Genomic DNA, 72,089 nt, shown 5'->3' on the forward strand with positions numbered 1-72,089 from the left:
ACTCATTCACACAACCATACTCTCCTAATTAACTCTCACCAGTTTGGATCTGCAGTCATTTTAACCTGCATGTCTTTGGGAGGTAGAAAGAAGTCTGAGGACTCGGAGAAAGTCGACATGGACACCAAAAGAAGGTGCAAATTTCCGCACATACAGGACACTGCTGGGGTAAGGGTTTGAGCTAATGACTCTAATGCTGTGAGGGACTGGCAATAACTGTGTTGTGCCAATCCAATACAAGCCCCTACTTCTCTGAAAGAGCCACTGCATAACGCTTTGCTGCATATGTCCCAGTGCATCTTTAGACAAATACATAAATACATAACTCCATGCTAATGCACTGCAATCTGTAATACCAACAAAGGAGGTTTTACCTAATTCAAGCTATTTCTGTGTATAGTCTCATTGCCAAAAGATATATTATTCTTCTGACCTGCTTTTGCAATAATTTTTAACCATCTATCTACTGGATTTTTTGCAGATTGAATGCTGTATTTCTTTAGTGGGCAACACATACTTTATACTGTACATTACTTAAGAATAGTTTATATGAAATTTAAAACATTATATTTGGTTTTTACCTTGAAAAATGTCTTTGGGTGAGAGGAACCTGAGCTTCTCAGGGCAGCTATTTTTAATTTTGTCAGTGTTTTCTGCACTAGACTTGAAACAATTATAATGAAATTTGGTGGTCTGGTTTTGGACATTGAATGGTAGTGATATTCTCCACAGCAAACATTTAAAACCGACATAATCAGAAATGTAAATCCAAGCAAGGTTATATATGCCAAAAATGTGTTATGTTTCTTAGATTTTCTTAATCCCCTACTGAATTCACTTGAACTCTAGAAACACTACAGTATATACATTTCTGGGTTTCTGGGGACCTGCAGCGCAAATTTGGTGGTCATATCAGTCAATAATATAGTGTTTCTGTTGTAGAAATACAGTGCTGCTTGGCAACATGTTAACCTTAAACTTAGTTTGTAAAGTATTATATTTTTTATGAAGAAAGTTTTTGTTAATCAAAATTAGCTCTTAATGTTTTTAAAGGAAAACATTGAAAGTTTTGTTTATTTCAGAGCTGTTCCACATGGATAAATAATATAAGTAAATGACATGTAGAAAAGTAAGTGAATGTTTGCCTTGATCATCTCCTGAAAGAATTACAATCTGTATCAGAAGGAATGTAAACTAGAACAGGTAAAATTTACCAGCAAATAATATAGTATAGGCATCATATGGATGAGCAGTTAAGGCATCATTTCAAGATCAACAGAGTCCATGGATGGGGTACAAAATTGTAAAGAAATTGAAAGTGCACATTCTGTAATACAAATTAATTATTTTTAAATGGGGAAGATTCAAGATCACTGGCATTTAACCAAGTTCTGGCTGCCACAACAACTTCAGCCCAGGTGCTCACTAAAAGCTTCTCAGAAAGTCTACAGTCACCACGTTACCACCAAAGAACACAATGGGATCTCTTGAAACAGTTAAAACATGTTGGACAGCCATCAGAAACAGACTAACAAGTGCGGAAAGAGCATAAGTGCATGACTAAAATGTGTGTGTGTGTGTAACAATACGTCTAAAAGAAACAAATGAAAAATACAGTACTGTTACCGATTCTAATCATGGTGTGAGTAGGACATTGCAAAGGTGCATTTACACTTCTAACACAGCACTACTGCATGAGCTGCTGGACTGGAGAGTGGGAGTTTGCCAGTCAGCATAACCTGCATGCCCTTGAAATGTGGGAGGAAAACTGACAGACTGTACCTACAGAAAAACTCGCATAGACGCAGGGGATATATGCAGCTTCACACAGACAATACCTGGGCTGAGATTCAAAATTAATCTTCTGCAAGAGCAGTATTCACTATACCATTACTCAAGTATAATTTTAAAATTGAAGTCTATTGCTGTCAGCTTATTACAACTGCAAAATCTTTCACTTCTATAAAATTCCTAAATGTATGGAGATTTTGACAGTAATTAACAATTACAATTCAATACAAAAGAATCTTCATGCTCAAAATTATTACATCAGAATAACTTCATTAAAATGTCAGATTAGTCTTGCCAACATACATACAGCAAGAAAAGAAAGTAACAATGAAATTTTTACTTTTAGAGCAACTATAGACTCTTGTTCCATGTGATCTCCTCTGTGTGTAGGAATGAAAAGCAAATTTATAAAATTAATAAATTAATGACTATGTCTTTCCTTGCATTCTATACTTGCTGGGATTGGCTCCAGTTTCCTCACTACCCTGCCCTCAGTGGGTAAAGAAAACAGATGGATGAATATGCCTTCAATAAATATTCTGTCCACAACAGGACATCACTTTTAAAAAATATTTTAAAAAATGACAGACGTAATCATTAAAGATAGATCAAGTCAAATTATATTGCCTGGAAATGCTGTTACAGTATTTCATAACTCTTATCGGCAATGATCCTCAATATATTTTAAAACTAGTTTTTATACTTACATAAAAATAGGAGCTTCATCATTGACATTGCTGACATCAATTGTTAGAACTCCTGTACAAGATTTAGGATTTGCTTTTCCTACCTCAAAAGCAGAAATAGTAATCTTGTACTTCTGTAATAAATACGACATAGACAGTGATATTACTCTTCAAGAAAAACTTAAAAAAATACTTCCAAAAATATAGGATTGTGTAATTTCTAATATTTATATAAGAATTAATGATTATGCTTATACATGGCCTGCATGTGTTACACAACCTGTTTAACCTACACCACTTAATATTTCATAGTTGCCATTTTCTTATTTGAAACAGCGAAAACATGACACTAGCCGCCTCACAGTTGACTAAAATAAATTTTGTCATTGTTGAATAAATGACAGGCAATGTGCACAATGTACAGGTAACTGACAAAATAAAAGAAACATGTATCTTTCATGTAAGTGAGAGATATAAATTATATTACGATTGAGATTTTTAAGCAACTATTTTCACATCATGTTTCTGTAAATTTACAAAAAGGCCAAGCAGATCCAGATGCTCATTATGTTGGATGCTATGACTTGAACAAAGGATTTAATTGAATTTGACAGAGGTCTCAATTTTAGCACACAAATGGCAGGACCTTTAATGTAAATGACTGTTAAACACGCTGAAACTTTACAAGAATTAATGACTAAGGTGATGCTGGCATGAAAGTTAAGATGAACTACTTGTGCATTAGCAACTGTGGACCAAACTGTTATCTCTTTGGTATTAATATTAACATATCCACCTGAGAAATATACTGTATGGTCAAAGGTTTGTGGACTACTGACCATCACATCTATATGAGCTTGTTGGCTATCCCATTCCAAAACCATGGCTATAATAAGGAATTGGCTTCCCTTTTGCAGGCCACTTGAGTTACTTTGTCTTTATGGACCTCTGAGTATGGTAATGCCTTAATCCACATACCAAGAGTGGTGTAAGAATGGTTTGAGGAGTGTGACCATGATGGAAACCATTCACTATGGTAATTCCAGCCATTAGCTTTTAGCCACATTAAGAGAAATCCAACTGGGGAGTTCTGAATCAGCATATAGAAAATACACCTAAACTGTTCTGGTGGCCTATTATGGTTAATGCCCTTTTCAGACAACTGCGGTCGTTTCTTTATTTTGCCATCTACTTGTGCAAACACACCTTAAGGAAGATATGAGAAAGTAAATATGCTTATTTAAGTTAATTGGTAAGAGTCCAATAGCATCTCAGTAAAATCAAAAGCAGATCGCTGCAGATTTTGTAAATTAACAGAAACATAATCTGTATAATACAGTCCAGCTGTTAATAATTTGGTCGATTCAGGTCTATGTGATAACTAATACACTTTAGCAGCAGGAAAAATGGGAATGAGATAAACACACATTGCGATTAGATTAGATTAGATAAACTTTATTTATCCCATAAGGAAATTCAGATACAGTATCACAAATGTATTACACTTTGCATTCAACACACCATGGTATGTATATTACACTCTGATTTTTAATTATTATTCGCATAGTTCAAACCTAAGTTTTAGATAACAAGTATAGAACAACAACTGATAATCATTAGGAATTCAGTTGATTCAGACTAGAAATATTTTAATTGATGAATAAAATGGACTTTACTAGAGCCATGCAAACACAACTACAGTACTACACTAATATTTAGTATGTACAGTTGAGAAAGATTTTAATCTCTTATACTATATATTACTATACTGTATTTCTGCAACATTTCAGACAGCTAAAACTGCCTAATAATGCAAAAATTCTTTCACTTCAATCATGTTATATGGGAGTGCTTTAGACTAGTGTTTGATTAAGAAGTGTACAATATCAAGTAGGACTAGACAGTGCAATAGTTAGCCCTGCTGTTTTATAGCTCTCAGATCCTTTTCAACAATCACCTGTATGGCGTCTTGTTTTTCCAACATGTGGATTGGTTTTAAATCCGGGTGACTTAGTTGTGGGACACATCCCTGAGCGATTTTTGACTCTTAATATTTGTTTCTGTTTGGGCAGATATGCTCTGTGATGATTTGTTGACTTGTACACAGTATAAAACAAAATAGTTATAATAATAGTTGATATTATACATTTATTATTACCACAAGGCTGGATTCAAAGTCCAGAAGAGCTGAGGTCCTGGTTATTAGTCCATCAGTTGTGTCTAAAGAAAAGTAGTAAGTTGTATTTTGTGGTTCTGCTGTTATCACTGAAAACTGCAAAACATGAAATTTAATATCACATCAGTAATTAACAATATGAAAATAATATGAAATTTGTTACAAGAGTATCAAATATTTTCACACTATAACATCACACACACACACACATATATATATATTGTTGCAGACGGCCAGGCCCTTGCCTCCATGATGGGAGCACCAGGGGAGCAAGTGTGGCCAGAGCGTTAATTACCCCGGAACATTAGATGGCAGCCTTTTTGGGTTGCAGCGATGCCTCAGACTCCTGCAGGGCTTCATTGTGAATTTCCCCTTGGGATTAATAAAGTATCTATCTATCTATTAGAGTTGGAGTTTGGTACAGCCCTGTGGGGATCCATGGATGTTGCCAAGGGGTGCTACAATTACTGCTGAGCCCTGGAGAGCAGTTCTTCCACCACACCCAGAAGCGCTTTTGGAAATACATTGTCAGACACCTGGAGCACTTCCAGGTTCTCTATATAAGGGGCAAGCAGACACTACTCCAGGGGCCAGAGTCAGGAGGAGGAAGACTAAGCTTGCTAAGGAGGAGTGGTGAATAAAGGAGGACTGAGAGAAAAAACAGTGAGACAAAGAGAGAAGGAAAAGAAAGTGTGTTTGTGCTTGTTGAGACCCTGCAAATAAATCATTTGTGCTTTGGGACTTGTATCCTGGTGTCTGTCTGTGATCCGGGCTGGAATGTTCACAATAAATACATATATAGATAAAGTGTCTTCATTATCACTCCGCAATCCATACCATCAATACAATACATGATGAACAGGGAATTCAGAACTATCCATCCATCCATTATCCAACCCGCTATATCCTAACTACAGGGTCACGGGGGTCTGCTGGAGCCAATCCCAGCCAACACAGGGCACAAGGCAGGAAACAAACCCTGGGCAGGGCACCAGCCCACCACAAGGCGCACACAATTTTAGATTCGCCAATGTGCCTAACCTGCATGTGTTTGGGCTGTGGGAGGAAACCCACGCAGACACGGGGAGAACATGCAAACTCCACGCAGGGAGGACCCAGGAAGCAAACCCGGGTCTCCTAACTGCGAAGCAGCGGCGCTACCACTGCGCCACCGTGCCGCCAAATTCAGAACTATTCCTCTGTAATTTTAGTGGCACCATTAAGCCAAACAACTTGCCTTAATACGGACACAGTAACAGAATTTACATTCCATTGAGGAGACACCCCAGTGAAACTTAATTGGTGTACAAATGAAGTGAGGAAGCCAGTTTTACTAGGGTCAATATGATTAAACAAATAAAATTAAAAAAAAATAAATGTCTCTGAAATAGCGCTGATGAATGTAAATACCATGAATGACTAATTTTGCAGTTAGGTAATTTATACGCAGAGACTTCAGTCACCAGGTGGTTAGCTGTGGTTTTGGGGTAGGTAGATAGATACTTTATTAATCCCAAGGGGAAATTCACATACATGCAACATACATGAGACAGTGTGAGAGGGGTGAGTAAGGGGTGCCATTTCACACATTGCCTGGTTCTTGTTTGAAATATTGATTTCTATTTGACTTTGTTAAATAAAAAATACATTATTGGAAATGAAGAAAAACCTGTGGTAAATATTCAAAATAGCTTAATTATCAGGGGCTGTTTTAACCAATATCTCTGTTTGGGGTCCAATTTAATCAGCCAGTTTTGGCTATGTCAGTTCTTTTCCTCTTATATCAAAAGAGTAATTATACCCTGAAAGATACGGGCTTCACTCAACTCATCCATTTCTCTGCATTAATTTCATCTGGTGATTTTGTAGCATTCATTACAGTTGTTAACTCTTGTCATTTTTAGTTTCAGCTTTTCTAGTTGATGTACTTTTCATCAAAATACTGTATTATACTTATACTTTGCTGATATTGAATGCATGACAGCTTGTCTGTAGAATTTGCTTGGAAATTATGTTGTCCTGTCACTCATGCAATGCATCCCTTTTTTCCCTTCTATATATACACTTATGTAGATATTAACTTGTAGAGGTAAACTTTAAATAAGGAAAAAAAAAAACCAGAAATAAGAAACTGCTTTTTTAAAAAAACAAACTCATTTTGATTATTTTGTTCACCTACCCGTAGTTTCTTCATGTTTTGTTTTATTTTATTTTGAAACCTGTCTCTCCTTTTGGATCAGCACTTACATACTAACTTTGAAAATGCCATGTGTTCTGGGTTACTAACCAAAGCTATCTGGAATTTAGTTTAAAAATATTAGTCAAAATAAGCATGGCATTGATAAACTTCAAGCAAGATCTTGAAAAATGTATAGTCAAAATATTTGTACTGTACATAGTGTAACATGTCTGTATATGAATGACAGGAATTTAGCTTCGGTAAAAAGACAAATTTCCCTCTGGAGACATAATAGATTATTAATAGATAGATATATAGTATCTATCTATCTATCTATCTATCTATCTATCTATCTATCTATCTATTATATTATCTTTTTTTATCTGTTTAAAATGTGTAATTACTTGGTTTGAGTCCTTCCTCGTTGATTTATATGTAATTTTATTTTATATTCCAGAATTCAAGCTTATTTTTTCAAAGTTGATGAAAATAAAGAAAGGTTAAGTCCTCAGAAATTTACAGTATTATGTGTAAAAAGAAGTGTGCATACACACTTTAAACATTTAGTTAGTTTTATATTCTGAATAGCATGAATTGCTTTAAAATGCTATTATTGTATGTTCAGAAGCATCGGTCCATCTTTAGGCTAAAATTAAAGTTAAATAAAGTCTATTATGTAATTTCGCAAAAGCATTATTTATTGAATCTCTAAAGCACTGGATTTGAATGAGGAATGGAAAGTTTTGCCCCATAGTTCTATAATGAAGATACAATGGTGAAATATATATTTTTCCTTGATTTTTAAATACATTATTAAAATCTTTGTGATATATTATGCCAGTTTACAAGAGTAAAGTGAACTGTTTTTAAATATTGGCCATAACACTAGTTATGACAAGTATACATGCTTCTGTGAACAAGACGCATTCGAAGTTTCTTATGATACTCTTAGGTTTGTTTGTTTTTATTTTATGAAACACTATAACTCTGATACAGACCAGCTTTTAAAGTTATAGATTAGCATCGACCAATCAATCAATCGATCAAAACTTATTTTCTGTGATAATTGCTGTATAAAATATCATTACAAAAGACATGTAAAGCAAAAATGTTCTGAATGTATTATTTGCCACCATATAGCACTGCTTCATATTTATGGTTATTCTGAAAGTTAAAAAAATCTAAATTGACAAAACCCTTGAACAACTTACATGAACTGTGTCTCCTGGGTCTGGGTCTTTTGCAAGTACCTTATAAACAGAAGAAAATGTAGGGAAGTTTTCTGGAATAGATGTTGTAACACCTGGTGTTTAGAAACAATATTTATACATTTATTAAACAAGAACTCAATGAGAAATCAAAGTAGAAAGTTCAAAATACTTCTAAAAATAATTAAAGACGAAATGATTAATTCTGTACATTATTCTCTACCTCTATATTTACTTTGTTGTAAAGATTCCTGCTTTTTAAATTATATTCTCTCACTATGTTTGCATTCCTTGTGGTGGATCCATAGGTGTACAGTTGTTTAATATGTCATTTTGCCTGCTTTGCAAATATACTGTAGACAGTAAATACAAATGTATAGCCTCTTCTTTGACTCATGCTGTGTATAGTACTACTTGCACAATGTCAAAATGCAATGCCAACATATACTACCCATACCTTTAGCAATGAGACCCTGCAATTGCCTGCTGCTGCCAAATGAGTAGACGTTTACAGGAGCCCCCCAGTTTACCCCTGATCACTAGGGCTAAAAGCAATCTGAAAATGAAATCCAGGCTCACTTCAGAATACCCTCTTCATTCTCCATATTCAAGATAGAATGAGTGCATTGAGTATGTTAATGTTACAAACCTTTAAGTCACTGCAAACAACATTGCATGCTATGTGAAGGCACCAGAAATTATAAAACTTCATCTGGTACTGTACGTCCTAGCTGACAGCAGCTACTGAAAGTATATGAGATTAAAGACTAATATGAAAACTGTTCTCAGTCAAACCATTTATGCAAAACCATACTGATAGAGCCGGGAGTTATTATAATAAATGTTTTAGGATAGCATCACTTGGTGGTTTGTTGTTTCCAGTTGTACTATGAAACAGAACTAAATAAAGAAACTATGAATCTATCTTATTTTAAATAGGAGAATGAAACTTATCTGAACTTAGAAACTCGAGTATCGGTAGAGTGGTAAAGTGAAAGACTTGTGGCTCAGCAAGTTCAGAGTAACTATGAAACAGCTATCTCCAAGGAACAAGCTGTACACAAAATAACAATAATTAGTAGGATAGCTCATCATCATGACACAGGGGTTACTGCTGCAGCCATGCAACTCTAGAGTATAAACCCTTGCCAAGTCACTGCCTCCGTTGAATCAGCACATATTTCCAGTTTTAGGTTTGATTATGTTGCAGTGTCTAAATCGGCCTTGTACATGTGAAGGTAGGTATTCTTTGCAGTCACCTAGTGTCCTAATCAGCGATAATTCATGCATGTGCTGCTTGGACAGGCTCCAGCCCCTGAGACCCTGCTTTGGAGTAAATGTGTGTCAGACAGGTACGGCTAGGAGGGATTTGCTAAGACAGTTATGCCTACTCCCACATGAAACACAGCACAATTGCTGACTCTTTTTTCCCCGCAGACTTGACCCAGGAACAGCAGGAGGAACAGTGATAACACTTCCTCTACGAAGCTGGAAGCTCTGTCCCTTCTATCTCTGCCACCATTTAATAACAGATCAACCTGGAAGTCAGTGAAATCGCACCTGTATGAGATACTACTCTTCAATAGAAATAACCTTTTTTAATTGATAAACCCTGTCAATCCAATTATCAATATTGAATCCACCTAAATGACAACTCCTCAAATCATTATCTTGTTGTGTGTCTCGTTTTACAGGGTTACAGAGTAAACATGAAAAAATAAATGATCAAAAATATAATATGTCATACTTACTAGATTTTTTTTTAATTGATTATGCTGTAAAAATGACTGTGCCATGTCATTCTCTGACAATAGTTAGACAGGAGTAGAAAGTGCCGCTATTTCTCATGTTAGACTTTGGTGTCATGTGTGCACAAAAATAAGGTAATACACAGAAAAGACCAAAATCAAAAGAATATTTAATGACATTTTCTCTATATTTGTAAGAGCAGAAAACACCACTTAAAATGAACCTTTGCATTGTTTGCATGTCTACTGCATGGTATTAGGCCTTTTGGTACAATGGTACACAAGATCACTAAATACATGTGATCCAACATGTCATCCAAGGCAATTACAACGTGTAAGACTGAAGCAGATGTGGCCACCTGAGCTAGCATCAGTCTCTTAAATGTGTTCAGCCTTTGGTGCACATTTCTTCTAAGATAACTTTAAATGATACATATGGTAACATCTGTAATCTTTGAATTATTGGTGAAATATGCATCCACTAGGCAGCATGGTGACACAGAGTTTGACGCTGCTGTCTCACTGATCCAATGCCCTGAATTTGTATCTCATGCCTGATCTCTGTGTGACATATATAGGCTTTCCCAGTGTTTTTACAGGTTTTCCTCCCTTAGCCTCATTGATAATTGTGTTAGGATAACATGGTTTTAAATTGTGTTTGTGTCAGTTTGGATAAGGTTGAGCTGTCCAGAGATGCTCCCTGCCTTTCATGTGATCCTGGATTAAGCAGATTTTAGGCAGTTATGTTATAAATTGTGGCTTCATGTGCATTACATCTGTGAAATATCTGCCCTTTAAAAATGAACACTTATACATTAAACAAAGGAATAAACACAGAAAAACTATCATGACAGTTCAGCTTATTTTTGAAAACAGAAAACTATAAAGTACCCACCAGAAGCAGATGCAAAATCAGGATCACATAAGGGTGGATCATTTACATTTTGCACATTTACAGTTACTGTGTAGGTACTTGTGTGAACAAACTGGTTATCATATCCCAATATTGGAAGCAAATACTGCTTGGGTTTGTCAGGATCATCAAAACTCAAAGGCTGAAGTAAAATGATGTTGCCACTTCCTGCATTAAATAAAATATAAATACATATATTTCCAACTCAATAACAAATCTCTAACAAAATGGTAATGAACACTGCAGTATTGCAATAATAATTTAGTCTTAAAATTAGATCATGTTCAGAAGAGCAGCATTCTGAGTAGCACATATATTTAAACAATAAAAGAATGAAACAATCTAATAGCCTTCTCACTCTTGTACAGTATTTTACATTTACAGGGGATGTTTCAGAATAGAAAAGTATGTTTGCAAACAAACATCTATCAATTAACTCAAAAACAACAGTTACAATAAATGGTCTAAAAGTGCTGTCATTTATTGTACAATAAGTTGTTTACATGTGCATTTGGTGAGATGGCCTTTTTTATGTGTGTTCATACCATGCACATTATCTAGCATGTTTCATATAATTCAGTTGATGGCTTAAAAATATTTAAGTAAAAAAATAATAAAACAGGTTTATCAATAAAACCAACATACTGTTATCCAGGCCGAAGACCAGCTGACCAGTTGGATTATATAAACTGAATGTTACCACATCGCCGTCTCTGTCAGTTGCAACCACAGTATTTAATACAGTTCCAGAAAGCGTGCTTTCAGAAACATTCAGAGTATCCGATGGGAAGTGTCTGCAAGGTTCAAATAAGAAACTGTCTTAAATTATCAGTTAATTCAGGACTACATTTATTTGTTTACAATAGATTCCCTCCTGGACTACTTGACTTAAATATCTCCAAATGATGACATAAGGCAGGCCTTGGGTTATGAAAGAGTTCTGTTCTTGTGGAAGTTTGTAACACGAGTGTATGCATAAGTCAGAACTTGCACTGAAGTTATCTGTTAATGGAAAAGTCACTAAAATGCATAATGCTTTATTACCTATTTTACATTTTATAATAAAATGACAGTGAAGCAATATTACAGTACTTTAAATAATAAAATACAAATAGTTTAAACTAATTTAAAATAAGATGAACTATGGGTATTCACAGTATGTCAACCTTATGATAGTTTTTTATAATGATGCAGTACCTCATAGAGTTGGAAAAAGAATAATGATGGCATGACAACCGATCCCTCAGCAGATACTGTACATGCCATCTTTGCTAAGGAATTACTCAGAGTTTGACTGCCTCCTCTCAGCTGCTGTACTTCTGTGAGACAATATGGCTGTGAGGCATACTTCAGAAATCCAAAAATTACCAGCAGTGGCTTCTACTACTCAGCTGAAAGGATAGCTGGCGATCTAATGAAAGGGCTTAATGAATCACTGTAGGGTGTATGGTGTATGAGAACGCGAAAGCAACCATTAAGAAGGATATTAGGGAGGCTAAAAGGCACATAGGGAGGAATATAGCAGATAAGGCGAAAGATGACTCAAAGAGATTCTTTCAGTATTTTTATTATTATTATTACCACGCTTATTTTAACTTCACCCATTTGTTATCTGGTACTTATAATCTTGTAATCGATATTTAACCCACTCTAAAATCTTAGCAAAAGCGCCCACCTTTAATTTTAGGAGTGATGTATGAGAGACTTATTTTTTTACTTTTTAGTACACTTTTTAACTTAATATAAGAGTATTTTTTTATATATGTTGTGGAGGACTGCCGCACCCCCAGGCCGCCAGGAGGAGCTCTCCCGACAGCAGGATCGTGCCCCGAGGTCCAGCAGGACCTTATGGACTCTGTAGTGTTTATACACAGCCCTGCTGGATACCTTGGGGACCACCAGGAGTCGCTGTGGGGGGACTTATGGGCTCTGTTGTGCCTTATGACCCGGGAGTACGTCACGGTCACGTGACGAGAAGGAATGGTGTGCTCCCGGGGTGAAATAAAAGACTGATTGCCCTGACTCGGAAGGAATAAGGAACTGTGGACTGCTGGGACAGGAACACCTCCGGGTCAGGGGCTATAAAAGGACGGTGCCTCAGTCCAGACACTGAGCTGTGCTGGGTGGGAGAGGAGCAAAGTGTCTGGGCGAGGAGGAGTGGTTATTGTGTTTATTGTAGTTGGTTTATTATATGAGTAGTGTGGAGGGTGCTTGGTGCACTGAAGAACAAAATAAAAGATCTTGGACTTTTACCTGGTGTCTGGAGTCATACCTGAGGGTTCAAGGGAGCACTAGCGCCCCCTACTGCCACAATGTATTATTTTAGTAATAAAGGAACAATCAAGGGGGAGGCGAAGAGCATCAGAAAAAGTAAAATGGAATTAAAAAATACAGACAGTGAAATAGCAAATGGTCTAACCTCACATTTTCCGGAGGTCTTCACATGTGAGTAAGTGAATAGCCTACCAATGGTAAAAGGGACTACTAAAGAGGATCTGAGTGATTTAGAAATTGTAGAGGGAGAAATACTGCTCAGATTAAATAGGCTGAAATCAAACAAATCACCAGGACCCTTGAGTTCTAAAGGAGGTTAGCGAGTACATATATAAACCCTTGACGTATGTTTTTACAAAGTGACTGCACACTGGGGAAATTCTAAAGGACTGGAAAACGATAAATATCCCGTTATATAATAATGGTGCCCAGGCAGGTCAGGTAGGCCAGTAAGCTTAACGTGCATGACAGGAAAATTAATGGAAGGAATTATTAAGGATAAGATTGAGCAGCACGTGGCAAGTACAGGAGTTTTACTGAACAGTCAGCAGGGGTTTTGAAGGGAGAGGACATGCTGTACTAACCTGCTGGAATTCTATGAGGAAGCAACAAAAGGATCATAGTGGAGCATAAGATATAATCTAACTTGATTTTTAGAAAGCAATTGATAACGAGTTAAGTAAATGGGAGAAGGAATAGAAAGTGAGAATGACAAGTTGCAGAAGTTCTTAAACCTGATCTCAGAACCTAAAAGCTTTGAGGCACTCTCACTTAGAGCACAAAAGCAGACAAATTCTCTTTTTGTGAACATGAAGCTGAAACCCAGTCTGTGAAACAAAGGCTGTATGCCAATTGTCTAACAAGGCTGAGAAACCATTACTTCAAGAAGGGAACTACAGCATCTAAACTCTTGGACCAGAATGAGTAATGCTTTTTCCCTATAAAGAAGTAAAAAGCAGCAGAAGATAAGCTGGGAAAGCAGCAGCGCAGCACTGACAAGGATCATGCAACAAAGAGAAAGAGCACACTCCAATGTATGAGGAATCTGTCACTTGAATTCAAAACAGAAAAGCAATAACTCCACACAACATAAAGACCTGATATCGTAAAACTAGTCATCTGTGCCATGATAAAGTAGAACTCTAAATACCAGTAAACAGCCAGCCTATATGTTATATGTTTGTCTGTCTATTGTGTATGCATCCACTCTTATATGTCAATATTTATATGAAGTTATCATGTTTCTATATTCCTTGTTCTTGTAAATAAATTGTATTGTTCTGTTTCTTAAAATGAAGGTGACTCAATTACTTTGATATATGCCTAAAAGAAGGGGACTGTCTCCTACAACAGAGAAACATAAGGTAAATACTGTAGAGCCTTACTGAATTATTGGATAAATGACCAATTGCTGAAGACAATACTGATAATTAATTAACCAAGTTAAAAACATTTTTTAAAATCAACATTATTATATGAATTTGGTTGGTGGCTGTCTTATTGATTAATAATCATGTAATATCCAACATTATTATGGCATCTTCCTGGGTGTCTTATTGATTATTAATCATCAGAATTCCTACATGTTACTGATGGCTTCTACATATTCATCCAAATCACTTCTTTGTTTTGTAAGTACAGAAATGGAAGTCACTGGATGTAAATCAATTGAAATTCAGTTTTTTTGGGTTTATGTGCTCATTTGGATCCGCGTAACTGTATAATATAGATATACTGTATATAGATATACTGTATATCAGTTTGCATGTGTGTTTGCTCTTAATGTTTAAATCTAGAATGAATATCCACATCCTCTAGGCTGCATTCAAATAACACCATTTTCCATTCTAGAATTGTAATATCTGGACCTAATTTTTGCCTTTGCTGTGTACACCTGTCTCTGAACTTTTGTTTAACAGGTCATTGGCTTGTTTCTGGTGCTGGAATGTATTATTTTATGTTCACAGTAAAATCTGCATGTTGTTCCACATGGTTCTATAATCGCATAGTGCCCATCCCCACCATAACCTATCGTCTATGGGGAAGGAGAAAAAGCTTTAGATTCATCAAAAATTTCGATCTCCGGTTTTTGATGGATCTCTGTTTTAGGGTCCCCTAATACCGAGAACTTTGATATCTTGATGATGGGTGTGTGTGTGTATGTCTGTGTGTCACAGTTTCTTAAGGATGGTCTAGATCTGGACGGAAAAATACCAAACTTGAAACTTAAGTCTGTTATGAGATGACGATGTGCTGATTAGTTTTTGAGCCAAATCGTGCAAGAAAAAGAGACACACTAGAGTGACCCTCAAGTACCGTAATTCTGCAATTAATTTTTAATTCTTCTCGTTAATTGCTATCATAATGACCTATTTTATGATCAGAAAGATCAGCATCAGGGCAGTAAATAATTATTGAAATATTATATAATAGTTTGGGAAACTCTGGTTTCTAGGGCATTACTGATGCTAACGTCCATTTTTTTTTTCAGTTACTTGTTTTAAATATAATTTTTAAAGCAGCCACATTGTTATACTGACTCAAAAAGATATTTCATATTTGATAAAAAACAATTAACAATTTTAGGAGGCCCCTTTCTTTAATTATGTTAATATGAGTATTTTATCAATGTTCAGAAAGTATATTTTCAAAGGGAAATGCTTACAGGATATAATATTAACAGTGTCTTTATCTGTTTCTAGTTGCCAAATGGTAATGATCATATTATCTCTCACAGCTCTATGTTGCCCAAAGTTAAGATAAATTGCGAGGCTGTTTGCCTTTGATGCTCATTAGAAAGGCTTGGATTCAAGTGAGAACAACAGATGTGACTGGGACAATACACACGTGACAAGTGAAAACACTGTGATCTAATAAAAGGTTATTCTGTACAGATTAATCCCAAACTACAAAACAGAAGCAAATTGGCGCATAAATTATTCCAGATGAAAGCAAATGAGAAAAAGATGGCAAGTAGGATAAGTAGTTTTGTAAATGACACAGTATTGAGAAAACTTGTAAGTACTTAGAAGAACCTGTTTATGTGGCTTACTGGGGTTCAGACATGCAGACGTGCAGAAGTAGAAAGCTATACTTACAATTAAATTCTGCTGTCATGCACCACATGTTGAACTTGTTACATCTCATTAATAAAGTATCTATCTATCTATCTATCTATCTATCTATCTATCTATCTATCATTCAGTGACATTTATTGTCAATTACATAAAAAGTACACATATTTATTAAAGAATACTTTTTAGAGTTACACTGAAAAATAGAATCTGGCTCACATTTGCTTAGAAAAGTGTTGTGTTCATAAATTTTTAACTTTTAAATTTGCTATTTAAATTTAAAATGTAGTATCTGTATAAAATACAGTACACAAGAAGTTTACCATTTTTGGCAGTTTTGATTTTTTTGCTTAATATTAGGCATCTCCTTGAGTGTAGAATACAGTACAATTTGTAAAGTAATATACTGTAAGTAATATAGTTTATTACTAGCAATACAGGTTAAGTGATCCATTCCTCAGTTTATTTTTCTGACATACAAAATAGTTTTTTTTTTTTTTTTTTATTATGTTTAATTTTAGTTTTTGTAACTCTTACAGTTCTAAACATGTTATTGTGTTATATTGAGAATTTAGAACTGATATGTCAGTATTCTGATAAAGAACCACCTGAATGCATTTCCATACATAGCTACACAATACCAAGGTCATGTCTCTTATTAAACTTGTGTTCCTCCTTACGTAAATACTGGCACTTCATCATTTAGGTTATTAATGATTATTTCCACTGTCCCTTCACAGGAAAGAGACCCAGTGTCATTCACTTGCATTTTCAACAGAAATCTCTGGAAGAGAGAGATAACAGAATGTTTTTCAAATTAGTGAATTGAACAGCTCCATTAAAGTAACAAATAATATTTGAATCACCACACTACATTATCAAATAAGTCATTTTTACTATAAATAAACCACATAATCAATTAAAATGGCAGAGCCCTGTAGCAAAGTATATTAAAAACCTTAAACTATTAAATATAGTCATGTTTATATGAAAAAACATACAATTGTTCTTCCCAGTAGCACACACTCACACAGAACCAAAAAGCACAAACAGATTTCAGTTGTTGCTTGAACATATTCACTATATTTATTCACCCCTAAAACTTTACTATAACTAAGTTAAAACTATACGTCCAGTGCCTTTTTGTTAAATAGTCATATTGCACTGAAAAATAAAGAATTTCTGGAGCAGTTTCTTTAAAGTGACCATCCTCTCTGCTTTACTGAAGGTAAGTGCTTCACATAATAGGTGTCTCTCGTCAATGTCTTAATCATCACATTTCACCACACACTTATTAAGTCATCAGTGTTCACTCCAATGTTTTTGAGTGCATGGCTTGTAACCTGCTAGACTCTTTCTAAATTTTAACTGCTGATTTCATTTTTAATACAGATTTTTATTTTCAATGTGATATTCATATTCAGTCACTATTGTATGTCTTCTCCCTGAACAAAAAATGATGAAACAAAGATTTCTTTTTTCTAAAGTGAAATGTAATTTCTTTCATTTTTCTGACACTGCCAGAAAGTTAATTATTATTGCACCAACCTAGCTAACAAATGACCTTCGAGAGTATTAGAACAAATCTGACAAGAGTCAGCCTTTGAATCCATCACATTCACCAATCATGTTTACTAAGGTTCTCAAAAATAACATTGAGCCAAGATTTGAAAGTCATTAAAGTCCTACTCTCCATTGCACTACTTGGTAAGTTATTCCATGTGTCTGTGGTTCTTTGTATGAATATAAACATAGTTAATGTTTGAGCAACCCGCCTAACACAACTGAGTCCCTATGTTCTTGTTGAAGAATTTTAAATTTGTAGCAAGGCTCTGATGCACATTTACTTCCTTCAGATCTAACATTCGTACTTCTTATGTGGAATACTTTATACTAACTTACATTAGATTTCATCTGTTATAAATCTGGCAAAAGCTCCCTAGGTTTGTCAATAATGATTCAGCCATTTCTACAATATCTACCATTCCATCTAATTTAATGTCATCTGCTAATTTAACCAGCTCATTATTCACATTTTTGTTCAGATAAAAAAGTGCATCAGCTCCAGCACTGTTTCCTGATGGACACCACTTTTAACATTACACAGATATTAAAAACTTTCTGACACTGTAACTCTTTGTTACCTGTGTTTGGGACAGTTACTGTATGTATTTAGCTACACAATAGGCCCTGAATTTTTACTTCTTTTTTAATTAAATTAATAACTTTATGTGGGAACAAACCTTTCTGAAAATCCAAATAAATAATATCACATGCATGTCTCTTTTTGCCTGCTTTTGTTGATTACTCACAGAATGGCAGCATAGTAATGAAACATGATCTCCTCATCTTAACCCATGCTGAGCCCATACACCTGTTCTAGCCAAGTGGTACTTGATATTTTCCTTAACTGTTTCCAGCAATTTTTCCATGATGCACATTAAGCTTACTGGCCTATAGTTACTTTAATCTGCCTGATTGTCTTTTTTATATAATAGAATGATATTTGCTAGTATCCAGTCCTTAGGAATTTTTTTAGAAAAAATATGTGTCAGGGATTTATGTCTACTCACTAACTTCTTTAAGCAGAGATTTATTAGATTTCAATCTTTCTAATCCCAGCAGCATTTCTCTCACTACAATACCTAAAATCACTTAATGCTGGGAGGTTATTGACTTCTTCACATGAGTAAACTTAAGAAAAATCCATGTTTAGAGCTTTTGTGATTCCACTCTCTGTACATTTTAGTTTGCTCTTAGTGTTTCTACTCCTTCATCCCCTCCTTGACTGTTCCTTTACTGCTAAAACAGTGAAAAAATCTCTTTGGGCCATGTTTTACCTTTTCTGCAATAATTCTCTATAACTGCCTTGCACTGGAGTGACTTGTCTTGTACACCTTTACAGCTGCTTTTTCCTTTGCATTTTCTTGTTTAGCTCCTTATTTATCCACTGCAGAGATTTCTTTAATTTCCTGCTGCTTATAAAATTTGTGATAAATGTGTCCTATATTGTAAGTAAAATGCCTTTAAGCATGCTTCAGTGCTTCTCAATTGTCTGCACACTTAAAAGCATGTTCCCATTTATCTTATTTGGACTTTACCACATCTGCTAAAGTTTTTCTGCTAAAGTTATACATTAGTTTTACATATTTGTATTGCCGAAACACTGATAAATGTATTATGTTATGGCCACCAGCTCCTATATGATTTATCATATCTAATCCCTGAATCCTATCCTGATTATTACAAAATACCAAATCTAGACAGTCTTCAACTCACATTGGGGAGTTAACCAATTGTGTTAAAAACAGTCAGCAATTAGAACACTCTAGACAAGAACAGGCCATTCAGCCCAACAAAGCTCGCCAGTCTTGTCCATTTATTTCTTCCAAAAAAACACTAAGTCAAGTTTTGAAAGTCCCTAACGTCTTACTGTCTACCACACTACTTGGTAGCTTATTCCAAGTGTCTATCGTTCTTTGTGTAAAGAAAAACTTCCTAATGTTTGTGCAAAATGTACCCTTAACAAGGTTCCAACTGTGTCCCCGTGTTCTTGATGAACTCATTTTAAAATACAAGTCTCGATCCACTGTACTAATTCCCTTCATAATTTTAAACACTTTAATCATGTCACCTCTTAATCTTCTTTTGCTTAAACTGTAAAGGCTCAGCTCTTTTAATCTTTCCTCATAATTCAACCCCTGTAGCCCAGGAATCAGCCTAGTCGCTCTTCTCTGGACCTATTCTAGCCCCGTGCTATGTCCTCTTTTTATTACATTTAAAAACTCATGTTCTTCTGTCCCACTCTTTGTAAAGCTAGCTCAGTTAATTAAAGTGAAAAAAAAAACGACTTTTGGGAGGGGGTTTTGTACCCTAACCATCTGAATGATTTAAAAGAGAGGCCTGTATCTGTGTTGCTATATAGGAATTAAAACTCAGATTGTTCAATTTCTCAGACAAATGCAGAAACAGTGTTCTGACACAGGGATTAGGTTTATCAACAAAAGAGTAGGTATTATTATTTAAGATGTCAAGGTTGCTGCTTTCATAGTAAGGAAATTGCTGGTTAATTTGAAATAGCACTTGCAGCATGTCCTGCCGCCTGTGCATAGAAGACGCTAATATTGGACAGGTGAGTGCCAATGTGGAACATGGATAAATAACTTTTATGCTTACATGCTTCTATGTACATTACTGCATACATGCAACATGTAAGCTTAAATTTGTGTTGAATATATACGAGGGACGTTCAAACATTGTACGCACTTTTATATTTTTTGTTAGAAACATTTAAGGCAGGAGCAGTAGTAATTGGTTGTGTATGAGAGTGTCAGGTGACTAGGAAAACTGCATCTCAAAAGAAGGTGACTATGTAGAAAAGTGATGTCATTTGTTTTTGAAATCTTTATCCATCCATCCTCTTCCACTTATCCGAGGTTGGGTCGCGGGGGCAGCAGCTTAAGCAGAAAAGCCCAGACTTCCCTCTCCCGGCCACTTCTTCCAGCTCTTCCAGGAGAATCCCAAGGCGTTCCCAGGCCAGCCGGGAGACATTGTCCCTCCAGCATGTCCTGGGTCTTTCCCGGGGCCTCCTCCCGGTTGGATGTGCCCGGAACACCTCACCAGGGAGGCGTCCAGGAGGCATCCTGATCAGATGCCCGAGCCACCTCATCTGACTCCTCTCGATGTGGAGGAGCAGCGGCTCTACTCTGAGCCCCTCCCGGATGACTGAGCTTCTCACCCTATCTTTAAGGGAAAGCCCAGACACCCTGCGGAGGAAACTCATTTCAGCCGCTTGTATTCGCGATCTCTTCTTTGGTCACTACCCATAGCTCATGAACATAGGTGAGGGTAGGAACATAGATCGACTGGGAAATTGAGAGCTTTGCCTTACGGCTCAGCTCCTTTTTCACCACAACAGACCGATGCAGAGCCCGCATCACTGCGGATGCCACACCGATCCGCCTGTCGATCTCACGCTCCATTCTTCCCTCACTCGTGAACAAGACCCCGAGATACTTGAACTCCTCCACTTGGGGCAGGATCTCTCCCCCAACCCTGAGAGGGCACTCCACCCTTTTTCGGCTGAGGACCATGGTCTCGGATTTGGAGGTGCTGATTCTCATCCCAGCCGCTTCACACTCAGCTGCGAACCGATCCAGAGAGAGCTGAAGATCACGGCCTGATGAAGCAAACAGGACAACATCATCTGCAAAAAGCAGTGACCCAATCCTGAGTCCACCAAACGGACCCCTTCAACACCCTGGCTGCGCCTAGAAATTCTGTCCATAAAAGTTATGAACAGAATCGGTGACAAAGGGCAGCCCTGGCGGAGTCCAACTCTCACTGGAAACGGGTCTGACTTACTGCCGGCAATGCGGACCAAGCTCTGACACCGGTTGTACAGGGACCGAACAGCTCTTATCAGGGGGTCCGTACCCCATACTCCCGAGCACCCCCACAGGATTCCCGAGGGACACGGTCGAATGCCTTTTCCAAGTCCACAAAACACATGTAGACTGGTTGGGCAAACTCCCATGCACCCTCCAGGATCCTGCTAAGGGTGAAGAGCTGGTCCACTGTTCGCGACCAGGACAAAACCACACTGTTCCTCCTGAATCCGAGGTTCGACTATCCGACGGACCCCCTCTCCAGAATCCCCTGAATAGACTTTTCCAGGAGGCTGAGGAGTGTGATCCCTCTATAGTTGGAACACACCCTCCGTCCCCTTTTAAAGAGGGGACCACCACCCCGGTCTGCCAATCCAGAGGCACTGTCCCGATGTCCATGCGATGTTGCAGAGACGTGTCAACCAAGACAGTCCTACAACATCCAGAGCCTTAAGGAACTCGGGCGATCTCATCCACCCCGGGCCCTGCCACCAAGGAGTTTTTGACCACCTCGGTGACTTCAGTCCCAGAGATGGGAGAGCCCACCTCAGAGTCCCCAGGCTCTGCTTCCTCATTGGAAGGCATGTTAGTGGGATTCAAGTACTCCCCCACAACGCCCGAAGTCGAGGTCAGCAGCGCACCATCCCCACCATATACGGTGTTGACACTGCACTGCTTCCCTCCTGAGACGCGGACGGTGGACCAGAATCTCCTCGAAGCCGTCCAAAGTCATTCTCCATGGCCCTCCAAACTCCTCCCATGCCCGAGTTTTGCCTCAGCAACAACCGGCCGCATTCCGCTTGGCCTGCCGGTACCTATCAGCTGCCTCCAGAGACTTACAGGACAAAAAGGTCCTATAGGATTCCTTCTTCAACTTGACGGCATCCCTCACCACCGGTGTCCACCAACGGATTCGGGGATTGCCGCCACGACAGGCACCGACCACCTTGCGGCCACAGCTCCGGTCAGCTGCCTCAACAATAGAGGCAAGGAACATGGCCCATTCGGAATCAATGTCACCCACCTCCCTCGGGATGTGGTCGAAGTTCTGCCGAAGGTGGGAGTTGAAGCTACTTCTGACAGGGGACTCTGCCAGCCGCTCCCAGCAGACCCTCACAACACGCTTGGGCCTACCAGGTCTGACCGCATCTTCCACCACAATCGAAGCCAACTCACCACCAGGTGGTGATCAGTTGACAGCTCCGCCCCTCTCTTCACCCGAGTGTCCAAGACATGTGGCCGCAAGTCCGATGACACGACCACAAAGTCAATCATCGAACTGAGGCCTAGGGTGTCCTGGTGCCAAGTGCATATATGAATACCCCTATGCTTGAACATGGTGTTCGTTATGGACAATCTGTGATGAGTACAGAAGTCCACTAACAAAACTCCGCTTGGGATTAGATCGGGGGGGCCGTTCCTCCCAATCACGCCCTTCTAGGTCTCACTGTCATTGAAATCTTTATAAATAGTTTTATAAATGATCAGAAACTTGAACATCCCTCTTACTTGTAGACTTACATAACTTCTTATTGAATTAAATATATATTTACATAGAATATTATTCCATATAAAAAATATTTTGAGCAAATACTCTGTGCTTACTGGGAATTAGTTTTCCTTACTTTTCTGTATTGGGTACTTTCAATCTTGAGGTTGGTCTAAACTAAGTAACATTGTGCCGTCCTGTGTCTGTACCTGAAAGGCACACATTACACAGGTGGCCAATGTCTGGTTCTTCCTGCTGTTTCCAAATCAGCCCAGTTTGGCATAAAACCCACATATCTTTCAACCCTGGCTATAAAGGACCTAAGGGTACTTTTCCACCGCAGGATCTTTTTCTGGAACCAGAGAACCAGGATTCAAACACTTGAATTCAGCTGACAGTTTCAAATTGTATTCATTAAAAGGTGGTACGCCAGTATGTTTACAAAAATTTTGTGAGCCTCTTTAACCAGATAGTCAATATTGTCAGATACTAGAGGTCGCTGTTGCCTCTTTCAACCCAACAGACAGACACTCAAAAGAGGGTAAATCACCAAGAAGGTTTTTAATTATTTTCTTCTTGTTATGGTGCCCTGAAGCACCTCCACCACCATAAACAGGCAATACAATAATAACAAATACCATCAACCAGCACAAATCTCTCCTCCACACCTCCCAGCAAGCTTTGTCCCACCACCTACCAACTCTGGCTCGCTTGCTGGGTCTGGGTCCTTTATATAGTCATTGATCAGCTGGAGAAGTTGAGTTTTCTGTCAGCTCAGAAACACTTTGGAACTTGTGTCCCCGTGACTCGATAGTATTTCAGGGCTTTGGAAAAGATATGAGTCTCCAAGTCCCCATGCAGCGTCTCCTGGCAGCACTCACGGCATCCAGCAGGGCTGAGAAGTCAAACTTCAAATCCCATGGTGCCCTGTGGGAATCGGGAGTACTGCTATGCTGCAGGGACATCGCCATCTGGCGTCTTGGGGGAGAAAGTGACCCTTCGTAGCCATTTTCCCCCATCTTTTTCCTCTTTGGGCGTTCTGGCGTCAAACACAATATAAAAATTTAAATAAGACTTTTTTTTTTTTACATAAAAATTTTGTTCAATCGGGATTTGTCTGTTTAACTCGGGACAGTTCAGCTCAGATCGGGACATCTTGCGTACGTCATACAGGAACTCATTAGTTCCCGAAAACAAAGTTTCTTACAGTATGTGGGAAAACACCTAAGGTTATCTACTATTCTGCTCAAAAAGCATACCAGTCAAATTATCGTCAGACTACGGGTGGCGTGCTTTTCATGTCTTTTATTGTAAAAGATGGAAAATTGTACGGTAGAGGAGCTGGTAATTATGAAAAGCAGCTGAGGTGCGACAACATGCTATCAGCGCATGCTCCCAACCCAGGGCAAAACGCCTAATGAGGTGTGTACTGCTTGCGAAGCAGTAGCGTCCGCAGGCGCACGCGTTGCGTCTTGTGAAGCATAAACCCGGCTTAAACTGGCCCTACACATATTCTGTTTGTTACGTACTGCGAAATCCTTCAACTGCCATTGACAAGTGTTCTTATAACAGTACAAATTGTAAAAATAATGGTTACATCATCCCCAAAACGCCAGTCCAATTTAAGATTTGTTTCTGACGTCAGGAGCCAAACGTTTTAAGACCTGAACAGTCACGCCTAAAAAGGTGTGCCAGGAACACAAGGCAAGATTATTTGTTTTTATTTTAATTGAAGTATAGTATCACTTAAACATAGACTTGTAGATCAAAATGTATCTTTTTTTTTATTTTCACGGTATTCGTATCTGTATAACTTTCTTTGTTATCTTTATTGCGGGTCAGTACCAAGCACGCACCTCCTGAAAACTGATCCTAAAAGTTGCTGCTTCCTGTGTGTGAAAAGGCAAAAATCAAGTCTGGACAGCTAATCGGAATGAACTGAAATGTTCTTATTATAGAGGTACTGACTGGCAAGTTAAAAAGAGACTTATGTTTCATAACATAGCTTATGTCAACAGTGTCTTGCACATCCTCCTGTGAGATGAATAATTCAGAGGTGACAAATCGGAAAAAGATCTTTTGATTACAGATCATGGCACCACTGAGATGGCGTCTTTTGACAGGCCTGGTGCTTAACCAAACCCAGAGGATGTTACTTTTGATAGTGGCGGTGGCTGTAAACTTCACTGTGAGGCAGTGACAATCAAGTCCTCATAGTAAACTAATCTGATGTCTGCCACAATTTATTTACGTGCACACACAGAACCGGATTAAGGTGAATAACTCGGTACAGGCAGAAGCTTGGTTGCTTACAAATCCCAATGTACATAGATATGTAATCTTCTGTAGTTCTTGTTTGTGTACAATGCGCCTCTTTAAACTGCGTAAAAAGAAAAAAAAAAAAAACGGAAAAAAAGTTAAACGCCATCGGCCGGCAGGAATCGGAAAATAGGCATGTCCTAATTTGACAAGTTTCTTGTATTTTATAAAAATGTTTAGTCAAACTGATGCTTTATTTATACGTTTCTGTTACCGGATTGCATTTAGCACACTCTTGTTCTTGGCTGTGAGATTGCCTCCAATACGATCCGGAATGTGCGCTTTTTACACCCAGAGCTGCTGGATATAATAATAATGCAGGTATTTTTACTTAAGTATTTTTAGTTTAAAAGATAATAGGACTCTAAGGACGCACGCTAATTTTAACGTTTTACCCTACTGCTCTCAAGATTGTTTTGCTGAGTTTAGCGTACATTCAGCTCATCAGCATAAATGTGGCGATTTCTGAAGTTCTGAGACAAATTATTTCTGGCACAAGAAGAGAACTAGAATGCAATCGCCGGAACATTTGCCTCTGGAAATTTATTTTGTGTACATTTCCACCTGTGGCCGCGGAAGCCGTTTGCAAAGCAAAATACAGTACATGCGTAGGCCAACGTAGTGCACAGACTACGAAATCCTTAACTGTAAGCCGGTTAAGGTTATACATGGCCACATAATAGGGTTACTTGCAGAGACATTTACCTGTGTTAATCAGGTTTCTCCGAGGCCAATTACCCGTTTCCCGTAATTGATACACACGTAAACGCGCCTAATTGAGGGATTTAACGGCAAAAGTGATGTCTCTCGCCCACTTAAACACTTTGGAACGGGTTTTAACACAGTTACAAATGAAGCCCGTTTTTAGGTAACAGTAAGTTTACATGCCATTTTACTATCAAGTGTGCAGAAGTACAGTGACGTTCTTACTTTAATGTTCTAATTAATATGCAAAAATTCGCCATGATCATCTTCCTTATCTGAAATAACGACAATACCTCCGAGTTAGAGTTACAGTAGAGCATGAAAATAAAGTGAAAGAATTTACCGCGGAATTTGTACCCACGGTTCAAAAGTATACATATATTGTTATTTACAGGTGCCTCTAGACATGCTCTGATGTGTGTACATGTGTGTTATTGTTCTTTCTCATGGACAGTCTAGGATGAGACTCTGACTTGCACGTATCGTTTCTGGCGTATGTTCTAGTAAAGAGACAGAATGCAGTAAGTAGGTTATTTTTCTTTCTTTTTTAAGGTAATTTTAGCAAAAATCCAAAACCATCTTTATAAGATCATTAAAACATCCATCCATTTTCCAACCCGCTGAATCCGAACACAGGGTCACGGGGGTCTGCTGGAGCCAATCCTAGCCAACACAGGGCACAAGGCAGGAACCAATCCTGGGCAGGGTGCCAACCACCGCAGGACACACACAAACACCAAGCACACACTAGGGCCAATTTAGGCCTTGTTCACACGGGCGTTAAGTTTTTGGATAAACGAACTTGCTCTGAACGTCCTAGACGTTTATGTTGCATTTTGTGGTGGCGATCGATTGACTTCTACACCGGCGTTCGTTTGTGTCTGTCTAACGCCAGCCTGCAGCCCAAATTGTAGTTTGTGTGTTAACCTGTGGAGGCAGTGTCGGGAACTGGATATGAAAGCCCTTGTCGTTTTATTTGAGGTGCCTCCTTTCAATATGGACCATTTTGCTATGTTAGATATTAATCTTCTTGTTTTAAAAATACTCGTAATACGGCGACGTAGGGAGAGAAAAAATCGCCGCCGCTACTGGGTTCATCCTCTGACTGCACAACGTAGGGTTAAAGCAGTGCTTCTCAATTATTTTCTGTCATGCCCCCCTAGGAAGAAGAAAACATCTCGCGCCCCCCACGCGACTATAAATAGTATCATTTGTCTATAAAATTGTTATAAGTACACCTCTGCATAACACTGTATCCTTATTAACGTATAAGAGAATAAAAAAGAAATATGGACCAATTTACAACAAAGAATAGCTTTATTAAATGTAACGGAAAAGATTTAAAGTGCATTCTAAATTCAAAAAAAATTTAAAAGAAAAATAAAAAAGCATGTTCCCCGAGGTCAAACGCGACCTCCTTGACGGAGCCACGGGGGCGCGCCCCACTATTTGAGAAACACTGGGTTAAAGGAAGTTTTTTTGTGCTTTATGAAGAAATGCGAAAATTTCCGCGCAAGTTTTTTAATTACTGTCGGATGTCGGTTTCCACTTTTGATTGTCTGCTGCAGCTGGTGCAATGCCACATTGCACGCTGATCAACCAATATGCGACTTGGTGTTAGCCCCGAAGAGAGACTACTTGTCACTTTGAGGTAAGGAAACAGTAGTCGAGTGTGCGCTTACACCGGTGTTATGCACTGAAATGCCCCCGCCATAGATTGCCCCCCCTACATAATCGTTATCAAATATTATATTAGAACATAAATTAATAGGTTCATGGTTTACAAATTACACGAGACAATAAAATAAAATAAGCAATATGAAAATATATATGTTGTATATGAAAACATAAAAATATTAATATTTTTTCATATACAACATGTAAACTTATATATATCCGGTTCTCCGAAGTGTAAAATAAACGCGCAGAAAACGAACTAGAAGCGGTTTCCTTGCGTTCGTTGGGTTTTGAACGCCAAGAAAAGCTGCATGCAACGTTTTTGATGCCGTATAAACGCGCTGCCGGACAAACGCACGTCACCAAAGCCCGTGTGAACACTCTCATTGACTCCTACGTGTAGAAAACACTCGGCGCTTGATCCGCGCTCACCGGACGCTACGAACGCAAAAAAAACGCTCGATTTTAACGCCCGTGTGAACAAGGCCTTAAGAATCGCCAATCCACCTAACCGGCATGTCTTTGGACTGAGGGAGGAAACCGGAGGAAACCCACATGGGGAGAACATGCAAACTCCACGCAGGGAGGACCCGGGAAGCGAACCCGGGTTTCCTAACTGCGAGGCAGCAGCGCTACCACTGCGCCACCGTGCTACCCCATAAATAAAACACTTTTATGGAAATAGCAGTAAATGTAATAACATTATAATGAAATAAAGCCACTCCATACAGTATAATAAGCAAATAACATGTCCATGTTGAAATGACTGCCAAGCAATATTGAACTCTTATTCATTTTTATTATTCTAGTTAATTGTGCAAGGTCGAATTAACATGATTTCATGTAGTTTTTGAATGATTGATTTCTGTACAGTAGTAATTTAATTGTCCTGTTTGAAAAATTGAATATGTTATTATTTTTAGATTTGGTTCTGTTTTCTTTTTATTTACCTTTTCCTTCAGCACAAGTGGGCATGAGGCAATAATGGTTTTATATTGTACCACATGACCAAGTCTAGTGGCTTTCTGAATATCTGATCCACAATAGGCACATCTTGGAGACAAACATATCTTTGATGTGCTGTAATGTAAATTCTGTTAAAGTCAATTTTGGTATTTCATATAGCTAGATGAGAATTTTTGCATTTACTCTGTTGTCTTGCTAAGATGTGTTATTTTAGGAAAATGAAATATCTATGCAGTAGAGGTGGTGGAGTTTCTTTTCTGGCAATCTGACATAATCAACAATTGTGAACAAACATTTTTCTGACAAATCTGTGAATATCATAATGTCCTTGAAGTTACCCTGAAAATAAAGTGAAATTAAAAATGGAAATAAAAGTGTATACTAATTTGTATCCAAGATTATAATTTTAACAAATCCTGTTCTGTAAAGTATCAGTTCTTCTCTTTTGAGCCACTGCCTACCAAAACATCTGTGTGCGTCACTGATTCAAGGAGTCACCTTTTTTTACCAACAGGATTTGTCATATTGTAGTTTTCATACCTTCCCAAACCAGCTTTGGATCTTTATGATTAAACCACCTCTTGTTTTTTCATTTTTTGTCTGTATATCATTTTATGTGGTTTAATAAACTAGTGTACCAATATTTTGGATAAAACACCATACTTTTTCCCTAAATTTTCCATACAATATATTGTTTTACCAAAAGAAGTGCTTTATTGCATTTTGCAATCCAAGGCTTAATATTTGGGTCATATTAGGTAGTTTTCTCCTTAGTAACTATTGCAGTTAACATATTTACTAACTGTATAACTGGACTCATTTAGTGTCTGAGAAGATGTTATCACATCCCAGTCAATACGGTAGAAGCACTCTAGATTCTCTGTGATACTTTCAGTGCATTCTACATTCTACAAACGGCTGTTTTTTTTTTTTTTTCTTCTTTCAGTTCCTGCCTGTACTTTTGGTAATAAGTGAATAACACAGATGTTTCTATAATTTTGGTCAAGTATGCTGTTCCATCTACTATTAATATTCTGATAGTAGTGTGGCAAAATCAAATCTAGTTCACTTTAACCGACATGTGCTTTCCAAGAGTTTAAATGAGCTCAGTGATTTGGCTCCCAGTTTTTGTGTGGTTTCACCAATTGTTCCAGCTGTATCTGCCTTTCTGCACATTGCCTAACAGAAAGTACTATATCAGAAACCTATTTAAAATTACACAGCAGATTGCATGTATGAAAACCAAAGTATCATGTGTAGTTCAGTAATCGGAGAGCAAATGTGTTCTCTGACAGATATTATTACACAGCCTTTTGATATATTATAGTGTTTTGGTTCTTAAACATTGACATAATTAATTAAGATGTACTGTCCTCTGTGGTAAACATTTCAGGGCAAAAGAAGCAAATGCAGGGCTGCATTGTGATTGACTGATAAATGACTGATTCACTTTTTTGCAATGTCTTTTAACTGTCTTTTGCTGCCAGATGACTGTCAGCTTTTCATCTTTCACACCTCAGTTCCTTAAGTGAACAATTTCTGCTACTTTACATTCTTGAATTTAAGCCATTTTTACTGTAGGACTGTAGAAACCTCACCATATTCATATTCACCGTTAAAAGTTAAGTTTGCATTCTTTTGCTTTTTCGTATTTATGAAGTAGCTCAGAATAAATATTTTGTCTTCTTATGCTTTAGTTGGTTTAAAGTATGTAATAACATAGCAGGCACCATGTTGATCACAGCTGTTTTCACTACTAAGGCAAGATGTATTGAACCTCTTTTTTATTTAAAATTTAAAAGGTTTTACTTTGAGTAAGGTTTGTACTGATTATTAACAGAGGCATTCCCCAAAGTGTTTCTAGGATACCTATACTACTCATTTGGGTCATCCATGTCATTCCGTCTGTAAAAGTCAGGTCAGCACCACACTAAGTGAAGATCATTTGACAGCTCAGCATCTCTGTTTACCAGTTGTGAATAATAAGCCATTCTGGAGTCATTGCGGAATTCAGAATGCATTAATGTCAAGTAGGACAAAATTCTTTAAAAAGCATTTTATTAGCCAACAAAATTCAAGAGATAGAAGTAACAAGGAGTACTCATTTACTAAATTAACAAATAGAAAACAAATCCCAGACTTCCCCATTGAGTAACTAACTTAGAAACTGTAAGGCTGTTTGTTTAATAGAGTACATTTTGCATTGGCCACAGTGTAATGAGTTTCCCTGATGCCTTTAGTCAGACAAGATGATGTATTTTACCTTTTCTGCCCCCTATTGAGTTGATCAATTTCCCTTGCCTCTTGAAAATCATTTATGGAGCATAACCTCTTAACATACATTTTCTTTCCATCTATTAGAATTTCTGCAGTACAAGTGCCCAGCTGGCATACCTTTATTCTGAGTGCTGTGAATAGAATATTTTGCTTCAGCTCAGATAAGATAACTTCAAAATTGCTCCCAGATCTATGTCTTAGGCCGGAGATAGGCTGGAGTTATACTTCACGTGACGCGACGCATGCTGCAATGGACGCTCCTGCTACGCAAGCGTTGTAGTGTTTATATTTGCGCGCATACTTTACGTAAATTTGGAGGAATCCACCAGGTGGCAGTGCGAGATATAATCACGGTGAGAACATGTTCGGCTTCTCTGTGTTGTGAATTGCCTGGAACACTCATTAAATTCTGATGACACCTTACCGTAATATCTCTGAAAATTATGTTTATTGATTAAATCATCAATCCAGGGATGTGTCCATTCCAGCAAGCATTGGGCACGAATGAGATACAATCCCTGGACGAGGCCTCAGCTCATCGCAAGGTGAATACAAGCACTCGCATACACTAGCGTCATTTTATCGGCACCAGATCCCCAAATCTGCATATCTTTGAAAGGAAACCGGAGCACAATGTGGAATACAAGCAGGAAATACCAGCAACATAACTCCCTGTGAGACAGCAGTGCTATCGCTCCACCACTGTGACACCCCCATGTGTGTAATTATTAACAGTATTCATTATTTAAACAAAATTATATGTAAAATGTAACATACACACTTTAATGCATTTCATCATGAAAGTGATATCAAGTATAAATCTAAAGATTCTAAATGTGCATAGAGTTGGAATATCAGAAATTTAATTTGTTCTGTGTGGTGATCTACTGCTGCTTGCCGCTGCTGTCAGGTCCAAGAAGCTCGTAGCGATTAAAAACTGGGATGACGTTTATGATGGTCTGCATTAATGATAAAATAAACTACGAGGTTAAAGTGGACATTTCGAGATTAAAGCCGAAATTTCCACTTTAATCACAAAATACACGTTTTCACCATGTCCTTTATTTTTTTTATCAGTGGCTCAAATACAGCGCTATACATTTATGTTGCTGTTGTTAAGTTGCAAAAAAAAAAAAGAAAAGATGGCACAAAAGATGGTATGTGAGACTTTTAAAATGTATCGTGTCATTACGATCGGAATTATGCAACGCTTGAATATAAAAGCACCACGAATGCATCTGTATGTCGGCATTTTGCTTCACCACATTGAAGCCTTCATCCCGTAGGATCTGCATAGAGGCTTTAAGTCACATGTAGATAGTAAACAGAGACTCTGACGTCACGTCCCGACTTTTAGCACACTGCGCCCCCCGACTTTTTGCTGGTACTGCAACTCGCGCACACGTCACGCTAATTTCTGAGGACCTGCTCAGAGGACGCGTGAAATGAACGCTGGGAACGTGTGGCAGCCATGATGTGGGCGCGTACGCGTTCTGAGCGTGAAGTATAAATCGGCCCTTAAGGTGACTTGGTATTAAGTACTCATACTAGAGAGAGAGGTTGGGAGCATGCATTGATATAGCATGTTGCTGCACCCACTACACGACAAACCAGGTCAGGATCCCAAATTAAGACCCAAGCGCAGCCATGCAATGGGTGACAGCTCAGCACCACACTAGTTAAAACTGGACTGGAACAATGTGAGGTTTTCTACAGTGGGTGGAATGCCAAACCTTCCACCAACTCCCAAGTGTTCCCTGCAAGTTGGAGGACCCACTTGCAGGCGTACGCTTACTGGTAACCTTGTATTTGACAATGATGTTTGACAAAGATGCATCTGTATGCCCTCTGGTGGAAGGTGTGCTAGTTGTTACTCCAGGCGCTGTCTTCCAAGCCAGTTGAAAACTTACTAAAAAAAAAAGTCAATAAGAATGCAGAGGAAGTTTTTCTGGATGCAGTGAGCCAAAGATATGTGGAATAATTTGCCAAGCAGTGCTTTAGGTAGTTGTACTCCTCGGACCTTTAAGACTTGACTGGATGAAATTTTACAAAAGTCAGGTGAATGACCTGTTCAACTTAAAATTCTTCTGATGTTAATTTTTTTCAACCTATTTTTATAAATGTGCTCTATAGAACACATGCAATTTACAACCAGAGTATACAAAATACATTAAAAAGATTTTATTTTTAATACATATCTAAACAACATACCTGACATCCTGCATCATAGTCCAGAACAGTTCCAGGAGACCTATATACAACTCCAGTATTTCGATTAATGGTGAAAACAGACTGGCAAGCAGATGAAGTAGAAACCTGAGACTGTATGCTGTACTAAAGAATAATAGAATACGTTTTATGATTAATTTACTAAAAAAAAAAACAAAACTCCAGACCTTTCTTTTTTTCACTTTCCAAAGACTTAATGACAAAACCAGGTAAGCACGTCTAAAAGACATGCACATTGGTTAATTGGCTTAGTGTTTACCAAGTGACACTCTTGATTACTGTTGTCTTTTTAAGTTTTATTGAGTGTACAGATCAGATGGTAATACACAAAACACAATTCACTCAAAAATACACTTAGTATAACACAGCGGTGTATTTAGAATGTGATGGGTTTTGCAGCAAAACAATAAACTATGCCTCCTCATGTGAAATTAATCAAATGAACAAATCACCACCATCAATGAGAGAGGTTACATATTAATGATAAATGAACCAAAACAACAACTATCCCCCCACTGCTTATCGTTATGCCACTGTTACAACATTACAAACATTTATGTTTAAAGCTGCATTAAATCATACTTGACACTTAACATTTTTTTCCCTTTCCAGTTCAGAGAGCTATGTGAACAAAGAACCCAATATACGGTCATTTTTCATGCCCCATGTGGGGGGCATATCCTTAAAGTATGTATGACCTAGAGATGCTAGTTTTGATGACATTAGTTACAGTGTGGATGTTATTTCTTATAGATTTAAATAACTTTTAGTTAATATATCTGTAAAATGTGTAGTTTGTATCTGAATTAAACCATGTTTTGCACACTTGGCAGATGGGTGTATCTTATGAATGGTTGAATTTCTAATCTGATATTGTAATTAAAGGCCAATTTTCCATCTTTCTCTAAGACTATCTAGGGCTGACTGAACAGTTTTTAAATACTTCGGTAAAACCCAGAAAAACTATCAATATTTATACTAGTACTAACTAGTACAAATGCAAGTATAGCTACGTATTTCTGGAAGATTAGGAAAGATGAGCAGGTTACTTTTGTAAAGATTTCTGAATTATTAATTGAAAAAGTAGTGGTAGAATATGTTAGAGGCATAGATGTTCTGAGGATGCATACTAATTGTCTAAACAGAGAACTGTAAAAGTCTGGGTAAGTATTGACTTCCATACATTATATTCTTTAAGTTAAAATAAGATTATTGTGCAATAAAGTAGTGGAGGATAGCTTTACCATCCTTAAGTGTTTTCTTTGATGGTTCTATATTTGAATTATTGCTGCCCCACTAGATTACTAGTAAACTGGTGATTTGTAGTTTCTTTTAAACATATGTATGATGACACCCAGGCCTCAGCCTTTCTTGTCCCATTGTCCATCCATAATTAACATAGCCTATATTATAAAGCATGTAATGCAACATCAGTATAATTTAGTTGTTATTTACATCAAATTTAAAACTTATTTGTCAATGCTAATTAAACTCTCAAATTAACAAAAAACAATATCACTCTTGCAAAACATGAACTTTGCAATTTTTGATAAAAGTGTAATACGGCAAAAATAAATAGCATTTACAGTTTTTCTACTTAAATTTTACATAAAATATTATTTCACAATTTAAAGCCTCATGCTAAATAGATATTTCAATTTAGAAAGAATTATGTAACCTTTATAGACATGCAAACCTAAGGTAAATAATGCATACATTGACCTATTTTGGTTTGTGGGCAGCCAGTCTATTTCTAAAAACACACAAACACACTCATACAAATACTAGAGCCACGTTCAAGTCACCAGTTAATCTAATCTGCTTGCCTTTAGAGACATGGAATGGAATACTGGAATATCCAGGAAAAAAGGGAGAAAGTTCAGCACTCACACCGACAATGACTAGCTCTGATATTTAGATCCAGAATGCTGAATCCATAAGGCAGCCCTTATGCTGCCACTGTGTCTTAAGTCATATAGAAACCCACAGTATATCTGTTCAAAAAAGTGTTTCATACTAATAGAATTTTAGTATTTATTCAATCTTGAATATGTAAATATATCAAAAAAAGCTTAAGAAATTAGTACATGTTAAGATAGAAATCATTGCTTACAATAAGACAGCATTGTTGCATTACTGCTTAATAATATGTCTTGTGAATATGTGAAATTAAGTTAATGTTTATTGTTATTGTGTATGCATATTTCATATAAAAATATAAAATTATTACAATAATTCTTATCATTTGACATTTTATAAAACCAACAGAGTGACTTACATTGAGCTTATCACCATGGACAACATCTTGGTCTGTTGCTTGAATAGTGTAGACCACATCAAAAACTGGATAGTTTTCATTAATTGTAACATTGGCTGAAAAAACGAAACAAACAAATTGGCTAAAAACAAAAAGCTTGCACTCAACAGACCAGCTAAGACTTCAGTTATTTAACCATTCTAAAAATAACATTTATTATATTTTTATGAAAGAGAACTTTATAAAGAGCCAGGTACCCATCCTGGAATAATGACTCAGTCAATCAAAAGTGTTCCAGTTAAAATATGTTTTAAAATCCTACAAGATACTTTTTATTAATTTTTTTGTTGTGATATTAACTATTTCCTCCATACCTTGGGACTGAAATTCATTAATTTATAAAGGGCTGCTTGTAATCAGAGCCTCACAACTCTTACAATACATGAATGTTGCTAATAGTTAGTTGCTATTTCAGTCTAAATGAGGAATACTGTACTACAACGAAATATTCAGGGAGTGTGTTATATGAATAAAAATAAGTAGCTGTATTTTGTTATCCTCTGCTTATTTTATCTGTATAATTTGTATATAATTGTAATATACAGTGCATTTAAAACATTTACACATGATTACGTTTTCAACCCAAAAGCTAAACATTTTAGCATCAATATATTCTACTGCAAATAAACAAACTTTTTTGATTATGCAATATTTTTCTCAGAGTAATGCATACATAGAAGTATAAAGTATATATACTTTGTGGTCCCCGGCTGGGACGCCCAGGAGGACGAGAGGAGGGCTTGTGACTCCTCCAGACCGCAAGGGGGCGTCCGTCCTGGTTATGCTGGAGGCCTCAGGTAGAGGGCTTGGAAGCCCAACCCTGTAGGGACCCGTGGCGCCCCAGTGCCTGATTATCCCGGGAGCACTTCCCGGGGGAAGACTTTGGAGGACACCCAGAGAGCTGCCGGGAGGACAGCCGGCACTTCCGCCACGCTGGGGCGTGGCCAAGGAAGAATACCGGGAACACCTGGTGCTCGTCCGGGAATCATATATAAGGGGCCGCCTCCCTTCAGTGAGCAGTGGATGTCGGGTGGAAGTGAACAGAGCTGGAGAGGGGACTGGAGGCGGCCAGGAGAGAAGGCACAGAGACTGTGAGCCCTGGACTTTGGGGAATCGGTGCAAGAGGCACTGGGGTTTTGGGTTGCACGTAATTTGTAAATAGTGTAAATAAATAGTGTGTGGTGGAACTATGTTGTCCGTCTGTGTGTGTCCGGGTCAAAGTTCACAACTTACAGAGGAAAAGAACAAACTGTACATTAAAATTCCAAACTAAAGGCCTCTGTTCAGTTTACAGGATAGTGTTTGTTTTTGGCAGATTCACATACCTTTTCCTGCAACGAAGTCAGGCTGTGTACAGACAGGTGCTTCATTTACATTACTAATGTTAATATCAATGTTTCCTGTGCTCTGGTAGGTGGCATTCCATGCTTTGACAAGCAGAAGGTATGCGTTTGGGTTTCCACTTTCAAAGTCAAAAATCTGTTGTGTTTTGATTATACCTGAGGCTAACACACAGAAACAAAATCAAATTATAAGACCTTGAACAAATAATATGAATAATAACATAAATGAAGGGATTACCATTTCACAATAATTATCTGATATATTTTACAGTTTCTTTTTAATGTTGAAACCATTCATACATTTTAGCATATGTGCAGTCCATAATTTAGAAATGTTTTCTGTACTACTAGAGTGTTTTGTACCGTGTTAGCCAAAGTACTTGTAAATTTGGTGAAGACACTCTAAATTTGTTAATTTATTTTACAAGGGTCTGATTAAAGTCTGATTGGTCCCCAGCTGATCGTAGTGCTGAACACTTCGTGTAACTGATGCACTCATGGACATGTTTGCCTGGGAGGACTGCCACTTATAATGACAAGAGGTACAAACCAGCTTGCGTTTTTCTGTCTCCACCTGCTCGCTGTCTCTGGCAGCAGTCTCTGTACGGGGACATTTTTTTTGTGATGTGAACAAGCCACTAAGAGTAAGCCACATATACCCTTATGTTTTTTTTATAAAGGAAACCTCTTTGCCTTTGTTGTAGTGAAGGGAATACTTCAACCAGAGATTCCAAAGCTTCTTTCTTACTTGTCTGATAGTTTTTGAAGTCTGGATTATGAAATTGTAGTGGAAATGACATTGCAAGTTGCCTTGTTTTTCTTTTTTTCTTTTTATTTTGAACATTTGGAGTATTTTATTTTTATACTGAAGGTGAAATTATTTTACAGATTGAAAATTTAAGGCAATGGTTTATTCAATTTAATGATTTAACTGTTTGAATATTATATATTTTAAAAGAAAATGAAGTAGATTATTTATGCATACCCACACAATGAAAGGAATTATATTACTAGGCTTAATACTTACTAGTGTCTATTGTGAATTCAGGCTGGACTCCAACAATCATAAAATTAACATCGGGAACATCTGGGTCAGAGGCTTCTGAGACAACAGTATTTATGGGGCTGTTCTCAGGTATAGACACATGAACTTTGGAAAATGTTATGCTTCCTAAAATTTGCTGAGTCACTAAAAAACACAAAATACTTATTGTACATTAAATTATCAGCATTAAACATTATGGAACAATGTGACATGCCAAGGACAATAGTACTTGTATTTTCAAACTAAATTCAAATAATTGTCAAATTAAAAAAGTACATGTAAATCAATAGATTTTTTTTCAGATAATATTTAGTTCTACCCTTTAAGATGGGTTGCTAACTTAGAAAAAAAACTTCTCAAATTGCAAGATTTTTTCAAATCTACTAGAAACCTGTAAAATTAACAGAGGAAGATTTTTACCCCAGTACAATAGCAAGACACATGGACATCTGTGCTACAAGAAAACAACTGCAATTTATTCATGTCACTCTACAGAAATAATAATTTCCATTCTGTTCCTGTAAAATAAAAATGCACTCATAAATAGAATGCTGCATTACCTGAGCACATGCACTTATGACAACTGCTATTTTACCATTGCCTTGGTAACAGGAATAGAACAAACTTTAATGAGAATAAAAGATACATGTTGTTCAAAAGGGAGATTCTGGGCTGTAAAATGATCTAACCTGCTGCCGAGCTTGCTCAAACAGATATATGTTTCTGCTGGACAGACACACAAGACCACTTAGACAGTGAGGGTATGCAGATGAGTTAAAATTTCACCTCTTAAAGAGCTTCTGTTGCATCTCAATGAAAGGTGAGGGACATGGAGTCTGATTGGAACTTTTTCAAGACATCAGTATTGCAGGCAGCTGCAAGGAACTGTTTTGAGGATTCTTGTGTTCTGTTCTGTGTATTTTATTGTATTGTATTGTATTGACCCCCTTCTTTTTGACACCCACTGCATGCCCAACCTACCTGGAAAGGGGTCTCTCTTTGAACCGCCTTTCCCAAGGTTTCTTCCATTTTTTTCCCTGCTAGGGTTTTTTGGGAGTTTATCTTTGACTTTTTAGAGAGTCAAGGCTGGAGGGAGGGCTGTCAAGAGGCAGGGCCTGTTAAAGCCCATTGTGGCACTTCTTGCATGATTTTGGCTATACAAAAATAAATTGTATTGTATTGTGATAGAAAGGTTTGGTGGACATAAGCAGTAATGGAAGTTATCAAGTCAATGAAAGAGGCCTTCAAACTTCCAGAAGCTCTCAAAGAGGTTGTGACAAACCATGCAATGACTCAGAAATTGAAGACAAGGAAGGCTTGTCTCATCAAAGAATGAAGAATTTTAAATGTTGGGGCTATTGTTGTTAGGGAGAAGGAGCACTTTAAGGTATTCATTATTGTTTGGGGTTGAGTCTGTCTCTGTACTTGAGATTGCTGCATTTAATAAAAAATTCTGCAGAGGAAAAACCTAAGCAGTGTATGAGATTGGCGCAGAATCAACATGAAACACATTAACACTATCCACTCATATGTGCTGAGATTACTCAGTATAAGTACTTTACCCATAAGTCTCTGTCTTTCTTACCTGAAATAAACCAGTAAATCTATATAACCTGCCTCTTCTGTGCTGTATGTAAGGAGAGGAAGATTCCTTGGGACTGCCAGACTTGGAAGCTGGTGTCCAAGGTGACAAGAGGGTGTGTTCTAGTTACAGTTCCACCTCACTGGGAAAGTCTATGGCATGGTATTGGAATGGAGAGTCCACCTGATAGATGATACTCTTATCCAGGAGGAGCAATATTAAGATCCTGCCTGGTACAACAACAGTAAACAAATCATTCTTGGGGGACACCAATACTGCCTAAATATGCTTTTGGATTTGTTGAAACAAAGCTTATGATGGTATACTCTAAAGTAACTTATGGAAGGTGCATGTTATTCTGGCAAAACCTTTTGTGACTCAAGAAGTGCCAGCAGGACATTGCCTTTTCAACTGGGGATATTCTAGACGGCTGCTGCCTCTTTTTCAATTCCTATACAAGCAGTCTCCAGGTTACGTACAATATAGGGACTGTAGGTTTGTACTTAATTTGAATTTGTATATAAGTCGGAACAGGTTCATTATTTTAATAAATGCTACTGATGACCGGCTGTAACCAAATGCTCTGCCAATGAATGATGGAGTTTCACCTCTCTCTGACCTTTTTATTATTTTTACTTTATTTTCAATGGTGATGTTTTTTCTCTTCTTGAAGGGTGAAGACAAAAGTTTAAGATGAGCTCTTCTGCACAGCACTGCACAGCTATCACAGCAGGAAGGCATCCCTCGTCAGCATGTCTGGTGTACTGACAAGAGACAACTTCCTGCTATGTATGTAACAGTACAAGCAAGCTTGTTATTGAGATTGAATGGGAGTAGTGAGGAGCGGTTAATCACCAGCCCACCACACAGTCACCTCCACTACAGTATGCAACCTGCAGCGTGCGTCCGCCCACCAAGAACGAACACGGTGTGGCCAAATGCGTGTAGTGAATCGCCCACCACCGCCCACATTCAACAGGCAGCCACCTGAAGCACACTGCAATGCCAACCCCCTGCCGCACCGTTCACCCTCAATGGCCTCCATTCAGCCACAACCGGGTCACCGCTTGCAGCATTACCAGCCGCCCACCGAAAACGGGCAGCCGTGTGTTGTGGTCGGGCATTGAAACGTCCCCCACCGCTCCATCCAGCATGCGTCTAGTCAGGAGCAGTAGCTGCAGCGGCATAGTGGGCGGACAGCGAACCGCCTCATTAAGCCTCTGTCCTGCACATGAGCGATAGCTGTGGCCCTGGTGGCTATGGACCACGGGTCACCGCTCGCTTGCCGCCGGGAGCCGCCAGAGGAACAATACACTGCATGAGCAGTGAAATTGCCCCCCTCAAGCCACTGCTTGCAGTTAATGAGGTGCATGCGTCAAAGCTCCGGTCTCGTTCGTAAGTCATAGGTCGGTTGTCCGTAACCTGGAGACGACCTGTATTTGCAGAGAAAGAGATGCTGCAATGCCAGTCCTGTTGGATGTTGAACTTTTTAGACGATGCCTTGTAGGAGCCAGTCATCTATGAGGGCTACATCTTCAGGAGATGCCAGCTGATCCAGCAGCTTGAGCCCAGGGTCACTTAATTTGAGGAGGAGTTGGCTGGCCTGAGTTGTAGTAGAGAATTTCTGGATCTGGCCCAGGTATCTTTTAGCGGAATAGTGTGCACCCCTAAAGTAGTGTGGGAGGAGATTCCTGACCGAACAGGTGGAGATAGGTGGGTCACGGTCACAAAGTGTGAGGTAAAGTGTGCACACTGTTCAGGGCAATCAACCCCAGAATTAAAAGTGTCAAACTGTTTTCAGGTCCTTGAGAAGCTGGACAGTGTCTGTGATGATGCTGAGGTGGTAGGCGGGGATGAGGAGTCCCAACGGGCCTTGTCTAAACTAGTTCCCAGAAAGAAAGAGGTAGTGATAGTTGGGGACTCGGTCATTAGAGGGATTGAAGCACACGTTTGCTCCAGAGATTGAGTCTCACACAGTGGTTTGCCTTCCGGGTGCACAGGTAAGAGACCATCCTGGAATGGTGTATGGGCTCTTGGGCAGGCTGGGGGTGGATCCAGCTGTCATTTTCCATGTTGGAACAAATGACATACATAAGGGTAGTCTGTCAGTTCTGCGATCCAAATTGAAAGAGTTAAGTGCCAGGCTAAGGAGCAGAACTGACAAGGCAGTCTTCTCTGAAGTTCTGTCTGTACCACGCACAAATCCATGTAAGACTGAGGAGATTAGAAGACTTAATGTGTGGTTAAAATCTTGGTGCAGGGTAGAAAGGTAAAAGTTTAAGGAGCATTGGGACTGACTTTGGAAGAGATGGGACCTTTTTACTCCACAACGGGTTACATCTAACCCAGAGGGGCACCAGTGTATTGGGGAGGCATATGAGTAGGTTAGTTGTAGATTTTTTAAACTAGGTAATGGGGGGTGCAGGGAGTTTAGGACAGCTCAGGTTTAGAACTATTCCGTGGAGGAACAAACAACAGTGTAGAAATAAAAATGCGTAGTAATGTAAATTCTAATGCAACATTTAAATGTAGAAGGGGTAACACATTAGAAATAGCTTGCCATAATGCTATAATTATCAAAAATAAGGAAAGTGAGCTGGAGATGTATGTAGCAGAACATAATTATGATAGTATTGCAATTACGGAAACCTGGCTAAATAACAAAGATGGCGATGAGTATAACATAGAGGTGTACACATTTTTAGGAAGGATAAACAGAACTGAAAATGAGGTTGGGTTGCTGGTTATTTCAAACTGAATTGAAATGCAAGTCCTCTTCAGTTGGACCATGAGCTCCACCTTAGTGACCGGGAAAGCATTAGGGAAAGAGGCCTTATTTTAGGACTGTGTTATAGTCCACCCAATGCAGACAGAAATTTTAACACGTCTTTTTAATAAAAGGCAAGTTTACAGGGGATATTATAGTCATGGGGTACTTAAACTGTCCGAATATTAACTAGAATAACCTTGCAAATAGCTGAGCACAAGAGTTTTTAGAAGTAATTAGTGACTGTTTATTAACACAGTATGGTAGGGCAAATAGCCTGGGTCAGTTTTTAAGTGTGGAGTCAGTCAAGGAGCAGTGGAACAGTTTTCAAAATTTTTATATGTAATGCAGGACAGGTACATACCTAAATTTGGAATTAATAGGAAATTTAAAAAAACTCTGCAGTGGGTTAATAAAGATTTAAAAAGAAGCTACAAATGAAAAAAACAGGTGTATAAGGCATATAAGATTAATAACTCCAAAGTGAATCATAGGGTGTATGAGAACATGAGGGCAACCATTAAAGAAGGATATTAGGGAGGCTAAAAGACAATTGGAAAGGAATATAGCAGATAAGGCAAAAGATGACCCGAAGAAACTCTTTCAGTATTTTAGTAGTAGGACAGTCAAGGAGGAGGTGAAGTGCGGACACTGTAAACTTGCATTTTCCTGAGGTCTTCACAAGTGATGAAGTGGATTACCTACCAGCAGTAAATGGTACTACTAAGGTGGTTCTGAATGATTTAGAAATTGTAGAGGGAGAAGTACTGCTCAGATTAAATAGGCTGAAATCAAACAAATCACCAGGACCAGATAATATTTACCCTCAAGTTCTTAAGGAGGCTAACGAGTACGTATTGTCACAGACGGCTGGGGTTCTTACCCGGCCGGGACGCCTAAAAGGACCGGAAGTTGGCAGAAAAAGCTATAGGGCCACGAGGGAGCAACTGCCCTGGAACAGGAAAGGACACGGAAAAGAGAGAAAAGATTATAACTCATTGGGACCCGTGGCCACCGCCAGAGGGTGCCTTAAACCTCGTGGGACCTGGAAATAGTTACTTCCGCCACACTCTGCAAGATGGTGGAGGAACCTGTCAGGGACGCCCGGAGTGCTTCCGGTGCAAAGGGCAGCACTTCCACCACACCAGGATGGACGTCATCAGCCACCTGGAGCACATCCGGGCAGGAATAAAAGGGGCCGCCTTCCAGCAATCGGTGAGCTAGAATCGGGAAAGGCAGCAGGACGAAGCTCCCAGGAGGAGATTGGCGGCCAAGGACTGAGAGAAAGAAGGATTGTTGGGTGATTATTGCTTTATGCATTGTGTGGTGTTTTGGGACTGTATTTATTTATGTTAAATAAACGTGTCAACTTTATAAAGATGTGGTCACCGACTGGTGGTGTCCAGGCAAGTCTCACAGTATATAAACCCTTCACACATATTTTTAGGAAGTAATTACGCATTCCAAAGGACTGGAAAATGGCAAATATTATCCCATTATTTAAAAAGGGCAGCCAGGCAGATCCAAGCAACTATAGGCCAATAAGCTTAATGTGCATGACAGGAAAATGAATGGAAGGAATTATTAGGATAAGATTAAGCAGCACATGGTAAGTACAGGAGGTTTTTTTGAATAGTCAGCATGGACTCAGAAGAGGGAGGTCGTGTTTTACTAACATGCTGGAATTCTATGAGGAAGCAACAAAAGGATACGATCAAAGTGGAGCTTATGATATTATTTATTTGGACTTTCAGAAGGCATTTGATAAGGTGAGAGATTAGGTAGTGGGCGTTCAGGGTAATGTTTGTAGATGGGTGCAGAATTGGCTTAGACTCGGGGTTATGGTGTGTGGAACCTTAACAGAATTGTCTGATGTTAAGTGTGGTGCTCCACAGGGGTCAGTGCTAGGACCGCTGCTATTTTTAATATATATAAATGATTTAGATAGGAATATAAGTAACAAGCTGGTTTAGTTTCTATCTTGGAAAGATTTGTGACAGATGAAATTTAATGCCAGTAAATGTAAAGTATTACACAATGGGAGGTCTGAAAATCGAGAGTACACCTTGTAAAAAGGATTTTGGAGTCGTAGTGGTCTCCAGGCTAAAAAAGGACATGGCAGCACTAAAAAAGGTCCAGAGAAGAGTGACTAGCCTGATTGCAGGGCTAAAGCAGAGGATGAATTATGAAGAAGGATTGAAAGAGATGAGCCTTTTCAGTTTAAGCAAAAGAAGATTAAGAGGTGACCTGATGGTAGTATTTAAAATTATGAAGGGAATTAGTACAGTGGATTGAGATTGTCATTTTAAAATGAGTTCATCAAGAACACCGGGACACAATTGGAAACTTGTTAAGGGTAAATATCGCACAAATATCAAGATGTTTTTCTTTACAGAGAGAACCATAGACACTTGGAATAAGCTACCAAGAAGTGTGTTAGACAGTAAGACTTTAGGGACTTTCAAAATTAGACTTGATGTGTTTTGTTTTTTTTTTAAGAAAAATTAAGTAAATAGTATTGTTGAGCTTTGTTGGGCTGAATGGCCTGTTCTTGTCTAGTTTGTTCTAATGTTATTATAGTTGAGTCAGTTCAGTGTGGTTATTTTTCAAGAGTGCATTTTGCCTGCTGTTTTGTGTAGGATTGCCATAGAGCATCCATTTTGTGAAGCTAAACATTGCTTCTGTTATTCATAAATAATGTTGTCTTTTTGGCTTCATCTGTCTGTCAATCCAATGTACAGTACATTAATTTCTCACTTAATGGTGGCATATTTGTCTGACCAGTGTGTCAATTTTATCATTAAATACATCAAGTTTGTGGGCATGCCTCTGCATCTGATGTCATTTTTGCTGTGCTGATTTTGAATGCAAGATGCCATGTCTGCAGTTCTGCAATCTGTGCATAGTGCGAAGTGCATGGCAAAAACCTAACCGTGTACCAGCAACACGCAGAGACATGCCTTCATGTCCTTTTTTTTTGTCCTTAATAAGTAAAGTATACACCTGACCTAGTGTAACCTACTCTAAGCTAACATAACCTCCAGTAACCTAACCTAATATTAGCTAATATAACCTAATATATATCTACATAACATAAATTAATATTACTTATTGAAATGCATTAATGAAAATAATAATAATAAATAATACATTAATAACAATATTCTGAAATTAGACACTTACGATTGTGTTTCTCTGTTGTTCAATTACATATATTGTATCTTTATGGAGGCACCGTTGTTAAGTTGCGTTGTCATTAGTCAGGACATTGTTAACCAAGTCATGACTGTACATTGGTGTGGCATGCAGCTGAGCATAATGTATTTGGAATTAAAATTTGCAATGCCAAATCTGAGATCATGTTTCTTTAACGAGAAATTAATATATTTTTGTTCTAGGTGAGAGGTGGTAATATGTAGCGACGAGTGAACTCCATGCAGTTTGGTTCACCATGAGTTCAGCAAAATCATGGAAATGTTCTTGAACTACATTGAAATCAGTGGAGAAGGAGAAAATTAACAAGTTTTGAGCATATTATAATGGTAATATGGTTTTTTAAATGTCCCTGAGGGTTAGGGAACCATCTGCCACCTATGTTAGACTGATTATTGTGTCCAAAAATGTGATCTGAGCTGTGACGCAACTGTGCTAACTACTGTGCCACTGTGCCTCAAACAACAAAAGACTCGGATGGAACAAATGCCACAAACAAAACACAACAAATGGCCAGAAGCTAGCAACAAGTTAATAAAATAAAGAGCATTGTGATCTCAGAGTTCCAATCTTGGGACACATGTTGGCCATGCCTTGAAGCAGCCACATTGGACTGGCCTATATCCATTGTCTGAAGTTGTGGCACTGGCCACAGTTTTCCATGTATCTCTGTAGATGCTTTGCACTTTTTCCTTCCATCAAGGAGGAAGAAACGCCTTGTAAATGGTAATATTTTTTTGTCATTATTGTTTAATGGGGTTTCATTCTGACACAAGAAGCAGGAGGGTGAGACATCTTTAAAGGCAGGACTATTAAATTACAAATTCAGTTGGCCCAGATTATCAAACCAAGACATTTATCTGGGCCAGACATTTTCAGAGGTCAGTAAACAGCAGATAATAACACATTTTAAACCAAACACAAGTGAATATACTGAAAAACAAGCAATGTGTATTCATTGTTTCCTTTGTAAATCTGGTGACATCTGACACAGGCACATCAAAAATTGCATAAAAAACAATAAAAAGCTATAACTGAACAGAATCTGAGGTAGTAGCAACACTTTTTTCCATTTTTGAAATAAAAAAATAAATATTTTGGTCATATATGATCCAGGCACATCACAAAGTGCATGTAAAAGAATTAAAAAGAACTATCAATACTATCAAAGCTATCAGTGCAGAAACACATAACAAGTGATAACAGTAACTAACACATATGAATAGGAAGTCTACTGCACACTGAGGGAACATACGTTTGTTTTAAATCACCACATGTGTGATTAGGCATGGCTTTGTTACACATCCCACATTATGTTGATATTGAGATGTGTCTTGCTACTGCATTAGCTATAGTGGGTGAAGTCTTGGGGGAAAGCACTTTATGAGGGCTCAGCACACTTCTCGAGAGAGAGCTGCGTGACAGTCAGTTTGAGAGGGGAGCAAATGGTAAAAGAGCGGGAAGAGGCAGAAAAGAGGAAGGACACTTTTTTTTTAAATTTGTTGTAGAGATGTCCCAGTGACCCAGACAAGGAGCAGTATGGCACCTTTTAAAGCACAGCACACCAAATAAAAAGCCAGTCTGCATTTTTAAGATTCATTCGGAGAAGTAGCTCCAGTGTGTCTTAGTCATCACAGTACCATAGACTACTACCACCTCTTCCAGACACACAAAAACAGGCTTTCAATGAGGGCCGAATGTTGCTATGGTACGCTGAGCATTGCATTCATGGTCTATACTAATGTAGGAATTTATTTAGGAATTGCTGAAGGCTTGTGAAATGTGCTTTTCTCATATTTTCTCTGTGTTTTTGGCGGGAACATGGGCTTGGCCACTCTGAAGTTGCTTCTGGGCCACATGTGGCCCGTGTGCTACAATTTGAATAGGCTGGCTTTAAAGCTTGTTTTGAGATCATAGCTAGGCACATGGCTAATTATGCATGCAAATTAGCCATGCAGTGCTGCATTAAATATCTGGTTGCAGTACTCATAATAATCTCAATATGGTCAGCTAATGCAGTGTTTCTTAACCTTTTTGGTCTTGTGACACAATTTTGCCTTTTTAAATTCATTGATGACCCACTAGTAGCCAATGCAAACCACCTCCTTGTCGAAACAAGTGCGATCAGTAGAGTGGCAGATGCGAAGATCTCCCTTGGTGAAATGAGTGCCATTGGAAGAATAGGGAGAGGGGTCCCAGTCTGTGAAACAAGCTCAATTAGAAACAGGAAGCATATTGTGTGGCACTGTCTGTCACTAAGGTGATCAACCACAAACTTTGGTTGAATGGTTGAGAAACACTGAGTTAATGTTCCCCTCAAATGAAAATATATTTTTTAATATATGCAAGATGGAAATTAGGCTGGAGTACTGCACAGGACGCGATGGCAACAATCTTATAATAGGCCTTTGTAAAAGATAGTACATGGCTGCTAAATCTAAGGCCAATTTCTAGGAAAATACTGAGAAAAACACTGATGAATTTTGATGATCAACACTAGTAATGACTGAAGGTATGTGATCATGGTCAAGACATTGTTGTAATGGATTATGGTGGTTTAGAGTGTTATGATGAAGCTTTCAGTTTACCCTTTCAATTTACTGTATTACCCCATCTTTCATTAGATTAGTCACACCTTCACATGAGCCCAGTGCTGCTTGACCGGATGTTGAGAAATCTTTTGAGATACTTTAGATGCACATTTGGGATATCTAGGGCCACCTACAGTACTTTAGGAAGAATACCAAGCATTTCCACTGGAGGGATTATATCTGTCTTCTGGTTTTATCAACAGGATAAGAAGAGTGGAGGTTAAGTGTTCTCTCAGTTTGTCTGTATAGAATTTGTATGTATTCCCCATTCACAAAACATTTCCATTGTTTGATGATAACACCCAGTATAAGTGTTAATTAATGTTGATTGATTTATTTTGTTTTATAATTGTGTCTTTCATTTTTCTATTCTTTAATATGTAAAGCACTTTGAGCTACTGTTTGTATGAAAATGTGCTATAGAAATAAATGTTGTTGTTGAAGTGACAATGGTTGTGCACATAAATCTTGCCGAGACTAGTATCCCATTATAAAACTGCTTCCTTCATTGTACATAAAGATGGAGTGATTCTTGTTGATTTGATTTCAGTTCCCATAAATTCAAAAATGCATTCACTTTCAGAAAGGCCTGTAAATCTACAAATAGATTTCAGCCTGAAACTTTAGTTATTTTCCGCCTGCCTCTGAGAGAAAGGGGAATAGTAAGATCCCACCATCAAAGAAAGAAAGCAATATTTACTAAATATATTTTAGTAAATAAAGACAAAGGAAAATAACAGAACATTTCCTAAGTAGCTATAATTCCAAACATAAGGCCCCCAGAACAAAATAACAAGCAAGGCAAAGAATATAAATAATGAATAAACAAGGGAATTGGAGAAAAGTACACAATTCACAAAAATGGAAAAAAACAAAAAACATAAAATAGCAAAACAAAGACACATTCCTGACTCTGATTCCACATAAGAGAAAATGAATGAATGGATGATTATTAATGACAAAAAAGCATCACAACTCACCTGAGAAAAAGTAAAATACAACAGTGTATATCTTCTTATGGTGGCTCTTTAGAGACATTTTTTTCAGAGAAATGCATGCATACACAAACACAGCATGAGTATTCATTTGGTTCTTTTGGATTCTGCAGTAGAAGGTATAATTAGCCAAAAATATTAGTTATTGCAAGTAGACAAACATAAAAGTATAGCCTTAAGGTTGACAAACACAGAAAATTAGGTACAGTAATTCAGAAAGTGCCAAGAAAGATTGTGATGGCATGAATGTTTTCTTTAGGTTTTCTGTAGTTATGTGAATGATTTAAAAAGTGGGATTTTGCACAGCAAGCTGTTTGTAGGAACTGTATCAGGTTTATAGTTTTTTAAATGGTTAATCTTTTCCACTGACCTTTTACAGTTGAACTCAGTCTACTCTTCTATTCATTATAGTCTATGCTAGTGTGAAGCTCATTGATACACTCCTTTCTAAATGTTCTATTGTACACATGTCATAATGTACAAGGGTGTAATCTGTATGTAGATGAACTGAAATTATCTACAAATAGAACCATTCTCCTCACTCACATTCTTAGATCAAACTCCATTTCACATCACGTCTATTAATTTTAATTGAATATGAGCAAAGCATTTACACTGAAATCCTATCCATAAATGGGATTTCACAATAATAATACAGCATTATGTAGAAATAGAAAACTGTACTTTCCTTTATGCAACCTATAATAAGAATGGGTGTCTTGTGTTAATATATGACAACAGATTGACCCTGTGTAGCTGGGTGTGGATATCAGTCTGCCATGCAATGGACTGGCTTACCCTGCTGGATTAGTTCCTACTTTGTACCTGATGCTGCTGGGATAATATCTTGACCCACAGCCCTGAAATTAAATAAGCAGGTACAGAAAATGGATGGGTTGATATTTTTCCTTGCTGTGTGTAGTTCACACTCATTTCCCAAATATCCTGAACAATTTCAGCTTATCTTTACAAATTCTTTAATACATCAAGTTTAGTGCTAACTACAAGCTACTTTGGTGTAGTAAGTGTCTAGTAAGCCCACAGCAAGCAAAAAAAAAGAAAACTGTGTCCCTCTGTCCGAGGTGACTGAACTGTGCATTTAACTTTCTTCAGACTTACTTAAACTGACCTCTGGGTCGGGAGAGTAGCCTACCTTGCCAGTTTCTGACCATACGCTTTTCATTTTGCCCTTTGAAATTGTTGCATTAGAAGTCCACCTTTAATCATATGGTTTGCAACTGTATATACAATCACAACTGGAGCCACCACCAGCTCAAGCAAATGTCAAGCAGTGTATGAAGGAGACGAGACAGACCGCATGCTTCTTCTCTATCTATTACTCTAATAACCAAGAGTGAGTTTTCTCATTTTTTCTGGAACTGACAAAAGTTTCTTACGTCTACCCAGCACCCCTGAGGTATTTGAGTCAAGGCTCATAAGAAAAGAGTGGGATATCTCTAACTATGCTCTTGATCTCTGTTTACATTATGTAATTCTTACCCTTTATTTTACATCTGACCATGACTCGCCTGCCTCTACCTATCTGTCTCCTCCAATGCCAATTTGTACAGTGCACATGTGTCTCATTAAAGCACATCTGTGCAAGTTCCTCTAGTTTTCTTTTACAACACAGGCTTGCCACCTCCTTTTTGCCTGCTACCTTGCTGTCTCCTGCTTGAATTCAGTTTATCTAATATTGAGGTTCTGCTTGAGCTAGTTATTCTCATAAATGTACAGTAGCTTTCCAGGCAGTTTCCTTAAGTGCATTCAGACTAGACTAGTGATGCTTTGGACTCTTAAGGTATGTTGGACTGTGATTGTGGAAAATATTTCCAGATTCCATCAGACACCGATATACAGACTGTGATTTATTGTATTAATGCCTACATTTGAAGATACTTGTATCACTCCACTCAAGAATTTTTCCTGCTTAAAAGCCAGTAGAAAAAGAACAGCTAATGCATTCTTAAAGAAAAAATGTAATATATATCATTGCTGTATTTTGTTGATTAAAGCTTTTTATGCATGTAAATTGTTTTTCTGCTAAGATTTCTGTTTTGGCTTCTTCGGTCTTCTAACAAAAGTTTTCACAGATTTGTCTGTAAAATTGAAGGTCATCTTCTTCGTCTCCTCGGGTCTAATGCACAGATAACCATAAAAAGATGTATATTAAAATGTTATCTATGTGTTAGTCACATCTGTTGTGTGAGCATCAGAAGTTAACTGTCTTTAAAAAAATAAATGGCCCTGCTTAAAGTGAAATATAATGCTTTGCTGCAATCTCAAAACATTTCCAATCTGGGTTTATATCTTTTGAGAAGGTCGAAATTTGCTCCAACCCTTTCAAGTTCAAAGCTACTGACTGTGTGAGAGCTGAAAGATAATCTTAAGCCTAAGTAACGAGATTGGCAAAAAGCCTGACTCATTTAAAAGGAAAAAAAAGTGAATTCCTTCTATGTAATGGATGTAATGACAACATACACATCTGGGGCCTCATGTATAAACGGTGCGTATGCACAGAAATGTTGCATAAGAACTTTTCCACATTCAAATCGCGATGTATAAAACCTACACTTGGAGTAAACCCACGCACTTTTCCACGGTACCTCATACCTTGTCGTACGCAAGTTCTCCGCTCGGTTTTGCAGACTGGCGGCACCCAGCGTCAAAGCAGTACTACTGTTCCTGTGTGGTTACACCTTATTTTCCTGACGCAGCTTTATAAATACATTGAAACTAACTGCATATTGTTTATTAGTGTAATACATCTGATTGTAATTAACTTTTAACAATATAATGGTCCAGGGAACAGCCATAGTATTCCAAATACCATAACTGCTTTAGCGTTGTTACTCTCACTTCTTCTTCTTCTTCTTCTTCTTTTTTCAGCTCCTCCCGTTAGGAGTTGCCACAGTGGATCATCTTTTTCCATATTACTCTCACTGCACCACTCAGAGTATTTATATCATTGTATCTGAGTGTGAATCACAGCAGCAGCTGATCGGAAAGAGAATTATCGGTATACAGCTTCAAGTACACGCTGTCTCAGCCACGGCAAAATGTTTCAAAGCCTTTCCTGTACGGACCTCGCGGTTCAGAAACAGTTTCATCCCAAGAACTTTAAATGCACTTAATCAATTGCACCTTGTAGAACTGTTTGTACTTATAAGTACAATCACCCCACTGTAAACTTGCACTACAGTTATAATATCGCATAACCTGAGCCACTTTATAAAGCGCATATTTACATATGATGACAATATCATTTTTAAGGTGAAATGCAGCAAAATATGTTTATTAAATTATACAGATAAAACTTTAACTTCATTTAAATAATCTGTATTCTTCACTGGGAGTGTCCTGAAGGATAGAATAATTAAACATGTACTACAAAGATATTTCAATGTTCTTTAAACGTTTTGAAGAATCGACACTCTAAGCTTACAGATGGCTTAACTTCTATTACAGAGCTGATTGTGTAGTGATTGGGTATTTGGGGAAAGAAAAGCAAGGACTGCAGTGGCGGCTACGCCAATATATATTGAATATAAAACAGAAAGACAAAATAACAACACGGCTAAAACCGCAGCGTCAAATTTCGGCAAAAGTTAAATGCTTGTGTCATGACCACGAGGTGGCTATGCAGTGTCTGCAACGGACGTGGCCATCCACCTCGCATAAGATACCATATTGACATTGGCAGGCGAAGGAGCCACCGATTCTTCCTCTGTCCAGTACCACCACAAGCCTAGAGCCGCCCCTGAGTACTGCTGCAATAAATTATTTCATCGAAGGTCGCACACAATTACTGCGCCGTGAAACTCATGTTTAATAACATGCTTAAACTCCTATCATCATAAAAATGATATCACGTATACATCTCAGTATTTTAGTTAGAGAGCTGTAATATCACGAATGTAATGGATTCTGTGTCCAGTTGGAGGAAGAGAGCCGGTTTAAGAAGCAAGTAGTGATTCACACACATAGAGCACATAGAAGATCAAATACAAAACAAAGCATTTAACGTGCTACTTTAATTACGATGTGATTTGAGAAACTGGTTAATTAAATGATTTTAAGATGAAGTTTATGATGTTCTACTTTAATGACAAAATAAACTACGTGATTAAAGTGGAAATGTTGAGATTGAAGTTGACATTTTGTGCTTTTTCCCCACCGTGTGGCTTTTTTCTCTGTACCCTAATAAGCTTTCATATGACACTCAGACAGTGGGCTACAACTCGCCTTTTCATGGCGACTTTGATATGTGACTTCTTTTTTATTTCCGGCACTGTGCGATTTTGTGAACGTGAGCTTTCAAGTTTCTCCAACACGCTATGTCACTCGATCAACTTCCTTTTGTTGATTATACCACTGTTTAAACCAAAAAATAGTAAATGTTTCCTTGCCTCCACTTGGTATTCGATGAAATTCTTATATTTTCCCCCGTGCTTTTCCCATTGTCTTTTCACAGAAGGCTGAGCTTAAGGGTGATTTATATTGATTTGCATATTCAAATAGGCGTAATTTTGGGAGGAGTTGGGGCGTTACATAAAGCGCGTGCACGAGCGTTACTTTTCACGCTGATCGAGATTTATGTAGCGGAAGAACGTGGAAGTTGGAGTACGCACAGATTCCTGCATCTGGATTTTTCTGTGCGTAAGCACATTTCGGCTTTTGTGCTTACGCCATGTTATAGTGCGAGTTCTACGCACGGCGTTATACATGAGGCCCCTGCTCTTTCACTAAAGCTGTACTTCTTGACATTAGCCTGGATGGATTTAGGGGGTTACAAGTGTTAATTCTAACAGATTTTATAATGCCTTTAACTAAACTTATAGAACAGATAAGAAATTCTTAATGGTAGCACATATTCTGTGTCATATCGCCCAATGTGATTAACACTTTAAAAACATAAACAATTTAGAATGTATGAGAAAACCCATTCATTCCTTCGTATAAAATGAGACTGGAGTTAATGCACAAATCCACAAACAGGAAGAAAAAAAGGTAAAGGTTATTTCTATGCTGAAAATAAAAGAAGGTAAAAAGTAAAATTTTGATTGTGGAACCCACTTTTACACATCCTATGAAGGCCCTGAAGACAAAGTGGTGTATCTGTTATCTTCTTTTCTTTATAGAATATGAATAACCTTTGTCTTTTTCATCAATATACATGCTGAACAATATAAAAAAGTACAATATCATATATTAGAAATGCAATTATTCATAACAGATTTTAAATATTCATCCATCTTCTAAGTAAGCTGAAGACTGTGGAGAGCTGAATATATCTTTATCCATAATTTTTTTTCCTGCTCTAGAAGTTGTAATTAGAATATAAGTTTAATATACGATACAATACAATTTATTTTTGTATAGCCCAAAATCACACAAGATTTATGTCACTGTGCTCTGTGCAAATATTTTAAATCTGCTTTTCTTTTCTTCTCAAATGTACAGCTAACACAAGGCCAGATTTAACACACTGGGGCTTATCATTTAGACCTGCTATGCAAGTCTTTGAAGGCAAGATAGGAACAACTACGAAAATGGGCATTGCACTATTTCTGTGTGACAGACTGAGCATGACATTGGATCTTTTTTTCCTTGTTTGTGGGGTCCTGCACATGGAGAAAGGGTATAAAACCTTGGAACATTGCCGGCACACCTTTGAAACTGATGGACGGATGGGAGATAATGTCATCCGATCCTGAAAATCCTTCCAGCGCAGTGACAAAAATGGCAGACTGTATACATCGAGCTCCCACTTCGATAATAATCTTGTCATTGCTTCCTTCATCTGTTATGCTGCGTAAATTGTCATTAAAGAAAGCATGTTTTTTCTTTTATGTGATTTCTTACCACTTTCTTCTGACTAAGGGAGGGGTATCACCTTTTTATATTATATCTATATAGTTTCGGGTTATGTAACATGCTGCAGTTAAAAAAGAACCCCCTGCTAGATAGAGCAGTATGTGGTACAAGACATGGCCAGCTGTGGATTGTGGACACGGACACACACTGAATCCTTCTACAAATCCTTAACGTGCGTCAAAAGCATGTGAAAGTAGGTGCTTGCATATCAGTACCACCAGTTATAGACTGGCACTATGCTTGGGGTTGTTGCTTGTACAAACCCTCACTCTGAATTAGATTTAAGTGAATTTGATCATGAATGAGGAGGAGGAGGAGGAGGAGGAGGAGGTTGGGTGCATGCGTTACAGGTGACAGCTCAGTAAAACACTGAACAGTGTGCGTGGTTTTTTTTGTTTTTGTTTTTCGGAGTGCCAATCCTGTTACCAGCACCAAGTTGTCCCTGCAAGTATGATAAATGGATGTGTAATTAAACATACTACATTTTTAATATGTATGTAAGCAAAACTTAAGCACTGTGAACACAAGGGAGGATGTGCAAATTCCAATTAGACAGTGTCTGTGCTAGAATTTGACCCCAGCCTCCCAAAGAAGAGGCAGCAATAGTGACTTTCCAGGACTGGTGCTATACTATATAATGGCTAAGGCACTGGACTTCAAAACACAAGGTTGAAGGCAAAATTCCTGACTGTGTGGACCAGAGCTAATCACTTATTCTGCCTGTGATTCCACTGCAAAAAGTGTGTATCAACTGTAGTAAATACTCATCTTGTAAGTCGCTTCGGTAAAGGGGTTACTCAGCTATACAACAATAATAAAAGAATATCTGCAGTATATAGCTAGAAAACAAGTTCAATAGAAATGAACAAAGTTAAAGTAAATATACAGATCAAACACAATTACATGCAGAATAATTGTTAGTGTTAAGGAAACTCTTGCAGTGTTACATTAATTCACAAAGAATGCTTCCATGTACACACTTTAAGAGTTACTTTGGCCCTAGCAATTACGCTGTGCAGTAAATAACACAATGAAAACACGTTATCGATATTTTGTGATTGAGAGTAGCACAGCACCACATTAGTCAGTGCTGCTGCTATACTACCTGGGTTCAAGTCTTGTGTTTGAAAATGTGCGTGTTTTGGTATTTTCTTGGGTTTTCTCTTCCTTTCCCCATTAGTCAAATAAAAATAAATTGAGCGTGGGGTCTGTGATAATCTGAAGACCTGTCTGGGGTTGAGTTCTGCCTTTTGTCCAGTGCTGCTGGAATAGACTTACCCCACACTGCGACTTGAACTAGATTATCTTTGAGAATGTTATTTTCTGTTTAGCATGATGAGAGTCCAAACTGAAAAATTTAAAGAGATTTGAACTGCTGTAAGACAACTGGATGGGTGATTTTGGGGAATCCCTGTCAACAGATTCTTCACATTTTATGTATTATTATTAAGCAGATTTATATCTTTCTTTGCTTCTTAATTAACACTGCTGCCATTTTGTTTTCAAGCAAACATTTATGAAGCTGGTTACTGTTATAAGTTATAGTGCAAGGGAAAAAAGGCAATTGTATAGAAAGAGGTGTAGTTTATTTAGAATATTTTGTATATTTGCAAAGAAATAAACTTGACATGAATGGACATCCTTCTATGTACACAACACATGCAGACTGATGTTTTTTAAAATTAGGGGGTCATAAACCTCAAACCCTGTCGTTCTTGGTGCTTTTTTAATTAATGGCCAGTTACTTTTTTTTTTTTTTAAATTAAAAAGCGGTAACTGGCTATTAAGAAACTGCCAAGAATGACACAATTTGAGGTCAGGGTTTGCTAAAGCTGTTGCATTTATTTTAAATGTCAAAACCTAAAAAAGATTTTTTCTATAAAGAGCTGCCAGTTAACAGTAAGTAGTGTACTGCTACTTTTCAAAAACTTTTAGACGATATTCTCATAAAAAACATAAATTTACAAAATAAACAATATCAGAAAAGCCTGCTCTATCAGAGTGAGTGCACTCCTAGGCACTAAGAAGGATTCTCATACTCAGTTCCCAAAGTACTATGGTGGCTTCTCTGCAAAACAAATTTAGAGTCAGAAGACAACCGGTCACTGTTATCATGCTTATTTGATGTGTCCCCTTAGCAGTAGTAATTGGAAATTATTTAAAAAAGTGACTGGAATGAAAACCTGCAACCTTTATAGCCCACCAGTAACAGAAATCCAAGTTTTATATAATTATTTCAAAAGTAATACAGAAGGCATTGAGTAGTCACATTAGACTAAATGCTGAAATTATAAATTCATTTTGTAGTTAAGCAGGGTTTTTAAATAAAAATGGAAAGTTGGCATTTTGAAGTGAGGCCACAAACACCTATGGAAGGTTTAAAATGTACGCAAGAAGTAAGAGCCAAGAAAATTTGTCTCAAGGTACTGTTATGCTATGAGACAATAAAAAGGTCATTAATTAATATAAAGACCATGGCATACTGCTATGCATGAAACAGAAATAAATCAAAGCATACCTGTCGTTGTCACAGCAGTGCCTCTCTGTTTGGTGGTGCTATGTGTATGTGGCGGCAAAAGGGGGCCTGAGGATTAAGAGGAGTGGTAGAGGCACCACGGAACAGGTTTACTCACACAAACATGGAAACAAGAGACGGCTTTAAATTCTGACATTTCCTCTTTCTAACAATACAGATACGTAGGCAACAACTTTATCTGTTGAGGTAATGCACTTAGAGAAACGTGTTGGGGGAAATGAATGTGAGCCAGGTACTGTCTGACAAATTCTCTCAAGTTTGATTTAAAAGCTGCTCCCAGCCACATAATTGGGGCAAAGGTTGCCTGGTGCCAATGTACATTTTTAGGTATGCCTATATATTGGAAATTTTATCCCCATTTTCTTTTAGTCTGAATTATTTGATAAATGGGTTTAAGATGATGTTGAAAGGCAATTAGAGTTACCAGTGTCATCTTCAATATGTCCCAGTGGTGGTGGTTCTTGTAGTTCTGAATTACAAGTTTCTTGTTCCATCTCATCCAGGAATCTCCGTTAAAATAATACATTGTTATATTCTTGGAACCATATCAGGATTTATCCTGCTAAAAATTTGTATGGAAAGACAAACCTGAATAAACAGTGAGGTATTGTGGGACATGCAAACATTGCATTTACATGAAATAAATGATCTAATGTGTCTTACAAAAACATGGCTCATACTGTCACTCTGCTGCTGGTAGCCTGCATTGCTTACACCCAAAAGGACGGATCCATGGACTCACAAGGCTTTTGACAAATGTCACTGTCTTTAAAATAAAACCATCTACTTGGAAAAACACAAATATGGAACATTTATCAAGCAGTCTACTACACTTCTTATTATTCTAAGCAAGTTTATTTTATTTTAAGCCTGTGACATTAATCATTTACTGTTCCAGATTTATGTTGTTCCTGTCACTCACAAGTATGACTTTTGAATAGAATAATACCTTTAGGTATTTGGATGATAGAATCAAAGAATCATTAGTCTGTAATCCATCTCCTGATGAGGTTTGTTCCTCCAATTCAGAATCACTTGAAAGATTTATGTAAACAGCACATCTGAAATTATATTGTTCAAGTTTGATTGGCAATTGTTACCCTAGGTATTGAAAATCGAAAATTGCCCTTATATAAAGGCAACTTCATATTTGTGAATAAATGTTAATTTGATCAAATTTTAAAAATGTCTAATACTGCACTATAGTTAATTGAAACTTATAGAAGCTGAAATATATTTTAAAATTGAATATAGTATTTAATATGGTAATAATAGTTTTGAATAGATTGAAAATAAATTTATTTCTGATTTTTGAGGCGCAGGAAAGGATAGAATAGAAGGATAGAATAATTAAACACGTACTACGAAGATATTTCAATGTTCCATAAAAGTTTTGAAGAATCAGCGTTATAAGCTTACAGATGGCTTAACGTCTATTACAGAGCTGATTGTGTAGAGATTGGGTATTTGGAGAAAGAAAAGGAAGGACAGGAATTGGAGGTTAGTACGTTTGAAAGAGACAGTACTGCTGCAATAAATTATTTTATTGAAGGTCGCACACAATCACTGCACCACCATGTTCCCATGTTTAATAAGATGCTTTAACTCCTATCATCATGAAAATGATATCATGTATACATCTCAGTATTTTAGTTATTCAGAGAGCTGTAATATCATGAATGTAATGGATTCTGTGTCCTGATGGAGGTAGAGAAAGCCGGTTTAAGAAGCACGTAGTGATTCACACATATAGAGCACATAGAAGATCAAATACAAAACAAAGCATTTAACGTACTACTTTAGTTATGATGGGATTTGAGAAACTAGTAAATTAAATGATTTTAAGATTAAGTGTATGATGTTCTACTTTAATGACAAAGTAAACTACGTGATTAAAGTGGAAATTTCAAGATTAAAGTTGACATTTCATGTTTTTTCCCCACTGTGTGCCTCTGCACCCTAATAAACTTTCATATGACACTCAGATGGTGGGCTAAGACTCGCCTTTTCACATCGACTTTGATATGCAACTTTTTTATTTCGGGCACCGTGAGACTTTGTGAACTTCAGCTTTCGAGTTTCTCAGACACGCTATGTCACTCGATCAGCTTCCTTTTCTTGTTTATACCACTGTTTAAACCAACAAATAGTATGTTTTTAACTTGCCTCCACTTGGTATTCACTAAAATTGTTCTGTTTTTACTCGTGGTTTTGCCATTGTCTTTTCACAGAACGCTGAGCTTAAAGGCTATTAATATTGATTTAAATATTCAAAGAGGTGTAATTCTGTGAGGAGATGGAGCGGGACAGCAGGCGTGTGCACGTGTGTTACTTTTCAGTCTGATTGGGATTTATGTAGCGGAAGAACCTGAAAGTTTGCGTACGCACAGATTCCTGCATCTGGATTTTTCTGTGCGTACGCACATTCCCGCTTTTTTGCTTACACCATGTTATAGTGTGAGTTCTACGCACGTTATAAATGAGGCCCCTGGTCCTTAAACTTAGTAAGCAAATTTTTTTGGCCTGCACACACAAAAAGAGCCAATGCAAATGGATGATAAGAACTGTAAAATGGTTAACAGAAGGAAAAACTCAAGCATGGGAGAAGTTTGGAGAGACCATGGAGAGAGACTATTAAATGGCCTTGAGGGTGTTTTAGCAAACTGTTCTATGCTTCAGAAGGAATAGGTATGACATCATTCTCATGTATTAAGCAAGGATGGAGAGGTGCTCACCTCTTCTGGGGAAACTATTAAGTGGTGGCAGCAACATTATGAGAACCTCCTCAATCCAGTGGACATGCACTCCATTCGGAAGTGGCAATGCTGGACACTTCCATGGGGGAGGGGACTAGGGGGTCCCACCATTGATGCCAGAGTCACTATGGTGGTAAGGTTGAGGGGATGAGATCCACCCACAGATGCTGTAAAACCTGGACATTGGTGGTTTGGATATTGTGGTACAGCAGGATCAATGTGGATTCTGTCTTTTCCGTGGAACAGCAGACCAACTGTTTTTCTTGGCACAGTTGCTGGAGGGGGTGTGGTAGAGTAATAACCTAATCTACATGTGCTTTGTAAATTTGGAAGAAGCATATGACTGTGTTTCTCAGCACATGATGTGGGAAGTGCTGCAGGAATATGAGGGTAGCAAAGCTACCTTTTTATGCAATTCATTCCATATATGAACACAGTGAGAGCTGAGTGTCTGAATATTTGTTGTTAAATTTAATTCGCTGTGGGTGTTGCACTCTATCAGTTCTGTTTCTTGTCACCACTCCTGTACAATCCCTTTAAAAAATAACATTTCACAGTGTCGCACACGTGTGAGTAGGAGGCAGCTAAAGGGCTTGAGTAAATGTAATTCTACACCAGACCATGGGGTGGTGGAGTGCACTGACTGTCTCTCTAAGTTCCTTACAGACCTTTCTTGGGGCGTCACAGCACCTCTGTAGATGTCACTTCCGGTCCCGACGCATCTGTAGACGTCACTTCCAGTTCCAGCATCAATGGCCTTTAAAGCCGCCATCTTACCTGGCTCAAACCAGTTAACATCTCTGTTCAATTTACAAACTCTTTTGCCGCCATGGAATCAGTTGGGGGTGGCTGCCCCAAATCTTTATGATGTCCGTGTCTCATCATTATCCCAACAGTTTGCTTCAAAGATAGAGTCAGACACAATCAGAGGCCTGAAGACCTTGCTTCCCTCGCCCTCCTGAGTATTCTATAGTAGAGCTAAGCCGTCTAATCTAATAAGAGAATATTTCTATCCATTGATTCCAGGGCTGCCAGTATTATCAGGTTTCTTTTCAATGGACTGGAAAACTGCTTGACAGGAGAGCAGCTTTCTGTCACATGTAGATAGTAACCAGAAACTCTGACGTCACATTACAACTTTTAGCACAATGTGTCCCCTGACTTTTTGCAGGTACTGTAACTCACACACGTGTCGATTTAATTTCTAAGGACCTGCTCAGAGGACGCGTCAAATGAACGCTGCAGGCGCATACGCATTCTGAGCATGAATTATAAATGTTAGACGTGCCCAGACTTACAGTAAATGATGCAAATCACATTATTCCAACATTGAGGCAAATTTCAGTATCGTAAAAGAAGAGTGGCTTCAAACTATATGTTTCAAGCTACATTCATAATTACAAAGGTAAGATTTGGATGTATTATAAACTTGTGTCCACTATGAACTTACATGGGACAAATATGTGATCAGATTAGACATATTAAAAAACAGAATCTCAATAATTAATCATTAAACTTTATTCAGGCACAGGTTAATATGTATGTAAGCTTAATATTGCAATGGTGCTGAACAAGTTAAATCATCCAAGGATAGGTCACCAAAATAATGAGCTGGCATTACATCATCAATAATAGGAGCGCCTGTAAAAACAGCAACTCTGCACAGTCACATGCACTTTTTCCAACTTGTGCAGCAAAAGGTAAGTAATTCTTTTAAGGATAGAAACCTCCTCAAAAAGCCATGTAAAGAACAGAGAATCCATCCATTGTAATACTCGGTGTTGATGCTACAATACATAATATCATGAGTCTGTTGGACATCTTGCCTTGCAAAAAAGTGAATGTTTCTCTTGCAGCCAGCAAAACAATGAATGCCAAACCACTGCTTCATTGTAAGGTTCTTGATTTGTTTTTAAGTAATGCAGTCTTGGTCCCCAAGAATTTTATCATCCATCCTCTCGCCCAGTGTCATCCTCTGTTGGTTGCTTTCTTCTCTTTGAAACCACCATTCTTGAAAGTGGAATGGAGAAGTTGTTCCACTCAGACAATGCACCACCCTGTTTCAGACCCTGGCTTGCGAAAATCCTTTTTTTTTTTATGCCGGCTACAAACTCATGTAATGGGGACTAGCCCTAAAGCTGTCTCTCCAGATAGTGCTGATCCATTTCGATTAGGTTTCCGCATGGGAGGGAAATGTATGAAAGCTAAGTACCTTGTCATGCTTCCAGTAAGTATAACATTAAGATACACAACAATGTTCAACTGTAGAGTTATCTGTATGCTGAAACTTAAACTGCTTTTCCTCGGATATTCTTGCCACTAAACAAATATTACAACTGCAGTAAAGAGACAATGTAAGTGACTGTGATGTCTGAGAATTCACCATAAGTACGTCCGCACTACCATGTGCATATAGCCTATTGGAGAGAGAAAAAGAGAAAACTATGAAACTGGAAGGTACAATGAACAAGTGGTGGTTGGTGGTGCACATGTGAAAAATGTGAAGTAATGGCCACTGAGGAAGACTGCCTGTTTTGCAGGGACTGGGGTGTGCTTTTTCCCCTGCTGGAAGTAAGCTGTCTTTGTTATTTGAGGCTGCAGTATGTGCAACAGATAAGGATGAAAATTTCAGCTATCATCATTTACAGAGTTCTGGAGAACAAATAAGGTGTTTTTAATGCTTCACTTTATAACACAATTTTATTTGCAAATTAGCATACACCATGATTGTGAAGAAATAACTTATACTTGAAAAATACTGAACTTATCCTTTAAGCTTTGTATGCGACAAGGAAGATTTTGAACTCATGACTAGAAGGTAGTGTGAGGATATAAGAAGAGTTATGTGGTTTTACCTTCTAGTTCTAGTAATGATTCTAGTAATGTGAAAGTTGCATAATGAACAATTTGAACAGAAGGTGAATAACGCATTGCAGTATTCAATCCCATTAGGAATAAATGCATGAATTTGTTTTACATTGTTCTGCATATTTAGAAAACATCCATCATTTTAAGATGGAAAATAAGTTTTGGATATCTGTGTTTTAAACAACATTCCAGTGTCAAAGGATAATGCCCAAGTTGTGTGTCGATTCAGTAGAACTAATGAAGATTCCAGCTGAGTTCAAAAGTTACAGAATTTTGTTGCAGTCTGCATCATTTTCTGTAACAACTAGCATTCTGATTTTCTGTATTCTAAGTGGTTTCTGTAGTTCTCACACAGCCACCATTTTTGTGGTGAGTGGGAGTTTCTTCTGAAGTAAGGCAAGGTAGAGACTAGGGGGCACGCTTACATCAATCCAGCCAGTCCCAGATCATCACTGCAGGCTAGGTCTAACAGGCCTTAAACAGAGAGAGCAGGAAAAGTAAGATAAATGTCTCCACAAACTTGCAAGAGCCCCCCATTGAAGAGGTAAACTTGAACAGACAGGGCAAACAATGAATATTTATAAATAAAAAGCATGCAAAGTGTGAACAGTTAAGAGCCCTGTGGGACAAAATATGTAACTACTAAGTATAATGATGGAGTACTGCCAGCACATTTCTGTACAAGCTGAAATAAATCTGATAAATAAGAACAAAACAAGGCAAACAGAGTGTATGAGAGCCTGTCCTCTTCCCACCTGTGTAAAATAATACAATGGTCAGTGGTGTCAAATGCTGCATAATTGTGGAATTTCCTTCATCAGAGGATATTAGAATGTCATTTACAACATGAAGTGGTGTGGAAAGCCAGACTGGAATTTCCCAGGTAAATTGTGATGTGTAAAGAAAGGGTGACTGAAGCTGTGTAGTGAATACTTTGTCAGTTTTTATTAGAAAAAAAGAGTACATTTGAAATGTGTCTATAATTAGTAAGTGTATGGTAGTCACATTCTGGCCTTTAAGAAATAGTCTGATAACTGACAATTTTAGTGCACCACAAACTATGCCATTCAGTAATGAACTATTGATAATGCTAAAAATGGGTGCTGCCTAAACAGATATTGAACTTTTGAAAAAGTTTTCTTGGGACTGGGGCTAAGGGATTGGTGGTAGGTTTCATTTTAGAAATTAAAGCTTTGAAATCATGTTAAAATTACATGGTGTGTGCAAAGTGAGACCGAGATTACCAATGTAATATTTAGTTGGCGAGGTGATATTATATTGTTAATTTTCTCGTTAAATAAGTCTGCATTGCAAGTGTCTGTAGGTATTTTGTTTTGCAGTTTACCCTTTTTTAGACTAGCTGCTGTTCTAAACAGGATTATTACTTTTTTACTCTGTTTATTTAGAATAGTAGTTAGAATAGGCCAGAAAGTGAGCTTTTTATACTTTTCAATCACTACCTGTCCATGCAGTATGAAGACTTAAGACTTTGCTGCTCTCCGCCTATGCTGTTTTCAATAATCTAATTTAAGAGTACAAGTATTCTCATTAAACCAGGAGGAGTTTCGATGTGTTTAATCATATTTGTTTTCAGTGGGGACATTGTATCAAAAGCCTCCTTGAAAGTCACATTATAATCAGAGATTAGCTGAACTACATCATTTTCCATAACGATGCTCGAGTTTCTCAAACTATCTGATGTTGCACAGTGCCTGTTTTAATCTGTAATTATATTGGTAAGAATAAAACAAATCAAACATAACTAAGTAGTGATCATAAATAACTTCATTTAATGGAGTAATATTTAAATTTTGAGACTGTTTTTTTTTTCCTGTTCGGCTGTGCAGATGATGATGTCCTCTTTGCCTCAGCAAAGAGCAATTAGTTGCAAAGTGTGAAGTGACAGGGATGAGGATCATGAGGACATGAAAAGTTTGAGGACTCTGAAAAGAGTGTCATTATTTCTTCAGGCTTTTACAGCTACTCAGCGCAGGATTTCAAGTTATCACTGGATTTTTCTTCACGAGCGATAGAAGTAGACATTGTAGGATTGATTAGTGGAGTGAAACATTGGTAGCCATTCCATAGTCACTGTGCCAGTAAACAGTGGTAAAGCGGGACCTGAATCTAAAGACAAGGATCTTGGTTTACATGTTGATCTTATACCCCTATCATTATCTGTGGTTATGACCTGTGGAAAAAAAGGTTTTATTACAGTGCTACTGGACTGACACTCCATGATAGGGTGAGAAAGTCTGCAATTTTGGTAGAGCCTCCAAATCAAGAGAAGCCAGTTCAGGTGGTTTGGGCCCATTAGGCGGATAACGTGTGGCAGACCCAGAATGTGCTGGAAGGCTTTTATTTCTTGGCTGGCTTACATCTTGCCTGAAAAAGGGGCCTGAGTTGCCTTGAAAGCCAGCATATTATAATATTTTTAGATAGCCATAATAGCTAACACGGTACAACACCCTAGTACTACTTGGCTGGCTTAAGAATATCATTCCAAGACAAACTGACATATGTAGCTGAAGAGATCATCAAGTGCCTTATGTATAAAACTTTGTGAAAATTTGAACATGAACATATGATCACAGACACACACCCATCAACAAGATATATCAATGTTTTCAGTATCAGGGGACCCTAAAATGTCGAGATCTGTTGAAAACCAGAGATTGAAATTTTTGACGAATCTAGCTTTCGCTCCTGTCCCATAAATGATAGGTTATGGTGGAGGAGGGCGCAAAGCAATAAAACACAAATAACCAAACAAGATCTTGGAAAAATGGTATCCAAGGAAAGAGAGCCTAACAACACAATACAGAGCTAGCTAATGCCTCAAAAAAAGTTTTTAGATCTAGCAGTGTTTCTATTGGCCTAAAGGTGGTCCCTCCCCTAAAGTGTCAAGGAGCTATGCCCCTTTGGAAAAAATGCAACAAAACATATTTAGCAGCATAGGCCCACAATAATAATAATAATAATAAAAAACAGAATAAACAGACTTAAGAAACAAAAACTAAAGCCACAGAGGACACCTGAGCAAAATCCTAACAGCTACTAACATCAAAAAGCTAGATCTGACTAGACATTTTTTCCCTGGTTTTCCAGTGTTTACTGTTTGAGTATAGAATCATTCAGAAATAAAAAATAGTTTGTGTATACAGTAACTGTTCATCTCCTTCCTGAACCTTCCGATTCCTTCTCATGGGCACAGTGAGGTGAACCCTTAAATGCTTCATTCCATTTTCTTACAAGGCTATCCAGTTCAGGGGTGTAGGGAGCTGGAGTGTCATACTGGCATTACTGAGTGCTGGTACAGAAGCAGTACTGAATGCCTGCCCATTGCAGAGCTGTTGCAGACTTACTATATCAATTATAATGTTACCTCAATTTTTGTAATAATCCTCTTGAACCCAGGTCATTGATAGTCATGAACCGAGGATGGACAAGTGCAATGAAGACATTTAATGACAAGAGAGGTTTAAAAAGTGCTCAGTTCATTTTATTTCCTAAGTTTATTTGCAAACAATAAACAACAAGGCAGTGTCTAAATTACAGTGTGGTGCAGGTTCTTCATAAATATATAAATAATCTGATAAAAACAGTCTCTTTGTAGGTTAAAATTCTAATAAATAAATACTGTAATCCAAAAATGTGTTAAAAACCAAGGTTTACACCTCAAACCTCCCAAAACCCAAGTTTGCTTACCCTCTGTTTATCCCTATGGTCTCCTCAGCAGAAGGAGATTCCTTCCAGCAACTGCAGTCAAACCTCACTGGCTCATGTCTCAACCACCATTCCTCAGCATCTGTGGGGACCCTGTGAGCCCTAGTCCCTTCTCCCAATCCATTCCTCAGTGTCTGTGGGACCTCTGTAAGCAATTGCCCGCTCTTACTTTTATGCAATGTTCAGAAAGAGCAACCTATACCCTGGAGCACTACTATTCCTCACCGGTCTTCTTCACAGATCACCATGCCTCCTCCTTGCCTTTCAGTCTTTCTTCCACTTTTCATTGTAACTTACTCAGACTCCTTTTATCCTATTGTGGGTGGAAGGTGCCTTTATGGTGGAAGGTGTCTGTGTGGTGTTAATGAAATAAGGAAAGTGGATGTACTAACTGTGCCTGCACATAATTGTGCGATCATTAAACACCCCAGGGACACAAAATTTTGCAGTGTGCATATCTACAACAACTGAGCCTGAGCACATTTTTTATGCTAAAAACAACACAAAATGCCAGGTACCCATAATGTGGTTCACCACAGAGCAAGGAAATAAAATTCAAATAGCTATATGAAAATAATGCTCTAAAATTACACTTTAAAAATATGAAATTCTCAAGATTTAAAAATAACATTTCAACTATGCAAAGCACAAAAGCTTTTAAACTGACAAAACACTTTTCACAATTCTTAACATCACCTCTGATTCATAAAATGCAGTTACTTTGCATTGTCACACACGTGCGAATAGGGGGACATTGTGTGGACCAAGTAAAAGTAATTCCACACCAGGCCAGGGGAGGGCGGGGTGCATTAAACCTTCTCCTGCTATCTCTACAGACCAGCTACGGGAAAACCTATCTGAATCAAGAACATCACTTCCGGTTCCGGCGCCCAGAAAAACGTCACTTCCAGTTCCGGCGCCCAGAAGAACGTCACTTCCAGTTCCGGTGCCCAGAAGAACATCACTTCCAGTTCTGGTGCCTAGAAGAACATCACTTTCAGTTCCAGCGCCCAGAAGATTGTCACTTCCGGTCCCGGCTCCCAGGCTGATGTCAGAGAAACATCACTTCCGGTTAACCTACATCACTACCTGTCTGACCATTTAAAACCGCCATCTTTTTCAACATTCAGCAGTTCTGTCTTGGACTCTCCACATTCAACTACTCTGTTGAATGGAAAACCAAACCTTTGCAGCTAGGAATAATATACGGGTGGCTGCCCCAAACCTTTTTATGTGTGTCGAGTCTCATCCTTTTTACAGCATGTTTTTATATGATTTAAATATTACTCCATCATTCTATTATCAATTCAACTTTCACTTTTTAGGGAAACTACTTGTAAATGGGGTGCCAGTCCATCAAAGTGCATACTCACACACATCAGGTCAGTTTAAGATCACTAATTAACCTGTTGTGGATGACTGCAGAATGGGGAAAGAAAACCAAGCAGATATGGAGAGGATTTGCATAATTCATATGGACAGCAATTGAGATGCCAACTCAAAACACAGGACTCTGGAGCTGTGTGATAACAGTGCCCACCACTATGCTGCTGTGTTATTTGCAAATGGAATACGATACATACAATTGTCATTCTCTGAAAATCTGTACTACTTCTTTGTGTTCTACAGTGTTAGAGTTTCATGATGCCAAATTCTAACAAAGTTTACTGTTGAGTAATCATCTAAACTTTACATTAAAATTAACAGTTTTTACATAAAAGCAGTAATCCATTCTAATAGTCTGCTGAAATTGCTTGCCCTACAACTTGGTCTTACTTTTGCAGCAGCAGCATCTGGACATCTTGTCAGTCAACACTGGAAGATGGTTGCAGTAAATGAGTTCCCGCCTACAAGGCAGCAAGTATGTGGTCTTGAGGGAAATGCGCTCTAGGGCTTATGCCAGAAATCAACAGCAATATTCCTTCTTTTCAACATGTACATTAATTCAAAGTCATGAGAATACTGTACTAAATTGCCATTTTCGTTTCTTCTGAATGGAACTGAAACATGAAAGCATACTGGTATAAACACCTTACTCCCAAAAATGTATTGTCTCTTCATTTCTGACTGGTTTTCCTGCAGCTGGTTCAACTTCTTCTGAATTTGCGTTATACAATTTATGAAGGTTGTCTATGCCACACCACCTTTCTTATAAAGTTCCATCCATCTTTCCATTCACTTGTTTCTCCCCAGCAGTATCCTTAGAAATCAGAATATTTCATATTAGGCACAAGGTGAGAATCATCACAAAATAATACTCCCTGTCCATCTAAAGGCAACTCTCACAAACATATCCACATTCACTCATGTAAGGCCACATCATTTTGCTGTACATGCAGGCTTTTTGCTGCATACAAATTATAAAAAAGGTATTTGTTAATAATGTCTTCACTAATGCTGTTTCTTATTGTGTAGGATATAGAATGGTGTATTGCTACATGTGAAAAAAGGGAAAAGAAGAAAATATTACTCTCTTAAATTCTGGGAATTCATTGTTTCTACTTTTGAAACAGAATGACACCTTTTATTGGCTAACTAAAAAGATTACAATATGCAAGCTTTCAAGGCAACTTGGGCATCTTGCCTGAAGAAGGGGCCTGAGTTGCCTTGAAAGCTTGCATATTGTAATCTTTTTAGTTAGCCAATACAAGGTGTCATTTTGCTTGGCTTTTCTCTACATTCATAATGGCTAACACGGTACAACACCCTAGTACTAGTTTTGAAATATAAATTCCTAGTGAGGTACAATGTAAGTGAAATACAAAAAAAAAATTCCCAGAGTTTAGTGAGTTTCTTTCTACATATTTAACTCTTAAGTATGCCATTACATACTTAATTCTTGGAACTTTATATATGATTCAAGTCTGCACGAGTAGGACACATCTGCAGGGACAGGTAAGGAATACCACATGAGGACAAGAGGGGGCACTGTCGCTAATACAGCATTTCTTTCCATCTGCAGTTCAGAGAGACATTGACTGGAAGACAAATCCAGCATTTTCAGGTCTTTGCAATCACGATGCCCCTTCCAGGAAACAGCCCTTTAATACCACCCTGCACCAGAAGTCAGACTCTCACTGCAACTGAGACTAAATGCTCAGGAGCACTACTTTCTGTTTCTCATTTAAAAGCACCCTCAATTGCTAATCATTTTCCATTTTCATCCATCTCGATATACATTAAATGGGAGCCCACTGGTTCCCCAACATTTTTTGAGGCTTATCCATTTCTAATGATTCTCAATAGAGAGAGATTGCATTGATAAAGTGAATATACCAAAGAAAACTGATGCATGTTTTAGCATGTCATAGGGAAATACTTGGAAATGCATGTGTCTCACTCCAGTTTTACTAAGTAAAACTAATAACACTAAAAAATTATTGTTGTAGCTTATTTATACCAACAAAAATGGATACTTTTGGGATTTCCCGTTACAGTAAAAGTAAGCAGAAACCATGGATAACCAGTGACATAAGGAATTTACTGAAGCCACACAGCAGTGCATTTCAAAACGATGACATAGAAACATATAAGAAATGCAGATACCAACTAAGAAAAATGACCAAAATTACAAAATGTCAGCACAGGAGTAAAGTAAAAGATAGAATTTAGCAGTAGTAGTAACTCACGTGAGCTTTGGCATGGATTAGTGATATTTGCGGACTATAAAATAAAACCTATTCCAGTTTCACAGACATTTTTTCTTCCTGATGAACTCAATGCTTTATATACTCACCATTCATTTATCTACAGCACCACATGATTCATCTTTGTTTCTGTATATAAGGAGGACTTTTAAATGAGTTAATGTCCATAAGGCATCCATATTCATAAGGATAAAATTAACCCCTGTACACTGTAAAAAAAAATGACTACTTTGTAGTAAATAACTGTTTTTTCTTTACAACACATTCCAATAGAAGTGAATGTTTAACCATAACATAAAATCCATGCACTGTAAGAAATATGCCTATCAATAAACCCTTAGAAAATATGTCAGGATCAAGCACCAGTACACAATTTGCATGAATAAAGTACTAACAACCAACAGCAAACATATAACATTTAATTATGTACATTGAAAATTCAATGTTTAAGGAGATTATGTCAGATTGTCTGGTGGAGAAGTAAAGTTTGCTTTAGTGGTGTATGGTGCCCTACCGGTGTGCCAGCTTATCGAATACAGCCCACCATAAATCAGCTTCTATAACCTCAAAAAACCTTCAGCATGCAGGAAAAAATAAGTCTTCTAAATTTGTTTAATTTTCACCCCTACTGTTCAAAGATATGCGGTTCACCAGGAACAATATGGTCCTTATGCAAATATCATAACTTCCGTGTTACTGAAACAGTGCTTTACCGTTTTACATTTCACAGTTGTTTACCTTCATTATTTCACAGTTTTACACTGTACAATAGTGATTTTTTTCAGTGTAACTGTAATATATGTATCAGTAAATGGTATGTAGCATATTTTGAAGGTAGAAAAATATTGATTTTACAGAACTTGGTTGTAAAAAAATAATGAAATGTATTGTTCAAGATATACAGGTAACTTTTCCTTTTTTCAGAAAAGATTAAATTTACTGATATTGTGATAAAGGGATAATCTGAATGACTAGAGACTGACGGCATTAATTCCAATCAACATGAAATGCTTTGACAGACTGCCGTGACACATTAAACAGAAAATTACAGATAGTCATAAACTGGTAGTCCAAAGTTCTGTTTATGGAGTACAACTAAGAATGTAACACTGTTGTACTGTCCAAGTCGACCACAGAACTTTTGGACAGCAGTATTTGCCCTGTTTCTGATCTCCTTTACTTTTGCTTATCCATATCACTTAATTGTTTTTGATTTCCAAACAGATTTAGTATAATACAAATGGCAATCAGAGTTAACACAACAATTTTTAAATGATTATCAGAGTTATTAAAGTTAGGGCTAGTAGGCTGCAAAACCTTAATTCTGTGTTTTTTTTCAGCCATCCCGAAGTGGACTTGCTCTTGTAGTTTGAATCCCTGTTTTGCTGCATTACCCAATTGTGCTTGAGCTTCAGATCACAGACCTATTACTGAACACTCCCTTTCAGTACTTTCTGCTACAGGGCTGAGTTCATGCTTCCCTCAATTATGGCAAGTCACCCAGGCTGAGAGGCAGCAAAGCAGCACCACACCATCATGCTGCCACCACTGTGACTGTGGGCATAATGTTCTTATTGTGGAAAGCTGTGTTAGCTTTACCCCAGATATATTGTAAGTGGACCCACATCTTTTAAAAAGTTCCACCTTTTGAATTATCAAGGTGTTTTTCGATAAATGTTTAATGAGCCTTTATGTTCCTCTTGTTTAGCAGTGGTTTTTGCCTTGCAA

General features: G+C 37.9%; 1 protein-coding gene across 1 annotated transcript; it reads right to left on the bottom strand.

The window, feature by feature from the left end:
* Positions 1 to 32,749: 32,749 nt before the first annotated feature.
* Positions 32,750 to 57,858, bottom strand: LOC120534574 (protocadherin-11 X-linked-like). The gene is made up of 7 exons (XM_039762168.1): positions 57,789 to 57,858; positions 57,347 to 57,412; positions 37,786 to 37,947; positions 36,741 to 36,920; positions 35,377 to 35,471; positions 33,081 to 33,203; positions 32,750 to 32,778 (listed from the first exon to the last, which is right to left on the bottom strand). The coding sequence occupies exons 1-7, from the start codon at positions 57,856 to 57,858 to the stop codon at positions 32,776 to 32,778; spliced, it is 699 nt and encodes a 232-aa protein (XP_039618102.1). The 3' UTR covers positions 32,750 to 32,775.
* Positions 57,859 to 72,089: the final 14,231 nt, after the last annotated feature.

Source organism: Polypterus senegalus, chromosome 8, assembly GCF_016835505.1.
Source record: "Polypterus senegalus isolate Bchr_013 chromosome 8, ASM1683550v1, whole genome shotgun sequence".
Taxonomy (NCBI): Eukaryota; Metazoa; Chordata; class Cladistia; order Polypteriformes; family Polypteridae; genus Polypterus; species Polypterus senegalus.

Coding starts and splice junctions, on each gene's coding strand:
- LOC120534574 (XM_039762168.1), bottom strand. CDS start 57,858: ATGGAACAAGAAACTTGTAATTCAGAACTACAAGAACCACCACCACTG. Junction 37,948..57,346: donor CACTGCTGTGACAACGACAG/GTATGCTTTGAT, acceptor TGTGTTTTTTAG/TGACTCAGCAAATTTTAGGA. Junction 36,921..37,785: donor TGAATTCACAATAGACACTA/GTAAGTATTAAG, acceptor TCTGTGTGTTAG/CCTCAGGTATAATCAAAACA.